The sequence below is a fragment of the Trichosurus vulpecula genome, chromosome 6 (assembly GCF_011100635.1).
Source record: "Trichosurus vulpecula isolate mTriVul1 chromosome 6, mTriVul1.pri, whole genome shotgun sequence".
In the NCBI taxonomy this organism is placed as follows: Eukaryota; Metazoa; Chordata; class Mammalia; order Diprotodontia; family Phalangeridae; genus Trichosurus; species Trichosurus vulpecula.
The window spans coordinates 77,333,499-77,405,587 of NC_050578.1; the positions used below are offsets into that span (position 1 = coordinate 77,333,499).

Sequence of the window (72,089 nt, forward strand, 5' to 3'; positions counted from 1 at the left end):
TCTCTCTCTCTCTCTCTCTCTCTCTCTCTCTCTCTCTCTCTCTCTCTCTCTCTCTCATCCAGAAAGCCATCCCTTGGAGCAGAAAATAAAAAAGATAGAGAAAAGGAGACAGTCCTTTCTTCTTCCTTGATTTCTAAGAGACTTAGTAATGGTATCATGAGGTCAAAAGATATACACTGTTTAATTGCTTTTTGGACATAGTTCCAACCAAATTGCTTTCCAGAATGGTTGGGCTAGTTCACAGCTCTACCAACAGTACATTGATATACCTGTTTTCTCATAACCCCTCCAGCATTTGTCATTTTTCAGTTATGTCAACCTTGACAATCTGATGGGTGAAATCTGAGGAAAAACTCAGAGTCATTTTAATTTGCATATCTACTGATTTGCATGTGTCTATTAGTGATTTATAGCATTTTTCATATGATTATTGGTAGCTTGGATTGCTTTTTCCTCTGAAAATGCCTGTTCATATCCTTTGACTATTAAGAAATGGCTTATAAATCTGAATCCATAAATCTTAGATATGAGACTTCTATATATAAAGGAAACTTACTGCAAAGATTTGTTCCAATTTAGCTATTTCTCTTCTAAGTTTAGTTGCATTTGTTTTGTTTGTGCAAAAACATTTTTCTATTATGTAACCAAAATCATCCATTTTACCTTCTATAATCCTTTTTATCCCTTGTTTAGTCATAAACTCTCCTATTCATGGATCTGACAGATAATTTTTTCCTTGCTCTACTATTTGTTTATGATGTAACCCTTTCATCATTCTGAGATGGCATTTGTTTTATTTAGGGCTAATCTCCCCTTAATATGCCCTCCCTCTCCTTTCCCTCTCTTCTTTCTCCCCTTCCTCTCCTGTTTATTGAAAGGCATTTCTATGTGGGTAGGTGTGTATGTACATACATACATGCATATGTACGTATATACAAATATATACAAAATATATACAAATACAAACATATATGTATCATATATAGTCTTTCCTCCTTTTACCAGTTCAGATAACAATGAAACCCAAGCATGAACTTCTCTCACCCCTTACTCCATGTTTGTGGAATCTTCTCCTTGTGCACCCCAATTATGTGAGATAACCTACCTCTTCCTGTTCCTCCTACTGTTTCCCTCTTCCCTCCCTTTGCATTCTTCTTTTAAGATCATCAAAATGTAACAGAACCACTCCCAGGCTTTCCATCTAATTAGACTCACTTGCTGACACCTAATGATAGGGTTCTAAAGGGACACATGTATCATCCTCTCATATTAGAATTGAAACAGGTTATCCTTTAGTCTCTTATGATCCTTCACTCATGTTTATCTTTTTTAAGTTTTTCTTGAGTCCTGTGTTTATATTTCAAAGTTTCTATTCAGCTCTTTTCATCTGCTATGAGATACCTTGTTTGTTCAGTCTTTTAATTTTGTTTCAAGATTTCTTGCTGTCTCATGGAATCACATTATCTTCCCTTTGATACATTCTAATTTTCAGGGAGTTTGTTTCTTGGATAAAGTTTTTACTTCCTGTTCCAAGCTATTAATTCCCTTTCCAATTTTTTCTTTCACAGAGCTCATTTCTTTTTTCATTTTTCCCTCTAGTGCTCTCATTTTACTCATTTAACTCTTCGTTAACTCAATTCACTCATTTTAACTCTTTTTTAAAGCCTTTGTTTCATATCTTTCCAAATTTCTGGTTGAATTTGTGCCCCAGCTGTGTTTCTCTTTACTTTGTTGCTTGTAGATGTTTTCTAGATTTTTGTCTTGATGTCACTATCACCATAATTGTTATTTATGGTTGAATTATTTTTTTTATTTTGCACATTCTTCCAGCCTGCTTTCTGACTTTGGACTTTATGTTATGGCCAGGCTCTGTTCACTTCTGGAAGGAATGTCTCAGCTGATCCTCCTGCCAATCTCTTGGAGTATTGAGTGTTGTGCTATTCTGGGATTTCAGGAACAGTTCAGGCTTCAAGCTTTCAGTGCTCCCAAAGTGGTCTGATTCATGACAAAGTCTGATCTCTTTCTTCTTAATCTGAGGTCTTGCAAGTTGGGTCAGAGCAACACACCTGTGAGCTTATCCCTGATTGGAGTTCAGGTAAACCGCTTCTGGAACCAGCCACTATCAGTCAGCCGGAAAGCTCTGCACATTTGGAATCACAAAAGTGATGGCATACCTTTGGTTTTTGTTTCCTGCCTTGATTACTCCAGACTCCAGAGAAGGTTGAGGTCTGAAACTGAGACCACACAAAGAACATCACAGTTACTTCTTGCTTCTGAATTTGCTCTTTATTCAGTACAGAGTTTAGAGTCCATAACTGCTCCTTACTCTACAATGCTGTTCCTGGGTTCAAGTCCCCTCTTCAGTTCTCCCTGGATTTGGACCCCAAAACTAGGTAGTGAGTGACAGAGTGGCCAGTTGGTACCCTTTGAATCCTGAACAAGGTCAGGCCCCTTTATCCTAGAGTCTGTAACCTCTCTACCTGGCTCCCTAGATTGATCTAGGCAAGAAAAAATGACTTTGTCATTTTTCTCTTGGATTTCCCAATCAGGTGGTAGTTGGGTGCATTTTCTAAAGTTAGGTGGAGGAATTAGGGAAGGGGAAGGGAAGAAGGAAGCTCATCTATACTTTTTCCTTTTCCATCATCTTGGCTCTACCCTCATACATACATACATATATAGATATATTTTCAATTTCATTTATTTGTTAGATTTGTCTGAAACTGAGAGAGGAATATCAAAGTCTCCAACTGTTATTATATTACAATCTAGATCTTATGGCAATTTATGATCACATTAATTTTTCCTTTATTAATTTAGTTAATGAGTCATTTGGCCCATATGAGTTTAACATCAGCATCAGTCTGTTGTCTATGACTCCTTCTATCATAATGTTCATTTCTTTTTTTCATCTCATTGTGAATTTTTGCCTTTGCTTTATCTGAGAGCATGATGACAACTCCTGCATTTCTGGATTCACCTAGTAAATAACAAATTTTATTCCAGCTCTTCATTTTTTTTCACAGTGTAATACTCTGTCTACTACTTTCTCTAACTGCCTTAGATACCTAAGGCCTTTTCTATCACTATTGTGTTGTTCAGTCATATTTCAATTGTGATTGAAAATTCGTGATATTTGGGATTTTCTTGGCAAAGATCCTGGAGCGGTTTGTCATTTCCTTCTCCAATTCATTTTATAGAAGAGAAACTGAGGCAAACAGGGTTAAGTGACTTGCCCAAAGTCGCACAACTAGTAAGTGTCTGCGACTTTATATGAATCCAAGAAAATGAGTCTTCCTGACTCCAGGTCTGGTGCTCTATCCACTGCTCCACCTAGATGCCTTTTCCATCTCTAACAACCTATAATTTGAGGTGCTTTTTACAGGCATCTAGTGTGATTTATACTGTGTTTATTCATAATGTTATGGTTAATTGACTATACAGAAGTTCTGGCACTAGAGCGGAAGTAGCAATTGCCCATATGGCAAAATGAAAATCTTGTTAACTCCACAGGTTTAAAAGTTCAGGCAGCCAGTCACACACTGCACTATAATTTAATTTATGGAAATGATGTATTTCAAGAAACTGACACCTCAACTTCAATGCTTTGTCCAAAGATCTCCAATGAGGGCACGGGGTAGGGGTGGGGGAGATCATTTCCTCCTGAGACAATTCATTCTATTTTGAGATAGGTCCAATTTTTAGGAATCTCTTCTGCATGTCAAACCATCTACTATTCCTAGTTCTGCCCATTGGGATTAATTGGAAAAGTGTAATCCCTCTTTCACAGGATAGGGACTAAACCTGGAATTTCACTGATATAGGCAACTGTCAGATGAAGAACGTCTCTCTACCAAAGCAGGTAAGCTCCTTACCTCCAACTCATGGTCCTAGAACATTCAGAAGTGAAGTGACTTCTCTGGATCCAGTCCATGTAAGAATCAGGATTTGAATTCAGGTCTTCCTGGCTACTACAAGATAGCTCTTTGTACACATAAAAATAATGATTATGTCTCCTGTAAGTCTTTTCTCACCTGGAGAAGGAAATGGCAAACCACTCAAATATCTTTGCTAAGAAAACCCCCAATGTGCTCATAAAGAGTCAGACATGATTAAAAAGATTGAACAACAACAAAAAAGTCTTTTCTTCTCCTCTTCTCTAGGCTAAATATCCCCAGAAGCTTGCACTGATTCTCATATGGCATGATCTCAACACCAGTAAGGTTACCATCCTTCAGATTACAATGGCAACCACAATGTGGTCAGGACCCCTTTATACTCTTAAAAATTATTGAGGACCTCAAAGAGCTTTTGCTTATATGAGTTATATCTAGCATTATTTATCATAGTAGAAATTAAAATATCTTCAATCACTGTCCATATCTCAGGAAATCAAGTATTCGAAGGTCTGTTATATAGGAGAAGGATTAGCCATTGTTTTGTTTGGTCCCAGGGAGTAGAACCAGGAGTGTGAAAGTTGCAAAGAGGTCAGTTTAGGTTTGATGATGTCAGGAAAAAAACAACTAGAGCTGCCCCAAAGGGAAATGGGCTGCCTGGAAAGGTAGTATTCTTTATCTCCTAGGAGGTCTTCAAATGAAGATTGAATGGACGCTGGACTAATGTGCGTTGGCTAGCCTAGACGGCTAGTCCAACTCTCAATTTCTGCGAAATCTCTCTAGTGTTTCCATTTGGGGGGGAGAAGTACTTAGTAGAAATTAAAAGGCATCCAAGTATTTCAAACAAATTCATATTTTCAAATGATTTGACTCATATATGGAATTTATTACAATGGGAATAAATTGGTTAGGCATTTGCACAAACAAAAATACAGCTTGCAGAGCACAGAATTAAGGAAAAAATATCGATGCCCTATCCTGTAGGAAATAAACTGGCAATGATCATTAACATCAGGAAAAACTGGCCTTCCTGGCATATACCTTAAATTGGGGATGATTGCCAATGACATTTTCCAATAAAATATTCAGGACTGATAATTGTGAACTATACAAGTTACTATATGACAGGACCTTCAAAAGAAATAGAGGAAGGGGAAAATTACTAAGAAGAGAAATTCAGTTCAATGAAGCAAAAATTCTTAATTTAGTATCGATTACCTTTTTTTTAAATGTACTGAAGATTTAGCCAAATAAACTCCAGCTAAACACAAACTTACCTTTCATTCTATACATTGAGAGAACAGTTTTCACATATTTTTAAGGTCATCCCCAGACTCCTTGTCATTGCAAACAAATTAAGTTGGCACAATCAGTACAGACGGTTTGAATGCCACTTTGGTGTTGGCAAGGACATTTTACCTCTCATCCTCAGGCCCCTTCCATGGGCTTCATCTGAATATTGTGAGCGATAATTTTCACCAAGTCCAAACATAAAAGGTCATCTCACAGAAAGGGCACCATCATATTAATGCAAATTATTGTGATTGATGCATTGTCCTGAAATGCAAAGTCACTGTGTCCATGAATATAGATGCAGAGGCCCTAGATTTTCCAAGGGATATGTGAAAACCCGTGAGACTCCTCACGGATTACAGAACTTGCCTTATTTTAAACTCTCTTCCCTGCTGGGGAAGACAAGATTCCACAGAAGCAGGGGCAGTGGCATAGAATTACACGGATGGGTGGAATGCACTTCCTGAGGTGGCCTTGGAGTCTCTTCACCTCCTCAGTGAGTCTGCATAATGATTTCAGACAGATGGGCTTTAACTCACTTCCAAGGTTTTAACATTCCCAAGATTATGGGCAGGAGGACGTCACCATCATCATCAGAGATAGCTTTTACATGTCATACTTTTATGTCATGCTATATTTTAATTATATTTATATTATATACATTTGTATTTATACTTTAAGATTTGCAAAGTGCTTTACAAATATCTCTTTTAATCCTCATAGCAATGATGGAAGAGAGGATTATTACCCCCATGTTATAGATAAGGAAACTGACCATGAGAGAGGTTAAGAGACTTGCCCAAGATCACACACAGCTAGTTAGTAGCTAAGGTTAGATTTTAACTCAGCCCTTCCTGACTCCAGGTCCAGCACTCTATCCACCATCCTATATGTGTCTTAATGCTCTGTTAACATGATATCCCTAAGTTACCACGGAGTACAAAGGTTAATACATAAGACCCTTGATGGTTTCTAAATGCCCTTAATTGAATAGGCAAAAAGTCCCTTCTGACCATTCCAAGTCATGATCTTGAGGAGGCAGTGGTGGGAAGGGGACTGAAGTCAAAGAAGCTGGATTCAAATCTTGGCTCTACCACTTACTACCTGGATGACCCTGGGCAAGTTACACACTGTCTAGGCTTCAGTTTCCCCACCTGTAAAATGAAAGAAGATTTCTTAGGTCCCTTTCAGTTCTAAATCTGTGATACCATATTTTACATGTAAACTGACCCTAATCATCGGTTCTATCAGAGGGAGCTAGATGGAGCAGCGAATAGAGTGCCAATCCTCGAGTCATAAGGACCTGAGTTCAAATCCTACCTACCTTTCTAGCTGGGTGACCCTGTGCAAAACCCAGTTTCTTCATCTATAAAATACGCATAATAGCACCTACCTCATAGGGTTGTTGTGAGGATTAAATGAGATCATATTCGTAAGGTGCTTTGCAAATCTTAAAAACACTATACAAATACTAGATATTATTATCCCAGCAATTTCATCAAATAAATTGAAATTGGTACATGCAGGTCTAAGTAATGTACTCTATTCTTTAACTTCATGTTCCTAATTGAGTTATCACAAAGTACAATGGTCAATCTTAGTGCAGGGGTGGGGAACGTTCAGCCTTAAGGGCACATGTGGCCTTCTAGGTCCTTAAATGCAGCCTTTGGATTCAGTCAAAATGCCAAATTTAAGGACCTAGAAGGCCACGTGTGACCTTAAGGTCTCAGGTTCCCTACCCCTGATCTAGTGTACTCATAAAAGACACGCCCTTGGAGTCACTCGAACCAAACAAAATATTCAAATATTAAACATTTAACTTTTCCTGTGACTTCTGTAAAACTAAATTTCTAACAATTATTCAGGGACCCAACTCCTGATTTGTATTGCTGAAATGCCTCCTCATCGTTCAGCGTCTACAGTGTGATGTGCTAAGCTTTGGGAATACCTTTTACGTAGCTTACATTATACTTGACATTTGTCATCGTTATCATCATGAAAAGTATCTTTCAGCACCATTCTGTGTGTGACATCACAGAGGCTTCATAACAAAATGAATTAAATAGACATCATCAAATGCTGCCCAAGAGATAAAAGCACTGGATTTATCATCAGAGGACCATATTGGGATCATGGCTTTGCCACATAAACCACTGGGGTGACCTTGTCACATGGTCATTCAATTTCACTGAACGTCGGTTTCCACTTCTACAAAATTAGAGAAATAGGTTTACTGACCTTTAAGGTACCTTAAGGATTAGGGAATGGACCTATGATTTCATTGATATTGGGAACACTCTGTGAGGAAATGTCCTTTACCAAAGCAGATAGATACTTGCTCTTGGAATTTATAGTCTCAGAGAGTTGCCTAGAGCATTGAGGGATGAAGTGACTTACCCAGGGTCACACAACCTATACGTGTCAGAGACAGAAGCTCCAAGGCTAGCATTCAGTCCATTCCATTTTCCTGCCTCTGTGTAAGGTACTTTACAATTCTGAATCTCGGATCCTATTATGCCTTTCTTTTACAATCTCATTATTCAGCATTTAGTGATTTAGTCCTCCAAGATCACATTTGCATCTGACAAAACCCTGGCTTTTGGCAGGACTTTGAAACCCCTTTTCACCTGTCTCATCATAATGACTCTTGAATCCAATTTTCCAAATTACATCCTTTTGTTATGGCTTGCTATACTTACTTTGATGACTGATTCATCTCAGAGATTTACTATTCAATAGAAATTCTGTAGTCATTAAATGTCAAAAGAGATCTCCTAAAACAAGTTGGAGCGACCCCATCCCTTCGTGGCAGCATGAGAAAATAGCTTAGCAGAGCTGGTATCAACCAATATTACCTTTTATGTTTTCATATTTTTGTAATAACCAGAGATTTTTGGCAAATATCAGTAGGGAGTCGGAGAGAACTCCTCAGGACTAAGGCATTCCCTAAGTCACCATACTTTTTTTTTCTAAATTCCCTCCTCTAATTCATTATTTAAGCCTGTTAGTTTTTGTTTTATGCTTGCTGGAAAATAACAGGTGGGCACAACGTGATGTATCACATAAAAACCTGTCAACCCTTTGGAGAAAAATTTATGGGCTTTCTCACATTTTACCATGGTATAAGAAGGATGTCTTCACTCAGCAGGTATGAAGAGCTTGTCCTAGGTGCTAGGGGCATTCAAAGATGATGACTGAGGAGTGGGGATGGCTGGGGGTCCTACGCAAACTGAACTTACAATTTGATTTTCTGATGACCCTGAAGATCAGTAACATTAAAAATAATAGTAATTCTGTGGGTGGTTATTTTGGAATTTATTAATACTTAATTCAAGTGAGCAAATAGTTATTCAATGCCAGACCCAGTACTAAGTAGGTAAATATGACAATGCATATTCTCATTCACTGGTGAGAAAGAAATTTTTAAAAAGGCCAAAGTCTAATACCAGTTAGGATATTATAAATTCATAGAAAGGGTACAAGTTGTTACAAGGGTCCAGAAGAGGAAGGGATTACTTCTGGCTGGGGTTTGGGGGATAAAGAAGGACTTTACCTGAGCTTTGAACGATGGAAAGGATTTTAAAAGCTTGGGGAAAAAAATATGCAATCTTAATTCCTGTAAATTATGACTCTGCAACCTCATACTAAGCCTCACAGTTCATCATAAAAGAAACATGCTGAACTGGAACACTGTTCTATAGTCTGAGTAATATCAATCCCTATACATTTTAAATTGTGTATTTTGAGGAAGGAAACAAGCGTTTATTATAAATACTTAAGGAGGGAACATTTACTAGGTGCCTATGTGCCTGGCACTGTGCTAAGGGCTTTACAAATATTGTCTCATTTGATCCTTGCCACAATCCTAGGACACAGGCACTATTTTACAGTTGAGGAAACTGAGGTAGGTAAATTAAGTGACTCGCCTAGGGTCCCCCTGCTAATGTCTTAGGTGATATTGGAACTCTGGTCTTCCTTACTCTATTTACTAATAGGTTTATAGTCATGAGCTAATCTATGTCTGGGAGGTTGTTTTAAACTGTTCTCAGTATATTATAGATATAAAGCATTTGACAACAAATGCTTTGTATCTCCTTTCAATGAGGATGAACATGGCATCAAGGTCAGCTACCACACTGATGATAAATTCTTCAACTTGAAAAGGCTACAAGCCAAGACCAAAGTAGAGGGAGTGTTGGTGCATAATTTTCTGTTTTCTGATGATTGTGCTCTCAATGCAGCCTCTGGAGCTGAGATGCAACAAAGCATGGATCAATTCTCTGCTGCTTGTGCTAATTTTGGCCTAACAATTAACACCAAGAAAACACAGCTGCTCAATCAGCCACCACCACACCATCCATAGATGGAACCATAAGTTACAGCAAATGAAGAAGTTTTGATTGTTGTGGATAAGCTCACTTACCTTGGTAGTGTACTTTCCAAGGATGTACACATTGATAATGAGGCTGACGTGCACCCTGCCAGAGCTGGCTCAGTGTTTGGGAGGCTCTGAAGGAAAGTATGGGAGAGAAGAGGTATTAGATTGACTATCAGACTGAATGTCTACAGAACCGTGGTGCTGAACTAATTGTTGTATGCCTGTAAAACCTGCACAGTCTACCAGTGCCATGCCAGAAAACTGAATGGCTTCCATTTGAATTGCCTTAGGAAGATTCTGAAGATCACCTGGCAGGATAAGGTACCATACACTGAGGTCCTTAATCGAACTAAACTGCCAAGCATTCAAACTCTGCTTCAGAGAGCAAAACTCCAATGGGCTGGCCACATTGTTCAAATGCAAAATATATGCTTGCCAAAAAGACTGTTTTATGGAGAACTCACACAGGGCAAGTGCTCACATGGCGGTCAGAAGAAGCGATACAAGGATACTCTCACGGTCTCTCTAAAGAACTCTGGAATTGATTATGTGACATGGGAGACACTGGCACAGGACTGCCCAGCATGGCATGCCCACATCAGGAAAGATGCTCTGTTGTACGAGCAAAGAAGAATTGAGACAGCTCAAAGGAAATGCAGGATGCACAAATTTAGAGTATCCACCCCAAATGTTCACATGGACCATTTGTGCCCAACCTGTGGTAGAATATTCCAAGCTCATATTGGTCTGATCAGCCACAGTCGGACACATTGAAACTTGACTCTAGCATAGTGATGTCATTTTGGTCCTCTTCGAGAAAAAAAGGACAACAAGCAACCAACAAACAACAGATACAAAATGTGTATGCATATGCACCTGCGCATGTGCTTGGAAACGGGGTTCTCATCTTCTACAGGAACTCTTTCCTAAATTCTCTTAATTCTAGTGCTTTTCCTCTTAATTATTTCCTGTTTATCTTGTATATGGATTGCTTTGTATATATTTGTTTGCCTTAGATTGGGAGCTTCTTGAGGTCAGGGACTATCTTGCCTCTTTTTGCATCCCCAGCACTTAACACAGAGCCTGGCACATAGTGGGCACTTAATCAACGTTTATTGAGTATGAATGAATGAATTTCTAGGAGACTACTTACAGGATGATGTGGTGTCAAGTAAAAAATTATTCCACGATAATAAGTAGAAAATTAAGAGACTATAACTCATAACTTTCATTTACATTTCTATTATACAACTTTCATAACATTCAATCACATTGTCAATTTCACCTTTAAAAGTCAGAAAATACTTTATGCTTTTGTTTTAAAAGATACTCTGCCATCTTAAAGAAATTAGAGAGCTTTGGTTTTATAACATTAGTTATAAAGTAATGATCTAGTCTGAGGTTGAGATGAGTAAAAATCAGAAGACTCGGGTTTCAGCCTGGATTGACCCACTTTATGGCCTGTGGTAGGGTTCTCTCTTTATAAAATGGAGATAAAAATATATCATCTTTTTTTCTTACATATCTGCCTCACAGCAATATTATAAAAACAAATGAAAGAACAAATGTCCACATGCTTGGAACTACAAAGGCAGCCAGCTAAGTGGTGTAGTGCATAAAGGTCCAGTCCTGAAATTTGAAAAATCTAAATTCCAATCCCAACTCACAAACTTATTTGCTATATGACCTTGGCCAAATTTTTAGGCTCAGTTGCCTTAATCTGCAAAATGGGCATGCTAAAAGTAGTGCCCACCTCACAGAGTTGTTGTGAGTATCAAACGGCTATCATTATTACTTAGCCAATTTATCAACATTTCCATCTGTGGGAAAACAAGGTCATATCAGTTAATTCTCCCCTGAACTTTTCAGGAACAAATTTCTATATGAATTCAATGACCTACAATAGATCTACTTTTAAAACAAAGGCTTTAGAGAAATATAGAAGAGCAAGTTAGTTTAAATGAAATCACAAACCATGATGATGAAATCTTTGTCAGACAATAAACATTTATTAAGCATCTACACAATGTCAAGCACTGTGCACTATAAAAGGATACATTGCATTATAATGGGGTATCTACCCTTTTGTTTAATAAAAATTGATACTAAGATTTGGGAGTGGCAGTTAGGTAGCATGTGGATAAAGAGCTGGGCCTGGAGTCAGAAAAATCTCAGTTCAAATCTGGCCTTAGACACTTACCAGTTGTTCGACCCTGGGCAAGTCACTTAACCCTGTTTGCCTCAATTTCCTCATCTGTAAAATGAAATGGAGAAGTTAATGGCAAACCACCACCACAACAAAACTTTTCTGTGTCATGGATCCCTTTGGCAATCTAATCAACCCTACAGACCCCTTCTTAGAAAAAATGTTTTTAAGTTGTTGATGGAAATGCTAAATTTCAGGTAAGGTCAAAGAAAATAAATATGTATTATTTTTTTTTTCCAATCAAAGTTCACAGGCCCACTAACCAGGTAGGTAAAACCTGCCCACTATCTGAACCCTTGCCACCAAGGTTAAGTAATTTAGGATTAGAGAATCACAGCTAGAAAGAACATTTGAGGGCTAATTCATCCAATTCCTCTTTTTCCCCCTGCAGTTGTTTTTCAGCCATGCCCTACTCTTCTTGACCACTTTTGAGGTTTTTTGGCAAAAAATAATGAAGTGATTTGCCATTTCCTTCTCCAGCTCATTTTACAGATGAGGAAACTGAGGCAAACAGGGTGAAGTGACCTGCCCAGGGTCACACAGCTACAAAGTGTCCTAAGTCAGATTTGAACTGAGAAAGATGAGTGTTCCTAACTCCAGGCCTGGCACTCCACCCACTGGGTAGGGCTAGGAGGAGCCAGGATTTGAACACTGATTCCCTGACTTCAAATGTGGCCATTTCCTCACCTACCTCACAGGGTTGTCTGGAGGATCAAATGAGAAATATTTGTAAAGCAGTCGGCACAGTGCCTGGCACATAGTAGGTGCTTAGTAAATGCTTAGCCTTGTCCCTGCCCTCCCCTTCCCTTTCTACACTGTTATATTCCTTGTGCAAGTTTATTTTAGTAGTGAGACCAAACCCAGAAGCCAGGCCTTCTGACTCACTCCAGTCCTCTTTCTAAGACACTTCTACCTCCCATCCGGTTGCTTTCCAGGTTATCTAGGCTTGGAGAAACATGTGTATCCGAATAGCAATTGAACCAATTGAAGGTTGGTCTTAGCTTAAATCGTGATATCGATGTAAGTGACTTAGTGACATTTATTTAAGGACTTAGTGATTCAGTAGAAGCCACAGCCTTTCCCCACTCAAAAGAAAAAAAAAGGAAGGGGAGAAAAAAGAAAAAAAGAGGGAAAGAAGTCAAGAAATAGAGATGAAAAATGGATAAAGATGATATGAAGTTTAGGTAGGAGGATTTAGGGACAAACTAAGACTGGGCAAAATCTAAAGTCCCCTTATTTAAACAACAGGTCAAACAAGAATTTATTAAGCTCCTACTAAGTGCAAAGCTCTAGGAATACAGATGAAATAGTTCCCCAGAGAAGAGACAACTTTATTTACTAAATCTACATTAAATGAATACAAGATGAGTATACGGTATAGAGAGCTGACCTTGGAATAGGGAAGACCTGCTTTCAAGCCTGGCCTCTGACACCCTGCCTGTGTGTGCCAGGTAACTCTTAGACTATTACCTGCAGAGCAGGTGCCAACCTACATTGGTACAGGGCTGTTTCCTTATTGGCAACTCCATATATATATATATATATATATATATATATATATATATATATATATATATAGGGGATCCATTTCTCTGCCCCATTTTCCCTCCATCTGTTCTTCATTTTAAGGTTATTTTTAGAGTCGAGATGGCCATAAAAAGCCACCTATTCCACTCATGTTACAAATCAATCAGAAGCATTTCAGGCCAATTAGGTACCAGGAACTGGGATAGATTCTGGAGGTACACAGACTAAATAAAAGCGAATGGGGAAAGTGAGACCTAGGGGGGAAAGGAGTCTAGCACAAAGACACTTTTCCCAAAGGGTCATTTGAAAACAATCAGAATGCTAATCAGCGTCTTTTGTGTTCGTTTTCTAATTTGGGAGAGGGAAAGGGCCGGGGCTTTTTAGAGCCCATGTTTTTGCTTTTGTTCCTTAATGGTTTGCCCAATCCAACCTTTCCAAGCTTTTAAGATCAAGGCACTAGCCATTAAAAGGCGAACTAGATCCAAAGGCCTCTCCCCAATTTAATGACTTCTTTTTCTTTATTTGTTTGTTTGGAAAAGTACCGGTAATGCAACGTCATTGGGCCATAAGAAATGATGTTACGGACAATTTCAGAGGAAACTGTGAAGACCTTTATGAAATAATGCAGAGGAAGTGAGCAAAACCAAGACAGTTTATACCGTGATAACAGTATTGGTAAGAAAAAACAACTTTGCAACACTTTAGACCGCTGATCAACGCAAACCAATGACAGTGAAACTCGCCGCTCCCCTCCCGACAGAGAGGTAATGAACAAAAAATGCAGAAAAGGTCATTGTCGGACATGGCTAATATGGAAATTTGCTTTTCCAGACTATGCAAATATGTGTAGGGTTTTTTTAATTATTATTATTTGTTCGGGGTTGGGGGGAGAGGAATATTGCGAGGAACAGATTTATTTTTTAAAACTCTTCACAAATAAAAAAGAACTAAATAAAGGAAAAAGTTATAGGCAGAGCAGCCCTTTGGTTCCTAGCTGTGGTAATAGATACTGCCTTACTAGTCGAACAGGTCAGCTCAGAGAGTCTATACTTCTTTTTGGGTACACCCAGGCCAGCAAAAACAGCCCGAGGCAGGTACATGGATGAGGAAGTGCACACCTTCACTAGCAAACTGAGCAGAAGAGGAGGTGCTTTCGGGACGCAGCAGCTAGCCAGCCCAGCCCTCAGCGCCCCGGATGGAGCCATCTCCCCGCGCGCCCCAACGCCGGGGCAGGGCAGCAGGCGGCAGGTTGTGGGGAGGGGGGGCGGTGTTTGTGTTGGGGGGAGGTTCCCTCCATTGGTTCGGCTTCGTCGAGGGGCGTGGAGGGGCGGAGTGAGCCACAGACCTACCGGAAAGGGGCGGGGGGTGTGCGCGCCTGGACTCCGCGGGCTTTAGTGGACAGTGTGGCATCCACAGCTTCTGGACGCTCTCGGCGCGTCCGCCTCCGCGCATTGTTCTCGGGAGCAGTGGCTCCGAGTGCCAGCGGCTCGCCCTAGCCAGGTGCCCGGGGACCCGGGCTCTGTGGAGGTCGTCCCTCTTTACCCCCGGAGAGAAGCAAGAGGAAGGGCGGTCTGTGCCGATCGCTCTGGCAACTCCCTGCGCCCCAGGGGCCGGTGCGGATGGAAGGGCTTTGGGAGCCTGGTTCCTGAGATTACGCTTGCTTGAGGTTGCTCGCTGGGATTGAGAAAGAGCAGCAGCAGGTCGAGAAAGGCGGAACGAAGAAGCACGCTTGTGTCTCACTGGGGAAGAGCGTCACGCCCCCTCCCCCTAAGAAAATCCCCCTCCAAAAGGAGCGAGCCAGTGAGCGAGCGAGCGAGCGAGCGCTCACACTGCCGAGAGGGCTGCTGCTGGTGGGAAGGATTGTCAGTTGCCTCACCTGGTGTTTAAGGTTGGTTCAGCTACATCCGCGTTATTCCCCATCCCAACAGGTGCCAAGTGCTGCTGGCCTCCACCTGAACTAGGCAGAAAGCACCTTTCTCGGCTTTACCACTCGGATCTTTCCGCCCTCCCCCACTTTGAGAGAATCTCCCCCTTCGGGTCTCTGTGACATCTGCACTGTTTTTGTTTTTAGCACGACCTCCCTCTCCTCTCTTATGCTCCCCTCCCACTCTCAGTGCAGCTGCCTGCCTCCCTCCCTGCCTTCTCCTTGGTGGGTGGTTGTTTTGGTCTGGTTGCAGGTGAGCAAAGTGCCAGTGAGGTGGGTAGGTAGTGGAGAGACGTAGGAGATGGGGCGAGTGGGGAAGGGGAGAGCTTCCCTACTGTTTAGTGCTTTTCCCAAGAATTAACTATTTTGTCGATTAGTGATTTTCATTTACGAATTCTAAGGGGGGCCAACCAGTTTAGGGCATCTCTATGACCTAGAACATCTTTCTCACCGATCGGGCCATTTGAGGTGTCATGTGCCCCTAACCAGCTCTAGAGCTGGTAAGGACTCAGAGACCTGCTAGTTCTTACCCCCTCCCCTAATACCCCTCTCCCTTCACACACACACACACACACACACACAACCACGCACAACCCCCCCTCCCCCCCACACACACACACCTATTACGCTTTAGGAAACTAAGGTAACTAAATTACTTGCCCAAGGTCACTCAGGTAATAAACATCCGAGGTGGAATTGGAACCAAGGTCATTCGTTTTTAACTCCACAGCTAGCAATTTGGCCGCCGTGCCACACCAACTCCTAAGTGCCCGGTGAAGAGAGCCCGGGGTGCCGGTAGAAATCGGTCTTAATTGTGCCAACAACGTAAACAATGGCTGGTGCCAGGCAGAGGAAAGAAATGGGGCCCGGAGACATATGGGGAGTCCTTCCAACCTCTAAAAACTGCAACGCTACCCATCTTCAGAAAAGAAGTGATTTCAACCGGATGGTCTTAAGTGCTGGAAGCAGGTCCAGAGATATGGGAGGAGAGGGCAGGGAGCTGAGTCATGCACTCACTATGCCTTGTGTGTACACAATCCCATCTCCACGGACTCCACTGGCACCTGCACAAAATAAAGTGTACACGTGTACTTACTACATACCTGCTCTGTATGTCTGTTCTGTGGAGTCCTAGTTTCCAAGGAGCTTATCTCCGCTGTGTGTACATAGAGATTTAGTGCTGGTTGGGGGTGTAGTGCGTGCCCAGGGTGGTTAAAACGAAAGGAGTGGGGGAATGCTATTGTGTCACGTTTGGATGGTGCTATGTGGAGTCACATACATTTTCAACAAGTAATTTTTCCTACCTCCACAAAAATAGTGCTTAGAGCAAAGCATGTGATGATCACACACTAGTTCAGAAGCTAGGGGAAGTTGGACGGTGGTGCTATTTGCGTGGGGAGAAACAGGAAATATACTCAATTGACATAAGCAAAAATATTGGAGAAAATGATTGTCATGATTTGGGAGGAAAATGACAAGTAAAAATGTGATTTACAAGTTCATGGAATCACAGAGTTGGAAGGGAGCCCAGAGGGCCCCAATCCAACTCACTACCCTGCATATAAATTCTCTGCATATCTTGAACCCACCCAGAGGCTAGGTTCCCCACTCCTGTTCTAGCTCTGAACCTCTATCTGAGCCTATTCATTATTGGAAAGTTATATTTCAAAGTTCTTCTACAATGCACTTGGGTTTCGGAAGTATTTGCTGCAGCAATTTATATCATAAAATAAAAGAAGTTGTATCTGGCAGATTGGGACATTTGGGGGGACATTATTATAGGATGCCCTGCTTCCGATGATTGTGGCTGAGTGAAGAAGTCCAGAGAAAGTTTGAGTTCCTGACTGTGAAGGCTGGGGCCTGCTTCTATTTAAGCTTGATTTCTCACTCTATTTTTAGCAAGTGCTGGTTGTAGGCACTGAGGAAATATTCTTTAATTGAGTTAAGCAAATGTTTCCTTGCAAGGTCTTATAACCTTTACTTTAGGTTATAAAGTAAAGATCAGGAAAGTGGTCATTGAATAGCATACTTCTTATTCTCTTGTTTCCCCTGGATTTGGTGACATTTCTGGTTGGTAAATTTTGTAGCATCGTTGGATTTCTGTTAATTCAGGACTAATATTATTAACTTCTTGGCATTTACCTTCTGCCACATATTTTTTCTATGTCCTTTCCTGTTTTAACCACTGATCCCATTAGAATGTCATGGTGTGCATATTCTCATCATAATTATAAAAGGCATTCAGCTTCATTGGAGTGACAGGTAGTATATGTAACTTGGAAGAAGGTCACAAAGACACAAGATCTTATCTAAGAGTCTGTGCTACTTGGGACAATAAGCAAAATACATTGATGTGACCCAAAAAAGGGGAAAAAAATCACTTAACTTAAAAGTACAAAATATTTAATACTTGACGACAGAAAAAATAGTGCAGGGTGACATGCCTGGCATTCAAGGGAGTCTCTTGCTAGGTAGGATAGAGCGAGGGAGGAGGGGAGGAAACCCTGATCTAATGAGGTTCCTTACAGAAAATGGGCTTTGAACTGGAAAAGGAAGGTGTCAGGTAGAGGAGGACTTCGTAGGCATTGAGCCTTGCTTATTAGGTGTATTTGGAAGTAGAAAAGGAATTAATCACTTTCTAATGACTTGACTTTTGTCTAGGGTTTTACATTTTACAAAGCACTTTCCTCACCATAACACTTTGAGGAGGTGGGTAGCTCCCGTTTTTACAGTTGAGGACACTAAATCTCCTAGGGACTACGTGGGGTATGTGTGATCAGAAAGCTCATAAGTGGGCCAGCTGCTAAGTGCTGGAGCTGCTTTGGCCCAGGTCTGCTTCCTAATCTAGTGGTCTCACCATTAGAGTGGGAAGTCTGAGTGCTGTGGAAGGCTCCTAGTTGGAGGGCTTTAAGGGGGGGGAGGGGGTAACTTGATCCAGAGTGTAATGAATAGAAAGTCATTGTAAAAGAGTTGGTTGGTTGGTTGGTTTTTGGTAGGTTCTTAGGTTAAATGAGCTCTATCTTTTTTATTTGTTTTTAAACCCATGAAAATAATGAATGGTTGAATCCAAGAGTCTTCTCTTTCCTTCTACAAGCCCCCCCCAAACATTTAAGGGATTAATATTCCTCAGTTTTGATGTTCTCAAAAATGATAGATAAAACAATGATGATGATAGGAGTGACAGAGAAGAGGAGAGAGAGCACCATGCTGACAGAAAGAATCAGGCCACCTCACTTTGGTTCCTGGTCAATCAAACAAGCCATCCAGAAACATTTGCCACTCACCAGTTGTGGGAGTAAATGACTGAACAACAATAAAAAAAAAAAACCTGTGTGAATCTGGGCGCAAACCACTTAACTTCTCACTTTTTTAACCCCTTTATTAAATGAGAGGTGTTAGACTAGATAGACCCTTCTGGCTTTATGTAGTCCATTGTGGGTTCATTTTCCATTCAGCCAACTCATACATTTAGAGTAGTAAAAGGTAGGCACTAGGGTTGGGCTCTTAGGGGACCCCAATTTGTTCTGGGGAAGGGAGAGAAGGCAGTGAGAACTAGAAAGTGTAGTTGTCCAATGATCTTGTAGATGCATGATTTGTTTTGGTTTTAAATGAGTGGAAGAGAACAGAGGAAAGCATTTGAATATGAAAGTTAAATATATCAATAATATATAAAACTTTGGAAACATGCCCTCTTCTTAGCTGCCTTCCTTCCTCCTTCACCCCCATTTTTCATTCTGTAAATACATTTAAAGAGCATATCAAGGGGAAGGTTCTTCAGAACCAAATTTTATTTTGGTTTATGACATGTAGGAAGCATTTATTTTGAGGTATCCTTCAGAGGACTAGCCTAAATTCCTTATTCAATGATCATTGCTGTTAAATTTCAATATGAAGCATAATGTCGGTAATATACTTTATATATATATCCAATATTTGGATGTTATTCAACTGTTTCATGTAGAGGAACTTTTTTAAACATTAGATTATTCAAAATCTGTCTTGGAATCAGAATTCATTTGGCAAAGCATCGCTTTGCAATGTTCTTTAGGAAAGGAAAAACATGTGATGTTTGTAAAATTTTATAGAATGTGTTAAGAGCATAAAATTTAAGGGAGAGTAAACAGGGAAAACGAATCTTTAATTCCAGAACCTTGTCTGGAGGATGCATTTTAAACAGTTTTCTCCCTGTTCTGTAACTGTAGTAAGTGTTACATAATACAGTGGAAATAGAAAATTCCACCTGCCACCAAGAGGCATTACTGAATTTTGTTTTCAGGGTCCGATGAATAGTCTTTAGAGGAGAACTTGTTTTATCAAAAGGGGTCATCACTGTGTTTATTTTTTTTCCTCATAACTACTCTGGCTTGAACCTTTCATTGGCTTTAACCGATGTTGTCTCAAGTACTTGGATCCATTTTTAAAAATCGGAAGATAAGTTATTCTGCTGAGAAAATGGAATGTTCCACTTTTATAAAAGATGGGTATCCAGTGAGGACAAAGGGTAGTGACTGTCCTCCCCCAGTGTACTTTCCAAACAATCTATCATGTGACTTAATCCTTTCATAAATACTCCTTAGGGGCACAGAAGGCAATTTCCAAAACATTTGATCAAGAGATATGATTGCTTGTTTTTGCTTTTCTAATCAGCATGGTTCAATAGTGAAACTCAACATTTTGAAAGGATGAGGGGGCAAGGATCCACCTAGTGAAGGAGCCTGGGTACTGCAGTCAATTTGAACTTGCCTAAGAGATTTTAATCTTCTCCTGGGGTTTGTTGGCTGAACTGAAATAGAGAATTTAGTCTTTTTTTACATAGGTATGAACAGTGGGAAAAATACTTACTTTGAGACAGAGAACTGGGTTCGAGTTTTGCCTCTTCCACATATATGACTTTGGTCAACTCTTAATCAATCATTATTTACTAAAGCCCTACTATGTGCTTTGTGCTAGGAGGCAGCTAGATGGTTCAGTGGCCTGGAGTCAAGAAGACCTGAGTTCGGATTTGGACTCAGATACTTATTAGCTATGTGACTCTGGGCAAGTCATTTAACCTCTGGTTGCCTTAATATACCAGAGAAGGAAATGGTAAACAACTCTAGTATCTTTGCCAAGAAAACTCCACGGACAGTATGCTCCATGGGATCACGAAGAGTTGGACTTGACTGATTCAACAACAAATACTATGTGCTAGGCCTTGAATTGGGGATACAAATACAAAGAATGAAAGAATCCCTGTTCACAAGGAGTTGGGGGAAACGGTTACATATATAAATAAACCTAGAATCAATATGAAAAGCACAAATACAAATAATAAAAAAGTATTTAGATACAGGGGCAGCTAGGTGGTTCAGTGGATAGATTGCCAGTCCTACAGTCCTGAGTTCAAATGTGGCCTCAGATACTTCCTAGCCACGTGACCCTGGGCAAGTCACTTAATCCTCTTTGCCTCAGGTTCCTCATCTGTAAAATGGGCTGGAAAAGGAAATGGCAGCCCTCTCCAGTATCTCCATCAAGAAAAACCTCAAATAGGGTTATGAAGGTTTAGACAGAACTAAACAACAGCAACAGCTAAATACGAGGTAGTTGGGAAAGAGGGCTTAAGCTGGTATATGGTTTGGGAAAAGCTACATATAGAGCAAGGTCCTTGGCCTTTCCTTGTCATGGCAGTCCAGTGAACCAGGGGTGCGAATCCTGCTCAGCATCATGTTTCTAAGTACATAAAATAAAATACATAAGATTGCAAAGGAAACCAATTATATTGAAATATAGTTGGTAGACAGGAAAACTATGATCCCATGTCATTATTGGAAGGTCTAACAACTACAGTAATTTTGAGTAATAAGTGTAAGTAATATTTTGAGATATCAGCAAAAACTATAGTAGAAATATGAAAATATCTGTGGTTGCTATTGGCAACAAAGTCACAGGTATTACTCACACTATTGTGGTTTGTAGTCTATATTCATCACTGAAGGAAATTCTAAGTGTCAGCAAGAGTTTAATGAAAATAGGGACGTATTTTTTCTCAGCCAAGTTCATGGCCTGTGGTTCTACAGATCCCTTACCCTGATGTAGGTGTCATGTGAGTTGTGTCTGGAAGAAAGAGTGAGACTGTGAGGTGGAGGAGAGGAAGGGAGTGTGTTCCAAGCATAGCGATGGCCAGTGCAGGGGCGGGGAGGTGAAGTGTGTTTGCGCAAGAGAGGTCATCTGAGCTGGACTGCAGAATGTGGGAGGGTAAATCATGTCCACTGAAGTTAGAAAAGCTGGTTGGGGCCAGATTGTGAAAAATTTTAGAAGCCCAACAGGAACTTCTATTTTCCCATAATGGGAACAGGGAGCCACTGAAGTTGATTGAATAAAACGCAAGGTTGTTTGATTGTTTTTTTTTCCTAGTATGATAGCTTAGAGCTAAAAATTATACAACCTTTGAACATAGATCACCAAGAAAGAAATCAGACCTTTCATAAAGACCATGAGGTTTTTGACCCCCAATGGAAACTGCCAATATTCTCTGGGAAGGGGGGTGAAATTTCAGAAGACCCTCATAAATTTGGAGGATTTCCCAGAAAGTCAGGCTTAAAAGTTGACCACTCAGTATTATTTATGTTACTATCATGGTTCACTTCTTCCTTAGAAGAATGACAAGGTATCACATTTCTGTAGAGCTTCAGGTTATAGTGGTAAAGGCAATGGGAAAATAGCATCTTTTGGGTTTGCCAAGGTCTTCAAAGGACTGCCTTGAGATTATGTTAGTCACTGAGTGTAATGTAGTGGACAGAACACTGGAGCTGGGCCCCAGACTGGATTGTCACCTAGTACCTGCTTGACCTTGAGAAACTTGTTTTTTTTCTCTTAGTTTCCATCTCCTCATGTAAAATTAGGGTTTTCAATTCCACCTGTAAGGTTCCTTCCCATACTAACCCCTATGAAATGGTGGCAGTCTACTAAAGAGAAATTAGACCTTCACCTTTATTTTCCCTGAGGAAGATATATGAGCAGATATAAAGTAGCATTCAGTATAGCCTTAATTAGGGATAAAGATGCTCAGAGGCAAAAAGGAAGCATAACAGAGAGGAAAATCACCCAGCAAAATTGTCTTCATGCTTCAGCAGAGAAGTGATCTCAAGTCAAGTCAACAAGCACGTACTATGTGCTGAGCAATTAACATATTTAAAAAAAAAGAAAAAGGCTGCTGTATCTCCAAGGAGCTCACAGTATAATGGGAGAAGCAACATGCAAACAACTATATAGAAACTAGATAAAAACAGGAAATATTGGGGATAGTCTGAGAAGGAAGGCACTAAGGAAAAGGACTGGAAAAGATTTCTTACAGAAGACATGTTGATTCCAATCTACCTGTGCCTTTTTGGCTACTATTGTACTATCTTCCTCCTCCTGTTGGTCTCCCACAGTCTGTCCACAATGCCCAGGAAGGCCTACTTTGGATCTCTTGGTATCAAGTTGAGAGCACAGAGTTATCCACTGATTTTCCCTGGCTCTGATCACATGATCAGCTGACCTCTTTCTGGTAATACATCTCTCTGACCTCTTTTCAGCTAATTCTCTTCAAAATATTGCAGGCTTCTCATGCTTACCATGTACCTCTCCATTGCCCTTTGGACAATCATCAACCCAAGATAGATGTCGGAAAAAAAAGCCCACATAGCTATAAAAGAAGAGCCCTCATCATTACTCTTTGCTAAACCATGTCCCCCCAGGTACATAGTCCTTTTGGAATCTAGCCAGGGAATTAGAAACTCGTAATTCCAGGATGTTAGGTCAGATTTCTTTCGCAAAACAAATATGCTTTCAAAGTTCAGTCATGAAACTGGAACTTTGCGCATTCCCTGTCTCTTTCACCATTGTGACTGTTCTAACCCTCTTTCCTGCAAGCTCCCCCATCTCCCCCATCACCTTTCCTCCCCAGCCCCTGTATTTAGAGGCCATTGTGTGGGGTAGTGAGTGCCAGACTCAGCCAGGAACAACATCCTTCCTTAGAAGACTCCTCAGTTCTATCATCTGTCAAATAGAAATAATAAATAACACCTACCTTACAGGGTTGTGAGAATCAAGGAAGATATCATATCTAAAGTACTTTATAAATCTTAAAGCACTACATAAACACTAGTTATTAATACTGTTATTAGCTGGTAACAGCCTTCTTTTTTACTGAGAAGATTAAGGCTTTCTGAAAAAAGTTCCCCCAATCCCCCTTCTCCATACTTCTCATGACACCACCTACCTTGGTGTTAGACGTAATCTCTTTCTGTGGGTACCTTCAATCCCTTGCTATTTCTCTGGAACCTCAAACAAGTAGTTTCAACTCTTCTTATTCATGAATTTTCCGTCTGCCATTTCTACCAGTTCCTTCTGATCTGCTTACAATTCTCAGGCATCCAATTCTTTTAAAAAAAACAAACCTTTCCTTGGCCAATCAGCCTTCCTTAGCTACTACTCCTTTTCTCTTCTACCCTTCATGGTCATAATTCTTGAAAAAGTTGTTTATATTTGTTGCCTCAGTTTCCTCACTGGTGACCTTTGAGAAAGCATGAATGGGAAAAAAGCACTTATAAAGCACATACCCTTAGGCCAGATACTACATCCTCCCTAGGTAATAGAACAAGAAATATAATGTCCAGGATAGATGGGTGTCTCCTTGAAATCAAGCTTTTCCCCTTGGGAGTGAGGAGGGATGGTAATCTACTCAGCTTTAGAACTCTGCCCTGGAACCTAGCTGTCCTAATTGGCAGGTGATGGAAAACTCACTTACCACTAAACCTAGCTGGGCCCAGACCATGCCTCACATCCAACCCAGACTAGGCTTCATAGCCATTTATCTTAGTCATCATATTTCCTTCTCTGTTACCTTGGGGAAATGCTTGTATTTGGCCCCTGGTAGGGGCTTAATAAATGTTATTTCCCTTCCATTCATGTTTTCTCAAAGATCACCAGTGACCTTCTATTCATCATATCCAAAACCTTTTTCAGACCTCATTCTTCTTGATCCAGAGAGCCTCAGAGTTGAAAACCAAGATGTTCATGAGAAAGATGACCATTAGTCATCTAATCCAAATGGTCTCTTTTGATGAGTACTCAGTTTTGAATCTGTGAATCTGGCATTCTTTAGCATTCATGGGAGAAAGGGAGTAAAAGGAAAGAATCATTCATTTTTTATTTAGTCAGCAGGAATATTCTTGGTTTAGTTTGTATTTCTCTTGACTACCTCTTTCTTTTCTGTACTCTCTCTTTCCTTGGCTTCAGAGATACCTCCATTCTCCTGGGTTGGTTGTTTTTTTTTAACTTATGCATGGTCCTTCTTTCACTCCACCAACTCACTGACTCCTTCCTGGTCCTTTAAGGTGGGCATCCCCCAAGATGCTCCTGATGGCTCTCCTTTTACTCTTCTAAACTTTCTCTTTTGGTAATTTGGCTCACTCCTACAATATTACATGAACATTCTGTGCGGTTTCCTAATCTCTATGTTTAACCTTGACCTCTGCGGGGTTCCAGACCTGCATCTCCAAATGCTAAAAAGGCATCTCCATGAGGATTACCTGCCAGTTGGTAAATCAGATCTTCATATAAAAGCTTGATATTACTCAAATATTTTGGTTAGAGGTTCTTTTTAAAAGGTAGAAATTGAGGACCAAAAACGCTTTCAAATGAAAACTTGAGTTTATACACACTGAGACTTTTCAGGTAAATAAATTTTTAAAAGGGAAAGAATGGGCTATATTAGAAAATTGTGATAGTATTATAGTCAGGGGTCTTATAGTTATGAAGCACTTTGAGATTTATAAAGGACATTCTTTAGTACACTGCTATGAGGTAGATAGTGCAAGTATCTCCTTTTTACAGAGGAAGAAATTCAGGTTGGGGGTGGTCCAGTCATTTGTCATGTTCATACTTATTGGAAAGAGCAGCGAGATGGTGCAGTGGATAAAATTCTGGGCCTGGAGTCAGGAAGATTTATCTCCCTGAGTCCAAGAATGGCCTCAGATACTTACTAGCTATGTGACCCCGGGCAAGACACTTCACCCTGTTTGCCTCGGTTTCCTTATCTATAAAATGAGCTAGAGAAGGAAATGGCAAAGCACTGTCAAGGAGACCATAAACAGAGTCACAAAGAGCTGGACGTGACTGAAACTACTGAAAAATAACAAAAATACATATTAGAACTGGTATTTAAGCCTAGGTCTTCTGACTCCAAGTCCCAAGGATTTTGCTGCTAACCCACCTTGGGCAAGCATCTCATTAGTATAAATGCTCTCCAACATCCTTCCAGCACCAATACTAGATGACTGAAGAAAGTACGGACATCCATTAAGAGATACTTTGATTCAGCCCCGTGTCTCTGTTTTCCTCATTCTCTTTGGCAATTTGAATCGCCACCTGAAACCTCCTCCTTTTCTTTCTCTGTTGCACCTGCTTGACCATAAATAACATCTTAGCCAGTGATTTAGAAGAAGGCAGCTTTTCATCTTGTTCTTCAGCTTGTCTGAAGCCATTAGGCATGCCTTTCACTTCAATCTGTCCTTTGAACCACGAAAAGTTTGCTTCCATCACTCCTCAGTCGATCAGGCTGAACCTAGCAAAACAGGGTCCAGGAAGGTCATGATCTATTATCTCTAGATTAGTTGCCCTTATGAGATATTGTATCCGCCCAGGCAAGGAATTTCTCCACTAACTTACCATAGGACTAATAAGAAGGAAAATTGTTTCTAGTTACCAACAGGAGAGATTTACAGAAAGACCAGACTCTGCAGTAGGGGTCTTAAAATTAGAAGGACCAGGCATGTCAATTAATGAAAAAACAAAACAAAATAAAAAAACCTATAATTTTACTCCAAAATAAAAATCTTCATCCTTCTGTCTCTATTTCCTTTGCCTCATGGATTTTTTAAAAATGTGTCAATTGACACAGCTTGGTCCTTGGGTATTCTTCAATTCTAGTCCTTCTATTGGTAACCTTTCTGGTGTCATAGACCCCTTTGGTAGGTTCATGAAGCCTATGCACCCCTTCTCAGAACCATGTTTTCAAATACATAAAATTCATAGGATGACAAAGGAAACCAGTTATAGTGAGGTAAAGATGTAATTTTCCCCCCTATCCAAGGTTGTGGCCACTCTGAAATCTTATCCACAATTCCCAGATGGAAACCTTTTTATTTCTCATCTTGTTCTGAGTATCCACTTATCCCATTTGACTTGTTCACCGCCTCTGTTTCAAAGGGCTACTAGCTTTTTGTATTAGCTTTTTATAATATTATTAGGTTTGCTTCCATTTAATACAAATAGATGTGTAAGTTTTAATACTTTTGTCTAAAAGACAATCAACTCATTGTTTTCCCTTTTTTGAACTCTATTCAACAAACCTTTCAACCTGGAGTCTTGTATGTCTCATTGTTGGATAGGGACATGTCTTGGATTTTAGTGGATTTTAGTGGATTTATTAACATTCCCTTTATTAACATCCCACCTTACCAATGCCCTGGAAACGTGAACAGCCAGTATTTGGTTCCGCTGGAGTTCTATCTCTTGCCAAAGCCCAGAAAACAAGAGTCCTCTGAGTGCTTGGGGGTGTTCTTTTTCTGTTAGTGTAGGTTGTCTTTGAACTTGGGGTAGAGGGAGGAGGGGGAGGTGAGAAAGGATGTTTTTCTGTTTCTTTTCACTCTGCCCCTAATGAAGACCAACTATATCCAGGCTTTAATATCTTAAAACTACAATGAAACTTTTGGGACATCATGTATTATTAGCATTGAAGTTTGACTAAATTACATGTTACATAGGGTTTTGTGGACTGATTTGTAAAGTTAAAAACCACTTTAAAGTGGGCTCTGGGTTTTAAGTTGTTTACAAACTTTTGAAACACAATCCATTTGTTTGTAAGTCATTTGGGGACTAAATGTACAAGAACTAGCCTCGAGGGTAGTCACATTGGAAGTAAACTGAATGAAAGATTATCTTTTGTTATTTGTACAGTACAAATTCTCACTTTCTCTAAGAAAGTACATTGAGTGTTTGATGATTGTGGAAAATGAGTGTTTAACTTGATACTTTGGTCCTGTCATCGAGACCAGGAGTTCATAACCTGGGAACTACAGACTCCTTGGGGGATTCATGAATAGATTTCAGAAAACTCAATGAACTTGAAACTTTTAATATGTTGATACGTATATTTAAATATGATTGTTTCCTTTGCAATCCTGTTATTTTACTGAAAACATTATTCTAAGAAGGGCTTCACCAGACTAACAAAGGTGTCCATGACCCAAAAAAAGTTAGGAATCCCTGATTCAATCTGAGAGATTAGATTTTTGCCTTGGAAAATTATCTTTTACTATAGGGGGGAAAGAATTAAATACTTTTTATTAAGTTAAATGATTTATTAAATTAAATAATTTTTACTCAGGTAGGTTTTGCTAAAGTTAGGAAAAGAAGTAGCAGTATTGAAGATGGACTAGGGGTAGAAAGGGATAGGAGTTAAAAAGTTAAAAATAGGGGACAAGGAGTTTTGGAGAATTAAGAAGAGAACCCACAGGTTACAAGTGATGATTAAGGAAAGGAATCTAGGCTATCAGAGTACTTACTGGTCTTATTACCACTGACACATCCTGGAAACTAGAGAAAGTACACAAAGTATTCTTAAGGATCTATTTGTGCTGACCTTTTGACAGTCCTAATTGCTATTCCTCTAATGTACTTGTGCCTGAAAACTTGAACCACACAAGCCAAGGTACAGGATTTTTCCAGGGACGTGCTTAACCACAGGAGAAACCAGACCAGACTCTCCAGAGCTATATTGCTATAGGATAAAGAGGTCTCACCTAGTTATCCTTACCTTCTTGTCACCACATCACCATAACAGCTCTGATAAAATATAAAATATAAAAACTCTGAAGGAGTTCCCACACCAGTGAAATCACAAGTCCCTTTCCTCCCACCAAAATATAGGGGGAGGGGGAAGAATGATATATTTACCACAGAGCCAGAGATCCAAATAATGTTTAATTCACTGACCTTTGATGAATGTGTTTGTATACTTTCTTTTTACTAAAGAATTTTTGGTTCTTGATTTATTTTGATACCCAGAAATTAATATGAACTGTAATTTAAAGCAGTGTTATACCTAATCATTTCTTTTAAACCTGTACCTTCAAGGAAAAATAGATTTTTAAAAATTCTTTATAAGGAATCCCTTTCTTAATGAAAGTCATCCTTTATAGTTTTAGGGCAGGCTGCAAGGGCATCATACCTACCATAAGTGTTATTTTCAATTTTTTGAACATTAACATATTCTTTAAATATAAATTCCTTAAGCATTAGAATATCTATTTGTAAACCAGCATTAGGCTGGTATGTAAGCTCTTACATAATACATCTAGGTTTGTGAGTCTGGATCCAGGGCAGAAAGAAAAAGGCTTTATCCAGGTGTCCACCATCCAAGTTTAGCTAGGTAGCCCAGTGGATAGAGCCTGAGTTCAAATCCAGCCACAGATATTTACTATCTAAGCATATCGCTTAGCCTCTGTTTACCTCAGCCTTCTTATCTGTGAAATGAGGGAAACAGCACCTACTTCCCAGAGTTATTGAGAGGATTAAATAATTGTAAAGTGTTTAAGGGCTATATAAATGTTAACTATTACTACTATCTCCCATTCACACTACTTATGTTTTGTAAGTATGTTGCTTTGCAGGTTGTGAACTACTCAGACTGTGAACTACCTGAGGGCAGGGACCATGTTTTTGCCTCTCTCTGCAGCCCGATGGCTTAGCACAGTGCCTAACACACAGCAGGCGCTTAATAAATGCTTGTCTGACAGAACGTCGCTATTGGCAGTTAATAAAGCAGCCTTTGGTGGTCACTGCAAGAAAAGGAATCCTATTACTTGAGAAAATAGAAAATATATTCTCTCTGCTACGTTTTTAATAGCATCATTCACTTAGTGCTTGAAACTCCACTGAGACTTTGGGAATACCCTCCGTAGTAGCAAAAGGACTGGAAGCCACCTAAGTCTCCAATAATAGAAGAATTAACTAATCTGTGGCACATTAATGTAATAGAACACTCTAATGAAGTTAAGGGTGACAAATAGTTATACAAACACCTTGAAAGACCTTGATGGGAATAAAAACAGGACCACAGGAATGGCATACATAGGAAACACTCCCAGAGGGAACTTAGAAGTGGAAGCAGGGGGCCAGCATGGTAGAGGGGTATTCCAGGGTGAGAAGGCAGTTTAGTCATTGTGCTGAAGCTCAGGATGGCCTAGAGACCTCCTTGGAAGTCTTCAAACATAGGCCAACTTAGCACTTTGTGTATGGGTTAGACGAGAGGGCCACTAAGATCCCTTTAATTCTGTGATCCTCTTCTATAGAAAGCGGTATTATTAATAGCATTTGGGGCTTGAAACCATCAGAAGTCAACTGTAGGTAAGAGGAGATTCTACCAGGGAGTGTGAGATCTCTTGTCACCTTTCCTAAATCTTCTGGCTATCCCTCCCTATGTAAGGATAGAGCCAATTACCTAGGGCTTTGAGCTTCTCAGGATAAGGGCAGCATTTCTTCCAAATTACTCCTAAAAGAGAAGGCAGAAAGGACCACAAGATTCAATCACTTTTGCCCAGACTGATCTTCCATAGTTAGAATGTTCTCTTTCTCACCTCTGCTTCCCAGAATCTGTACTTTCCCTCAAAGCTCAGGGCAAATACCTCCTTGTACATGAAGCCTCTCTTAATCCAGCCCAGCCCCGCAGCTGCTAGCATTTCCACTGAAATTACCTTGTGTATATTTTGTATATAACAATAGCTAATAATATTAACAAATAATTAATAATATATGATCATATATTAAATATAATTCTATAACATTATGTGGTATATCATAATATATGTGATCATATTATATTATACAATAAATAATAATAATAGCATTTACATAGTGTATATAGCATTGGTATCAAATTCAAATAGAAACAGTATCTACCAAACCATACAGAAGGATCTCTGCAGGCTACATATTGACTTAGAAAACCACACAATAACATTATCTATGTTCTGTTGTATTTCATTTGTTTATTAAATATTTATTTATAAAATTAAACATATTTGTTAAATATTTCCCTATTACATGTTAATCCAATTTTGGAGGGAATGTTCAGGAGAGCCGAATATTTGAACCCTCTGCTTTAAGGGGGGTGTGTGTGTGTATGTCTGTTTCTGTGTCGGTGTGTGTGTGTGTGTGTGTGTGCATGTTGTCTCCTCCAATAAGGTTAAAGGCTGGGACCATATTGTTTTGTCTGTATGTGCGAGCCTTAGGACAGTGCCTGGGGTATAACGGGCATTTACTAAATGCTTTTGGACTGATTCATCTGACCTGGCTTCCCTCGAAGGCACAGCATATGCTGAAATATTAGCCCCCTTGGTCATTGGTAAATACTAAATATCATTAGCCCCCTATATATACCTGGTAATTTGAACAGAAAAGAGAATTGACATTATGTGCTATTCAGAATGAAGTTATTTAGGTGGGCAGTAGTGGAGACTCCACTTAAATGAGGTCCCCAGATCCACCCACCCCTCCCCTCCAAGAGATCTGGGGTTAGATTTCAGAGTCTGTGCACTTGAATTGGGAAATACTTACATCTTTATTTGCCCTAAGCTTGGGTTTCCTTTGTCATCCTCTGCATTTTATTTTATACATTTAAAAACATTATTTTGAGAAGGGCTCCATGGGCCTCACCAGAGTGCCAAAGGGAGGTCCCCAACACACAAAAAGGTTAAGAACCTTTGGGCTCGGGGCAGCATTTGTGTGCTTTGAATTCCTTGAGGTCTCAAATCCTTCAGCTGTTAGAATCATCCCCAGCTGTCCCAACAATGATGACCCGGGCCATGCCTCCTCCATGTGGGGAAATTCTCAGCAATGGCTTGCCTCCTGTCGGTGGCCGATTATCTCCTGTTGAGTTCCTCCCTAGACCTAGATAGTGAATAGTAGGGAAGGACAAAGAGCTTAATTTTTGGTCTCTCTTTTTGCATTTGCTTTATTTTTGTAAAAGAAAAAGTAGAGGGCCTGATCCTAATGGACATTTTCATCTGCCAGTTGGGCCACAGAAAAGACGCCCTTTGCTGCCTGGCCTTGCCCTCCCATGGCACGTGGTCTCATCATTCTGTGTTCAGTCCTCTTTTTCTTCTCTGTAGGGACTCAAACTCAGCTTGAACAGATGCAGGGAGTGAATTTTCAGACAAAGTCTTGACTTTTCTCTATTTTGATGCAAATGTATTTTGGCATCTTGAAAGGAGGCATTAGTACAGGTTGTATTATCTCTGGAGCAGCATCCCCCTCCCCATCTCCTTTCCACCCCCCTCCACACTCCTGGGCCCTGCCTGGCTCAGCTCTGGAGGACAGCTTTCCCCGCATTGTTTACCTACTCAATCGCCTGGTCTTGTGCAGCTTTGAATGTCTCCATTGTCCAGGCCTGCTGCCAGGAGCAGGGAGTCTGTGCTCTCTTTGGGCAGGGCATTATGTCCTAGGAATCTAACTAATAACTTAATAGCCCTAATTCGCCCCGAGCTCACTCTGAAAAGTGCTTTGTGAGTTTCCAGGCACACAGATGGAGAGAAGCTCCTTATTTCAAAGATGTCACATTACTACTTGTTCCTAAAATAAGATGCCTTCATACATTGGTGTTGACTGAGGACTGTGGCTTTAAAAAGAGTTTCTTCCCAATAGGATTTGACACAAAGGAGGGAAAATCAGCAGCATCTGGTCTTCCAATGAAGACCAGGGGCATTAAATCTTTTTGCTGCTAGACATGTAGCATCTGTCCCACTGCCCCACTGCAGGCATGAACAAATTAATTTTCTCAACTTAGTCTTTTTTTTACCAACTAATTTGCCCAGGCAAATAAAAGCTGAGAGAATCATTTTAATTGATTTTTTTTTTTTTAGAATTGAACTTCACGGCTGGGAATAGACATTCAAATTGGCATTTGTTCCATTGGGTTAAATAAACATTTTCTAGTATTTGATTTAGTGAACTTAAATTAGCAAGTGCATTTATGTGTAGGTTTGTTTGTTTTTAATAAACTAGAGAAAAATTTGTTACCTTTCTTGTTCCAATCCCTTATCAAACTTAAAACTCATCTTTGGAAATGCTTTCTTCTTCCCTCTCATTATTCAGTCAGTACCAAAGGTTGTTTTCTCCTGATTACACATTACTGATGGTTGTTTTCCTCCCTTTTCTCAATTTGCCCTCAGGAAAACATGCCTCAGACTCCTCCCTTTGCCGTGATGTTTGACAGCAATGGATATAACCGGCCCCTGTATCAGTCTAAAGAAGATAGCTGTGAAGGATTGTATTACCATGACAACAACTTGCTATCAGGATCCCTGGAAGCCCTCATCCAGCACTTAGTACCCAGTATAGACTATTATCCTGATGTAAGTATCTGAATGCACTTTCCCTTTCCACCCCTCCCCCAAAGATGAGGCACAGATGTCATAGAACTTGAATCCCAATGACTGAGGATATGCCAATTGAGAACCCACATTCATTCCTGACAATCTGCTTCAATACCTGAGGCTAAGTTAAGCAGTAATATATGTATTTGACTTAATTTTTTTAATTGTATTATTTCATTTTAAAAATTATTCATTATTTTAAAATATTCATTTTTATCCCTCCCACCTCCCTCTATCCACAAGAAGAAAGAAAGAACCCTTGACTCACAAAAGTATGATGAACCAGAACATATTTCCCCCATGAATCATGTCTAAAAATAAAGTTTTATTCTGCATATTAATCCCGTTATCTCACTATTATGAAGTGGACAATGTTGTTTATCAGTCCCCTGGAATCATGGCTGATCATATAGTTGACCAGTGTTCTAAAGTCTTTCACGATAGTTGATTTTTATAATATTAATGTTATAATATAAAGTGTTCTTCTGGTTTTGCTCATTTCATCCTATATCAGTTCATCTAAGTCTTTCCGTGGCACTTTGAAGCTGTCTTTTTCCTCATTTCTTTTAGCACAACAAAGTTTTCACAGACATCACTGTATTTCCCATTTGATTATCTTACTAAAGCCTATAAAAGACCCCTAGTTCTGTTGTGTATCAAATGTAGGGCCTTCCTGATTCATGTACATATGTGATTGGTCCTTGAACGTTCTCTATCATAGGATTTTGGAGGCTAGACCTGCGATGTCATTGTTATAGGGAATTTCCAGTGAGAAAAACCTGTCCATGGACAAAGCATCTTAGAGAGCTGCCTAGGACACTGAGAAGTTAAATGGCTTGCCCCTGGGTCGAACTGCCAACATGTGTTTAGAGATAGGTGGGATTTGAATCCAAGCCTTCCTAATTCCAAGGTTGTCTCTGTCTCCTCACCTCTACACTCACTGACTCTCCATAGGATTACTACCCTTTAATCAATAGATTATTACCATTGGATTATTAATCATTGGATTATTTGTATTTGGTCATTACCCTTTCATGATTTCTATTCAGGAAGTCTAAGTGTTATAACACTTATATATGGATTATAATAGATATGTATCTGCTTAGAGACAGAGGTAGAGTAAGCTATATGAAAAGATGGTGGCTTTTAGCATTTAAAAGGTTCAGGCTGAAGCCATACCTCATTGGAGGTCATTTGTATGTTTGGCCAGAGGCCAGCTTTTTTCTCTGGCCCTCTCAGTTTTTAGAATTATGCTTAGAACTGGAATGACTTGCTAAGCAACTCTTTGTGTCTTGTGGGAGGAGATATTTGGCCAAGGAGAGGCAGGGTTGAGAAGTCTTCATAAAAAATACCCACCCACCCCAATTGGAGATCTTGATCATTTTCAATGCTTTTTAAAATGTGAAAATCCCTGACAAAAGATTCAGTGAAAAGAACAGCCTTTTTTCTGTAATGACTATTGTAAATCTATGCATGTATATGGCTTCTTATAAGGTCTTTTCAGAAATAATACCACATGGTTACTTATAAGCAAAAGTAAGAGAGATTTCTTGTTCAGCTCCTTAATTGTTTATGAGCTGCTCGGGGTAAAAATGGAACTCAGTGGGGTTTCTTGGTTCATAGGCATTCTGAAAGGACTGTAACAAACAGCCCTTGCCTCATTACTGGCTTCTCAGGAGACAAGAAGTTTACAGCAAAGCATATAGTGGTATATTGTGCTGAATCAAACTCAGTTCCTGAGCAAACAAATAGCTTACTCGAAAGATCAACTTTTAAATGGTCTGGCCCAAACATTCCTTTCAGTGTGCTACTCAGAGGGTGTGTTGTTTTTTCTTACATGTATGAGGAATTAACATATTATATAGTTATACAAAAAGCTTTTGGTGCCTCTAGGGTTGAATTTTTCTTTGAGACAAGTTTGGTGATTTGGAGGAAATGGATGAGATGTCGCCTTGTACATTCTCACCAGTCTTCAAGACCAAGTAGAAATGTCTGCCGAGTAGCCTTAGGAGCCAAGCTGGATCTCAGCTTTCCCCTCCTTTTTGAACATGGTGAGGCATCAGTCAATCGTGCATTTATTAATCACCTACTGTATACCAAGGACAGGGGCTTGTTTAAAGACAAAAACAAAACTGTTCTTGTTCTCAAGAAGCTTACATACATACACCTACATACATCTAGGGAAAGAAAATTCAGTGTTTAAACGTGGGCCTTAAGGTATGTTGAGAGCTAATTTAGCTGTAATAGAACACTTAATTCTATCCTGCACAGTGCCTCTTATTCCAGCTTTGACTGTATGGTTAAAAATATGTACACATATATACTATTATGTTACAATGTTTATGTTATTACTATAATTATATCATACATTCACATTACAATACAATGCAGTATTACATATAAAGTTAATACTGAGTTGATGATGAATTGAGTATGTGGAATTAGACACATATTTTGGCAGGAATGTGAACGTAGGATTTTTATTAATTTATATTTACATTTTGCTTTTGCCCACAGAGAACATATATATTTACCTTTCTACTCAGTTCTCGTTTGTTTATGCATCCATTTGAACTAATGGCCAAAGTTTGCCATTTGTGCGTTGAGCACCAGAGGTTAAGTGATCCCAGCTTGGACAAGGTAAGGATGAAATCTGGAAATATTAATTCAGTTTTGCTGCCGCGTCCTATTATTTCATAGGTTGGCCCTTCTGAAATTTATGGTAATAGTTCTTGAGCCAAGTAGACATGGGGATCCATTAAAAGCAAATATTGTCACATTTAATCCTCACAACATCCCTGGGAGGTAGCTACATTTTTTTATGGATAAGGAAATTGAAGCCAACAGAGGTTAAGTGACTTGGCCAGGGTCACATAGCTAGGAAATGTCTGAAGCTGGATTTGAACTCAGATCTTCCTGGCTTCAGGCCGAGTACTATTCATTGCTCCACCTAGATTCCCCAATTAATTAAATTTAAGTTATTAAAATAGCATTTTATGTAATTAACAAAGTACTTTCTTTGCAATGGCCTCATGCAGTGGGTAGTGCAGAAATGTTTGTCCTATTTCACAGAAGAGAAAGCTGTCTTGCCCAGTCATATAGATAGTAAATGGCAGATCTGAAACACAATACAGGTACTTGGACTCAAAGTCCAGTGTTCATTCCACATTGGACCTTATCATGACCCTACATCACAGGGAATGGTATAAAGACCATGGGAAGAAAAAAAATGTCTTAGATTGTTTTTGGTGTATGCCTTAATTTGATTACCCATTTGACAGTGATATAGCAAAGGGAACCATGGAAACGTAGACTCAGCCTCTAATTTCACCTACAATTCCCAGTCAACAAAATTTTTATTTACCTGTTTATCCTGTGGGAGCCTTCTCTGGTGGCAGCTGGTAATGATATGGTTTTTCTTTTTTCTTTCTAGAGCCAAATTCGAAAAATTGCACCCAAAATTCTTCAGCTCCTGACGGAATGGACTGAGACATTTCCATATGATTTTCGAGATGAAAGAATGATGAGGAATTTGAAAGACCTCACCCATCGAATAGCCAGTGGCGAGGAGGTTGGTAACCCCAGTCTGTTAATTTAGCCCAGCTAGATTAGAGATATTCAGACTCTGTGGGAAATTGTGCCAAATGAGCATATTGAATTAGATGAGATTAGGTGTAGACAGAGGTGTGCTGGAACCAGATTTTCAGTTTGAGTGTTAATCCTCGGAGATCAGGGCTTGTTTTATTGTTTTCTTGATTGTCTAGACTTAAGAAAGTGATGGAGAAAATATTAGCAGTGCAAATTAAAAGTGTGTCATGACATTCCCCCCGTATCCAATGAAAGATGATTGGTTAGGGTTGGGTTCTGAATCTGAGATTTCATTGGCAGCAGGAACTCCCTAAAAAGGAAACTCTTTCTGCCATTACAAGTTAGCCTCTTCTCTATAACTTATAGTATTAAAAATTAGCCTAGAGCACTAGAAGGTTGTCAGTCAGCAAAAAAAAATTTATTAAATGCTTATTAGGTGCCAGGCATTTCACCTAAGTGCTGGTGATACAAAGAAAGGTAAAAGGTGTGGCTCCCTTCAACAGAATTTAAATAGGAGTGTAATTGATAAATGTTGGGATTAATTCAGGGTTGGACAAGGTGTGATCAGTGATAGGACAAAGGGTGCAGAGGAATTAAGGAATTTCATTTTCTGAAATTTGTAACATATTAAAAAAGAAAAAGAAAACTTTAGCAAAACCAACCACATCTGATTTCTGACTTCCCACAGTGCCTCTGACACTGACTATATATATTTATCATCTTTGTCAATACCTCTTTTTGTTTTCCTCCAATTTTTAAAAATTATATGAATTTTAATATTTACTTCAAATATCCACCTGGAAACTATCGTGTCATATGGTATAAAAAAACTGGTCTAAACGTATTTTTTCTCCAAACCATAGTATAATTTTTACTGATGTTCTTGCCAGAAGGAATTTATGTTCCTGGATTTATCCACCACTGACTGGGTTATTGAGTTTGATATGTTTCGCTGATTCTTACTCTAGTTGGTCTGCTATTCTTATTTACTATTGATTAGGGCTGGATCATAGGTAGGCAAAGGTGGATTGGGCAGAGGACCATAATGCCTGCCTCCATCAAATTATCATATTATAGTCTCATTCTCTCTGTGTTACCTTAGAATCAACAAAAACAATGGCCTGGCTTTGTCCTTGTACTACCCTTGCCGCTAACAGTGTGATCCTGAGGATGTACCTTTAACTCTCTGGTCATCATTTTTCTTCATTATAAAATGAGAGCTGTGACCAGATGGTTTCACAGTCTCTTTCAGCTCTAACATTCTACATATCAATCATCAGGAGGTGGTCTGACTTTTCCCTAGATTTGAGATGAGACTTTTTGCTCATCAGTGATGGGGGTGCATTTTGATAGCATCTCTATGTTAACTTCAATAGAGTCAAGCTCTACAGATTTTACTAGGATGAGTCTATATAATTGGGCTTAGTGGTTTTTTTCCCCCAAGGAGATACCTTGCAACCAAAATATAAATTAAATCTGACATTGGGAGTTATGTGACGAATAACTCTACATGATAAGAGTTATCTTTATATTATGATCTGACTTTATTTACCAGTTAATTACTGTCACCAACATTTAAAATCTTGGAAAAAAGGAAAGTAAATGTTTAAAATGTTTAAAAAATGAACACAGAAAACCATTAACAATGTGTTAGGCTCTGTAGGGAAAGTAATTATTCAGGAATGGAAATATAAATGCTCACAGGTTCTTTGTTCTCTGAATGGCCTTTGATGACTTTCTTCATGTGTTTCCCAATACTCTTCATTTATATTCTAGTTCTCTCTAAGCAGCACATTAGCATTCTTTTCCATCTTAGATCTTCATTTTACCCCCCTTGACTTGACTCTTCCCCTGACCTTTCCATACAAATGAAAGATCCTGTACCTAATACTATGAGTTCCCTTTAGGATGTGTTTACCATTCATAAGAAATGAAGGAAGCAGTAGGAGTTATCCCTAATTGAGTCCAGCCCTTTTCTTTGGACTGTCCATTGCCTGTCCCCTGGTACACTCAGCTGATGACCTGCTGAGAAGATGCAGTGGGCAGCTCATCCTGATTCTAACTGCCATTCCATCTGGTGGTCCTGGAAAGCTATTTCTGCATGTGGGCAGGGGCTGGAGTAGGAGCCAGAGAAGGGCTCAAAGTGGTGGTGAGTGGAATCATCTCTTTAAAAATGTAGCAGTTGCCCTTCCCCAAGAAAGAAGATGACATTGCCCTTGTACACACCTGCCTATCTGTGACCCAAGAAGGTCCTGTCTGTGGGGAAACTTCAAAACACTTTTTAAGACAGAAAATTGAACAGTTTTCTCAGATAAGTATGGTAGCATTTCAGGGCTGGACAGTGACTCCTCAGAGACATTAGAAAAATAACTTACATAGGCAACACTCAGTGAATATTTTTGGAATGAACAAAGTCGTGTAAATTGTTAGATTAAATTGGTTCCTTTAATGTGAAAACAAATTAACTTCTGTATTGAGAGGAAAATTGTCTTGTGCACCTCGGGCTAGTGTATAAAAAATTCATTTTCTCTTTGTCTTGCCTTCTTTTGGCTCCTTCAGAGCTGCTGTGATGAGAGAAGTGTCTGGTTTGGGAGGGGAGATGAGCATGTCCTGAGTACAAGACCTAAATGTCACTGGCGTTATGAGAAACTATAGTCATGGTGACTATAGACATGGTGAGAAGGAAATGGTAGCATTTGGTGAGATGGTCTAGCAAACATTGTTGGTTCCCTGGAATCAGGGCTTCTTAAACTTCTTCTGCTTGCGACCCCTTTTTCTGTTTGGGCAGCATTCATTGGCACTGCGTGGCCTGAGGGCGTGAGCAGTGCAAAGTGTGCCTGCTTCATGCTCAGAACCCAGGCTGCCATGGAATTGTGAGATGCAGCACAGGCAAACGCTGCCAGAAACACCTTGGATTCATTATGTGTTTGATTTTTAATTAATTTTTGGTGATTGAGCATTCAGAAACCTTTCACTGTTGCCAAATTTTTCTCAACCCCATACGGGATTGTGACCCACAATCTAGCACTGGGCCTAGAGCATATAAGGAATGAATTGAATTTACCTGTTCCGTGTTATGTCTTCCACACCTGGGATAGCCTAGGGAGTCTGCACTGAACAATTCCCTGATAGGCCCATTGTAGACTGGGATTGATGACAGAGAAGTTTGGGTTCCTTCTGCCATGCTCCTGAGGCCTTCAGCTTGAGTCAAGGCCACCAGAGAGCAAAACCAAATAATCTCTGATGAGCAGAACAAACTTATACTGTGGATGTTGCAGACAGGCATGTGGACTGTAACTTCATTATTGATTTTATATGATGTTTTTAAAAAATCTGAAACCCTGTACAGTAACATCTCATCTTTTGTGTCATGGCAGACGTACAGGAAGACCGTTCAGCAAATGATACAGGGATTGATCCGAAAGCTCGCTACTCTCGGCCAGTATGAGGAGGTCCTTGCAAAAATTAATTCCACATCCACAGATCGGCTTACAGTTCTCAAGTCCAAACCTCAGTCAATACAAAGAGATATAATTACCATCTGCAGTGATCCTTATACATTAGCACAGCAACTGACTCACATAGAGCTGGTAAGGTTGCTGCTTTCGTTTGGCTTTACATCTAGTCAGTAAAAAGCATTATTAAGTGTTTACTATCATGCTGTGCTGAGGGGAATGAGGGCCCCACAGTCTAATGGGACGTCCACAGGTTATTTTTTTTATTGAATCATTATGCCTTCCAGCAAACTTTTGATTATTTGTTGTAATGGTGGGAAGCTGAGAAGTGGATAATCCAAAATGGTAGCCAGTCCAAAAAATATTTTGTATTTAACTTTTCTATTTGCAATCAAGAATAGGCACATTTGTCATTCTGGGATTTCACTTCAATAGCTAATCCATGAGGAACTGCAAAGTTATCCCATTCCCTTCTTTATCCCTACCTCTTGCTCCAGTCCCAGCCATCTAGGCTGCTTCATTCCAGATCTAGAAAGCTTCTCTCTCAGACTAAGGCAAAGAACTCACTGAAGAGAACCACTTTCTTCCAAACAAGATGTTAAAATAATTGTGGAAGAACCTTTCTCTAAGGGCATCTTGAAAAACAATATAGTTGCCAAGAGTCAATGCTTTTATTTTTGGACCAGATATGGTATTGGAATAGGGAACTTCCAAGTGAGGAAGCTCCCTCTACCGAACTAAATCTGCAACCTGTGATCTTAGAAAATTGTGCAGGGTACAGGGCGGAGGGGTGGGGGCAGTGCAGCTTAGTAACTTGCCTAGGATGGCTCATCCATATGTGCCAAAGATAGGACTTCACCCTGAGTCGTCCTGACTCCATGGCCAGCTCTCTATCTCCTAGGATGTATTGCCTCTCCTGTTTAATTATATAGTTGGAGAAATAGCTGGTTCACTGTGGTTTGATTTGTTTTTAAAATTTCCAGGAGAGGCTCAATTATATAGGACCAGAAGAATTTGTCCAGGCGTTTTTGCAGAAGGATCCTTTGGACAACAACAAGGTAAAAGACCTTGCAATGCAGTGACTCTTCCAGAAACTAAAATTGTATGTGATCCTACCGTACTGAACCCTATAGAATGGAATTGGGAGGGGATTCTTGGGACTTCTAAAAAACTTCCACACCTCAGCTTTGTGAGAACAAGTTTAATGCACAAGATTTGGTTTGTTTTTAATTTGTGTCGGTGGAGGCTTTTCCCAGGTGTCTTAGCCCATCATGGTTTTGGAGTTTTTTTTAATTTTGGAGGGGGTCACTTTCTCTTTTCTGGGAAACTTTAGTAATTAGAACTTTAGATTTTGGGGCTTGGTTTTGATTTCGGTGAATGTCATGATTTTAGCAGCTATTGTTAGAAAACAGTTCACCTTTTGATCCAGTTACAAGAATAGTATAGAGACATTCACCTGGTTGACAAAAAGCTCTTAGAAATGGTGTTTTTCTTCCCCTGAGATGCAGTTTGATCTCCTTGACAAATGATCTCTTTATTAGGGTGAAGCCAGCAGAAGACATATAAAGCTTTCACTTACCCTCTCTCTCTAAAAGTAGCCCCATTGGATATCTGCAAGATACATTTTTGCCCTTCAGACGGTGTGGACATTGTACACTTTCCTAGAAATCACCATCCTGTGGGAGCAAGGACAACAGCTGTTTTCTGTCCTTAAGATTCCCCTCAGTATAGGAGCTAAAGATCAAATTCTTCAGTGAAATACTAACAGGGGACTTGTGAGAGAGAAAACAAATTGACCTGACTTAGATGAGCTAAGTGCCGCATGGTCTCTAACGATTGTTTGGTGAAGGCTTTTCTTTACAACCTTAGAGATCACAAATTCCACACCCCCGGGTCTCCCTCACACCCACCCAGCTTGCCATGTGCTCAATTCAGTAACATTTTATACAGGGTGTTCCAAAAGTCATAGTGCAGGTTTAATCTATTAAAGCTTAATAGCTTAAAATATGGACACCCACCCTCACTCCCTTTAATTATTTTAAGTCATTAAAAATTTAAAACTGCACTAAGACTTTTGGGACACCCCATGTATTCATCATCTCCTATGTTCAAGGCACTGGGAATATAAGAAACTGCTTCATTTTTGATTGAGTCCCAGAGACGTGGAGGGCATTGAGATCTTCATAGTGACGACAGTGAGAGCCTTCATGGGACAGTGGAAAGAACATGCGTTTCAGAGGCAGACAACCTGCATCAGATCCCACCCCTGTCTCCCACTGCCCCTGTGACCGTGGCCAAAGTCATTTAACATCTGGGAACCTTAGTTTTTTCTATGTAAAATAACAGGGTTGGATTAGATGGCCTCTCAGGCTTCTTTGAGCTCAACATCTATGAGCTGATGAACCCAAAGACAGTCTGCAGACATTTATTGAGTGCCTACTCTTTGGTAAACATTATATTAGGTACTGGGTAAAGAGATTAAAAATGAAACACTCACTTCCCTCAGGGAGATGTAATAACAACATCTACACAGATAAGTAAATTTAAGGTGGGCAAGAATACTGACAACTGGGGAGAGCCTGGGCAGAGATCCTGGAATTTTATTTGCCATTTGCATTTTATTTCCCCCATTAGCATGTGAGTCTTTGACTCATGGCAGGGACTGTTTTTGTGCTTTTAAAAATTTATCATTGTGCTGGGTACTTAGTAAGGATGCAACAAATGTTTATTGATTATCTTTGGACTGGTATGATCATAGATTCAGAAGTAGAAGGGACCTTAGAATGGGGTTTCTTGAGGAGTTCTGTGACCTTGGGTGGGAAAAACAGTTACATATTTATGTTCACTAACCTCTAATTAAAATTTAGCATTTCCTTCAGTTATTTAACATTAGTCTGAGACATCCATTGGCTTCAGTGGACTTCCAAAATGGCAGGAACTGGGGATAGGTGGGAGTGACCCAAGATCTTATTCTCATTTTACAAATGAGAAAAATTAAGTCAATTACCTACATAGATACCAAATGCTGGGTGGGATTTGAACTTACATAAGCTGCTATTTTGATGCTTAATTTTAGGAGAGAGTATTCTAGTCCTTTCATTCTAGTCCACTCGTTGTGGTGGTGTCATATTGTTGCTCTCCCCCTGAAGATCAGGGTCATGCTATAACATATTGGCTCTTACTCTTTAAATCCAGGGTATAAAGGCTTAAGACTTCAACGAAAGAATAGCTCTGTCCAGTCCTAAGTCACCCAGTCCAGGATTTGGGAGAAAGGTCACGGGAATGAATACGTTGGAGTGAGCAAATATATAAGACATCTAGGAACCCTTGTGACATGGGATCTTAAGTGATCACTGAGGCAGAGGCAAAGGCATGCCCTTGCAAGAGTAGGGTCAGCTGTTAAATTTTTATGACAAGCATTTATGCCTCAGAAATCAGCAAACATTACAAATCAAAACCTACTTATTGTTGTGTTGACGGTCTAGACATAAGAAAGTGTTGGGGAAAACTTCATTAATGCAGATTAAACCCAAAAAGTGTTATGCACCCCTAGAGATCCAGTTGTTAAATTTTTACCAGCATACCACTGAGTAGAGGCAGAATATTATTGTATGATTTCCTCCTGGTTTTCTGATTTTAGCCTTTCCTTTTGTCTGGTAACTGGTTATGATAACTTCTGTTGTTTTTCTTGGGTGTCTTCAGAGTTGTTATGATGAGCCAAAAAAGACGCGAAACCTTGAAGCTTACGTGGAATGGTTTAATCGACTCAGCTACTTGGTTGCCACTGAAATCTGCATGGTGAGAGAATAGATCCTGTCTTGTCCTCTAGAAGCTAGCCTCATTGACCTTTTCAGTAGTCCTTGTGTTGGCTTTCCATCCACCTTCTGGTAGGCCTGCTCAGTAATCATGGCATTGGGCTTCCATTCATCCTCTGGTAGGCCTGCTCTGCAATCATGGCATTGGGCTTCCATTCATCCTGTGATAGGCCTGCTCAGTAATCATGGCATTGGGCTTCCATTCATCCTGTGATAGGCCTGCTCAGTAATCATGGCATTGGGCTTACATTCATCCTCTGGTAGGCCTGCTCTGTAATCATGGCATTGGGCTTCCATTCATCCTCTGGTAGGCCTGCTCAGTAATCATGGCATTGGGCTTCCGTTCATCCTCTGGTAGGCCTGCTCAGTAATCATGGCATTGGGCTTCCGTTCATCCTCTGGTAGGCCTGCTCAGTAATCATGGCATTGGGCTTCCATTCATCCTCTGGTAGGCCTGCTCAGTAGGGATCACCTTGGCTTTCTATCCATCCTCTGGTAGGTCACATCTCACTGCCATTGTTTTTCAGCCTGTGAAAAAGAAGCACCGAGCAAGAATGATTGAATATTTCATTGATGTAGCCCGGGAGTGCTTCAACATTGGCAACTTTAACTCCTTGATGGCAATAATATGTGAGTATGTCCAGGAGGACACTTTCCTCATAATGGGACTGATGGAAAACAACTCTCAACAAAACATGAGCAAAAGATGAGGATTTTCTAAATCTAGCAGTTTATTTTATGTTCCAGAATGGAACCCTCAAGAAAATGTATCTATAAAACACTGTTTAAAGTCACATAGAGGCAAGTTTGTTTGTAAGACACTTGGAGCACCTTAATCAGCATTGGCCCATCTTGGGACTCAGCAGTTTGCAGATTGCTGACAGTATGATTGGGAGGGAAGGGAAAAGGAGGTGATGTACTTCTAAAGACTTTGCTTTTAGGCTCCTAATTAGTTTTTTTCCTCATTATTTTTGTGAGAATATTTTGGCATGATCTCTTACCACCTTCCCCCACAAGACTTGCTCCATTTATGCAGGAGCTTTGGCCCATTAGACTTTGGGATCCTTGAGAACAGACTGTGTCCTCTGTATCTTCATGATGTAGCACAGTGTCTGACTCACAGTAGGTGCTTAATAAATGCTTGTTGACTGACTTTTTAATAATAATTCATTTTATTTTTAATTTATGGAATAAAACAAGCATTTCCTTAACAGTATAATAAAAAAAGATGATTGCACATGAAACTGCACATCTATTATGTACAACTTGCTATTCCTTTTAAATATATAATAAAATTATCGTGTAAATTTTTTTCTTTTTTTTTTCTTCTCTCCTCCCTCCCATATGACTGTGCATAATTATAAGCAGTTAAGCCACTTGTTACCAAGGGTTTGGAAAGATTGTATATCAGGTATGGGGTCTGGGACTGAAATAGAGTCCAAATCATTTTTGAAGATGAATAGATAGGGCTGGCCTAGATAAAGGAGATTAGAAGATTGACAAAGTGGCGATGTGTCAAGAATTTAGGTCTTTTCTTTCCTCCCCCTCCCCCATTTAAAAAAGTCTTTAATATATCGTAACAAAAAACCCCGACCAATTTCCTTTCTATTTAACTGGAGATTTAAATGGAAATGAGCAATAAAATCACTCTGAGTCATGTTTAAACCTTTTTTTGTGCCAGTCTGGTAAAACCTATGGACCCCCACTCAGAATAATGTTTTCAAATGCATGAAATAAAATATATGGGATTATAAAATAAATCAATTACATTGAAATATTATTTAAATCATTGATTGAAATATTATTAAAATATGATAAAAATCCCAGATTCAGAGACCCCAGCTTAAGAACGTGTACCTTAGAGGAAGAAAATATCAGAGTTCCACAGTTCCCCTGTAGGGGGTAGAGGATATAAGCCAGGCCTCGTGCTAATGCTTTACAAATATGGTCTCATTTGATTCTCACAACAACCCTGCTGTTTCCATTGCCATTTTACAGATGAGCAAACAGAAGCACAGAGAGGTTAAATGACTCACCCAGGGTCACAAGTGTCTGAGGTCACATTCCAACTCAGATCTTCATGACTCCAGGCCTATCCTGCACCACCTAGCTAAAAAATAGAGTTAATTTTCCTTGCTATATAGTGGTACCAGAGAACCTGTCTGTCTTTCTTAAAGTATGAATATCAGAGACTTGAAATCAGTTGGGCCATTGGGAGCAATTTTCCTGTTTAATTGTAAAGACATTTGCATTTATTTTATTAAAACTAGATTGAACTCCTGTTGTGCACAGGATAATAGAGTAGGCACGGGGGGGTGATTTTTGAAAAATCACAGGCATGGTTACTAGAGTTTACAGTCTAGAGGCATTTGTAGAAACAGTATTGATAATGGGCGCATTTTTAGAATCAGAATTTGGGATAGAGTTCTGCATTTGATTTGTCTTTTACTTTTTTAATTTTACATGGAAAGCTGGCATGAACATGAGCCCTGTCTCCCGGCTAAAGAAAACCTGGGCCAAAGTGAAGACTGCCAAGTTTGACATTCTCGAGGTAAACATACTTGATGCTCTGAAGGGGTCCCAGCATCCTTTGGCTCTTGCAAAGGGAAGCCGTTTCCCCGTGCTTCATGGAGGGATTGGCTTTGGACCACAAAGGAGACCCAGAACAATCACCCTTTCAGTCCCAGGGCAAAGAGAGATGCAGTTAGAGGAGACGGGAGCCATAAGCAAGGCCCTGGCTTGAGCATGAGTGGGCTGTTTTACCTTTTTAAAAAAGATTTTGTCTATGTAGTTAACTTGTTAAACCATCCCCTGACAGTAGCATTACAGTCTTAGGTGTAAACCTTGGTATGGCAGAAGGAGAGGGATTTTGCAGATTCAAGGACTTTGAAAGAAAAAAACAGTCATGTAACTTTCAATAAATATGTGGTTACTATTGTTAATAATAAATGTAAACCTCAAAACAGTATTTTGTAATAACGACTCAGGTTTTTATAGCACATATAACCTATATGTGCTGTAATACACACACACACACACACACACAGTCACACTCATACACCCATTTTATAGATAGGAAACTGAAACTCAGCAGTCTTGCCCAAAGACTATGCAGAACATAGATGAATTAGACGGGATTCAAACCCAAATTTCTGAACTCCAAGAGCTATGCTCCATTCCCATAATATCATGCTGTACCTCTCTCTCTCTGTTCCTCCTCTCTCCCTCTCTCTCTCCACCTTTCCCTTTCCCTCTCTCGACCTTTCTCTCCTCCTCCTCCTCCTTCTTCATCTTCTTCGTCTTCTCTCTCTCTCTCTCTCTCTCTCTCTCTCTCTCTCTCTCTCTCTCTCTCTCTCCCTCCTATCCTTCTCTCTCCCTCACTCTCCCTCTCTGTGTATCTCTATCCCTCTCTCCCTATCTCTCTGTCTCTCTCTCTCTCCATCTCTCCCTCTCTCTCTCAACCTGCAATTTGATGCAGGGAGCTCCATGCTTAGGAAAACTCTTTCTCCTGATGCATGCTGGCAGCTTCTCTGCAACTTACAGTGTTAGAGAATTGTCTGGGAACACTAAAATGTGACCAGGGTAACAGACAGTATGAATTGGGGGCAGGACTTGAACCCAGATCTTCCTGACTTGCACACCAGTAATCCATCCACTTCTCCACTCCATCTCTACTCAGATATTAGGAGCAGTTGCTGTTATGAATAGCTAAGGATAGGGCCAGGGACTGGACCTGGCATTTCATGATATAGGAAACTCCCACGTGAGGAAACCTTTGATGCAGGTTCAGTGCCTTTTCTTCAATTTATAGCCCTAGTGCTCAGGCACCAAGAGGTTCATTGCCTTTCCCAAGATCACACAGCCAGTATGGGCCAGCGGCACAAGTTGAATCCAGGGCTTCCTGGATCTAAGGGCAGCTTTCAACCCACTCTGGTGCAGCTGTCTTTCATGGATCGATAGCCACATGAAATTAAGTGAGGGAAGTAGGTGCTTCTTTATCCAGGCATTTTCTCATCCTCCTGAAATCACCTGGTATTATTCTAAGAGATGATGATGAATGAGTCAATTTCAAAAATGTCAAGATTAGGAAATGTGGTTAAGATTACTTAAGTGACTGTTCATATTTACAAGCCATTTCTTTAATATGTCTCCTTTAGTGATTTATTAGTAATTTTATTTTATCAAATGCAAATAGTGGGTTCTCTGCAGAGGTTGACAGAATGTGGCACCATTACATTTCTCTAACCATCCTCATGCTCTAATTATCCTTTAGATCAAAAGTTCTTAAGTTTTTTGTGCCATGGACCCCTCTGGCAATCTAGTGAAGCATATGTACCTCCTCTCAGAATAATGTGCAAAATAAGATACCTAGGAATACAAAGGAAACTGATTATCTCAAAACTAGTCACCAATTTTTTTTAAGTTCATGGACTCCAGGTTAAGACCTATTGCTTTAGTTAAAAATTAGTGAATTTTTCTAATGTTATTTAATCAACTAATTATCAGTGATGAATTTACTTCCAAATATTAACTTTCTATGAATTTGGACTAGTTGACATTAAAGCTTATCAATTCCTACAAATAAAATCTGCTTCAGACATCTGAAAAGATTTGTGTTTCACTGTCTATCCTCTACATTAAAATAAGCCCTACTCCTAATCTGAGTGCCTTCACAGAAATTAGCTTGCTATTTTTATAATTGTCATTTCTAGACAATGTACAGTGGAATCTTTTGTTGTTGGGAGATGCTGAGTAATAATGCTACTTCCCTTCTGCGTACAGCATCAGATGGACCCTTCGAGCAATTTTTATAATTACCGAACAGCTCTCCGAGCAGCAGCACAAAGGTCTTTGACAGCTCACAGCAGCAGAGAGAAGGTAGGTTGCGAAAATACACTGATACAAGAAGCTTGTGTGTGAGAGACCACATTTTATTCCGAAATGAAAAGTAATGTTGATCCTTTGATTGGGCTTCTCGTTTTTCTTTTGAGGCACACCAGGGAAGCCCTAGTCCATTCATCCTTTAATACCCAAGGAGGGAAAGATACAATTAGAGGAAAGGGGACAGTAAATAAGACCATGAATTGACCATGAGTGGAAAGCTCTTCTGTTAATAGTTAACTTGGTAAACCATACCCTGACAGCTGCATTAAAGTCCTTGATATACTGCCTCATTCTCCTTGTCTTACCCCATCTGTCTCCCCGTTGAACTCCCAGAAGAACCATGTGTGAACATGGAAGAAGATAGCCCAAACCTTATCTTTCTCTTTGGGACTGTTTGTTTTTATTATTGTATTTCCTAGTGCCTAGCACATAGTCACTCACTATTGCTTGTCAAGGCAAATTGAGTTATATTCAAAAAAATTAGGAAACGTTACAATAAAAATAAGTAATTTTAAAACAGCCCTTCTGAAAATCAAAGAAGAGATTGACAAAATTGGAAGCAATAAATTGAATTAATCAATTAAACTAGAAACTGATTCTGAAAAAATAATAAAATAGGTAAGTATGTCATCTGACTAAAAGAGAAAGACAGCTTAATTGAAAAAGAATTCTCAACATAAGACGATGAAATAAAAGGAAACTCTCAGAAACTAATTTGCCCAATTATATGCCAAAAAATTTTTGAAATAGATGAGCATCTAGACAACAGGAACATAATGTTAATAACTTAGTTTCAGAAAAATTAATTGAGCAAGCCACAAATGAAATCTGAAAGCAAAAACCTGAAGACCAGAAGAGCTTACAAGTGAATTCTATCAAACGTTCTTAGAAAAATTAATTCCTAGATTACATAAACCATGTGCAAAAAAGTAGGAAAAGAAAAAAGCCTGCCAAACTTTTTCTATAATACAAATATATATATATATATATACATATACATATATACAAATATATATGTATGTGTAAAATATGTATGGTTTTGATACCTAACCAGGGAGAGACTAAGCGATGAAAGAGAATTATTGAACAGTGAATACTATAGTTTACCATATTATAATAATAGTATCATAATATGTATAGTATTATTATAATAGTATTAAGATATATGTGGTATTATATAAGATATATAATGTACATTATATAGCTTATATATGTATGTATATAAGATATATAATATATATGGTATTATAATGATAGTATTATAATATAATTTACTGAATAGTAAAATGCTATCCAAAAGTCTGCAATAACATATTAAAATAGGATTCATACCAGCAATTTTGTTGTTGTTATCATTCAGTCATTTCAGTCATGGCTGACTCTTTGTGACCCCATTTGGAGTTTTCTTGGCAGAGACACTGGAGTGGTTTGCCATTTCCTTCTCTAGCTTATTTTGCAGATGAAGGAACTGAGGCAAGCAGGGGTGAGTGACTTGCCCCCCCCCCCACCCAGGGTCACAGAGCTAGTAAGTGTCTGAGGATGGATTTGAACTGGGAAGAGGAGTCTGCCTGACTCTGGGCCTGACACTATCCCCTGCACCACCTAAATGATGCAGATATCACCCAATAAAGTCTCCCTCATTTTTCTGTGATTAAATTGAATAAAAATTCAGTAATAACTTACCCATTGTATTGTTTTAGCTCCAAATATGATGACAATCAGCCCAAATTTGAATATTCACAATTGAGCTCCTCACCAGCTTTCTGGTATCTGGTATCTGGTATCCACCTAATGGTGGAGATATCATTCCACAATTAGAAAGAAAATGCTTAGAGGAACAACTTCTGTTTAAGATAATTAACTCACAAGAGAAGTGGTCAGCAAACCGTGGCCTGCAGGCTGCCTGTTTGGGTGTGGCCTGAAAGCTAAGAATGGTCACTGGATCTGACCCTTGGCCCATGGTTTGCTAACCCCTGCTCAAGAACATAATCAATATCAGAAGTCTTCCTCTCTTCATAGGGAATAGAAAGGCACTAGTCACACAGTACATGGGGTATAGGAAGGTGGCCCCCGAAATGGAAAGGAGAAGCTCACGGCCCCTTCCCTCTCCTCTATCACACATTTCTCCCAGCATATCGCCATACAATGGTGCTTGTATGATTTCCCATCTGAGGAGGCTGTGGCCAGTCTTGTGAGATGAATATCACATTTTCTTACTAGAAAGCAGCAGCTGGCCCTGGAAATTCTAGGGTATTCCAGTGTTTTACCTTCTCAGTAGGCAAAGGTTTTTGGAGATCGAGGAAGATAGGGCTTCCACTGATGCTTGCTTATGACAAAACAGTGTGTCTCCTGGACACAGAATTGGTAACAATTAAGTACATTACTGTATAATAAAGAAGGTGAAAATAGCTAGATTTGCATGAGATTTTGTTCTAATTTACATCTATAGAATTAAGAATAAAAGCATCAAAAGCTTCTTTTCCATTCCCAATAGGATATCTCAATCATTTCTCCCCTGACCCCAGGCCATTCCCACCTGCAAAACTCCTAATCACTTTGCTTAGAACTTCCTTGGTAGCTCTTAACTGTAAAATGGAATTATTAGTATGTCTCTTATTCGGGGTCCTTCAAGTAGGAAACTGCCTCAGCTACATGAAAGTCTCTACTGTTAACACCCTGTGACATCGCCTAGGACTAATTGTTAACATTGTTCCATGATCCCTGTTCATTCAGACCTCGATGTCTTTTCATCACTGGACATGTGTTTCTTTGCATAACAAAAACCAGAACTTTGTGTTTTCTTTAGATTGTGATCCCCTTCTTCAGCCTCTTTATCAAAGATATCTACTTCCTCAATGAGGGCTGTGCGAATCGCCTTCCAAATGGTCATATTAACTTTGAGGTGAGTGGATTCAATATTCATTTATTAATAAAAATAGTAATAACAGCTCCCATTTATATAACACTTTAAGGTTTGCAAAGCACTTTACAAACATTTTCTTATTTTATTCTCATAACAACCCTGGGACGTAGGTGCTATTATCATCCCTATTTTACAGATGAGAAACCTGAGACAGAAGTTCAATGACTTGCCCAGTGTCACACAGCTAGTAAGAGTCTGAGATAGGATTTGAACTCAGATCTTCCTGACTCTAAGTCCATCACTCTCTCCACCAAGCCACCTACCTCCCTAAGTGTTTTGGTTTTCTGTTTTGCTTAATTTCGTGCCCCTCATTGAGTTACCACCAAGTATAAAATGCTTAGTCCACAGTACCACCTAGCTGCCTGGTATACAAAAAAAGCAACTTACTGAAAAGCAGGGTAATGTACCAGCTGACCAACCATCACTTATGCATCTCTCCTATAAAGTCGTATCCACGTCCACAGTGATGTCCCAAGAGATAACAACATCAGGCTCTTTCCAAGCCTTCTGAGTCATAAAAAAGAAAACTCAAATTTTCTTTAATATACTTTCAGTGTTGACTCTATTTCATTTTATCTCAAAACTTTGAAAATGGGTTGTATATCTACAGTGTATATTAAGCTGTTCCCAAATATGGGAAGGTCTGTCATATGGAAGACAGATTAGAATTTTTCTGTAGGAGTACATAAATAATGAGTGGTTGTCTTGAAGGAGATGGGGAAGAAGGTTAAGCATTGTAGAAACACAAAGTGACAAAACCAATATAATACATGCCTTACCATTCAGGGGCTTAATTCTTACAGAGTTCTTGATGGGTAGAGATAGAATCTTTATGGCGATGCATAGGAACTAAGGGGAGACCTCACAACACAACTCTGAAGTGAAGAAAGAATGGTAACACGTTGATTAAGTACTTTAGCTAGGAGTTGTTTCCTCCTTGTTTAGATCAGTGAGGGCCTTCCAAGTTTGATTCATGTGTTTCTTCCTTTCCCTTTCAGAAATTCTGGGAGCTGGCCAAACAAGTGAGTGAATTTATGATATGGAAGCAAGTAGAGTGTCCCTTTGAGAGAGAGCGGAAGACGTTGCAGTATCTGCTCACTGTTCCGGTCTTCAGTGAGGATGGTGAGCACCATGTTTAGTTGAAAATCTCTCTGGCATTCCTCTTGGAATTATCAAAATGGCAGCATTTGGTCATTCCTCCCTCCTGCCCTCTGATTATCTGTCCCTTCTGTGATCTCCAGGATGATCAAGGGTTTATTCTAGTTTCCAGTTTTTCTGTTCAGTGAGCAGCAACTTGGTATTGGTGCTACTCAAGTTCTGCCGGTGCTTTTGACCCCTCTCTAAAAGAGATAAGTCTGGATAATGTAGAGTGAGGAATGAATGAAGAAATTTACAAGATTGAAAAGTCAGCCCAATAATGTTACTTGCCTATTAGTTTAAAAAAGTTTTGGAATATCAAGAAATGATTTTTCTCTCTCCTTCTTGGCCTGGATTATTTGATGTCTTTTAGTCTGCATGCAGCATAAATTCTTTCCTAAGCATTTTAATGAGCTCTGTTCTGAAAGAGCTTTTTGTCTGGACTTGGTCATCACGTAATCAGAAATGAGCGTTCTTAATGGAATTGGGCATCAAGAAATGGCTTATCATATGATGGGGCAGCTGGGTAATTGAGCGTCAAAAATGAGCACAGCCTACCTTGCTAATATCCCTCTTACTTCTAATTGTAGCTCTTTACCTGGCTTCCTATGAAAGCGAAGGCCCAGAAAACAACACAGAAAAGGACAGATGGAAGTCTCTAAGGTATATTCCAAAGGTTGTTGCTTATCAACCTGAGTGAGATGGTGGTCTAACTACAGTCCCTCAATCAAAGACAAAAATCAAATGATCCCAGCCCTCAAGGAGCTACAAGTGTGCTAAGTGTTCCAATCACTGTATATGGTTCTGCCAAATCTGAAATCTCCAGTATGAGCGACATGAATTCCTCTCTATATAACCCACCTTTGAATGAAGCCCTCTTCCCCATAGTGCATGGAAGACCCATGTAGATTCACTATTGTCCAGGGTGTTGGTACCCCCCTGTCAATTTAATTTTTTTAATTTTTGAAACTGACAGGGAAATACATATCTTTCTGAGTTTTTATTTTTTCCTTCTCAATTATTTCATCTTCCGAAATAAATTATTCTTAACCCATGGGTATAGTGGAATAGACTTTGGACAGGCAGGACACTTGGGTTCTAGTGATGGTTCTACCCCCACCTGCATTTCCCCCATCGCCCTGCTACGCTAAATCCATAGTCTTGGTCTGGTTATAATCCTCTAGACCTCAATTTCTTCATGTAGAAATGAAAGGAGGATTTTGCTTCAAGTTTGCTTCTAGCTATAAAATTCTGTGATCGTGTTATTTGTGTAAGAATGTTTTCTCAAGCAAAGTCAAGATAGAGGTTTTTTCAAAGGGATAAAATTAATAAATTGGTTGTTTGAGATACGGTGTAATCTAAACTTAAGCTTGTTTCTGTTTGCATTCCAAAACTATTTAGGAATTTTTAGTCTTTGCATTAGGATATTTTTATTCAGATTTTAGAGGCCCTAGGGCTGATCTTCCTTCTGCTATCCAGCTATTTGGGGAGACCATTAATAAAACCCATTTCAAGTTAGATGTGAAGTTAGAACCAGGATAAAAGATAGCTCTTGTCTGAATTTGCCAAAATTTCCACTGAAAGGTGCTAAAAATTCAATATGCATGTTATGGGTTTGGGAAGATGACAAAAAAATAATAGAATTATCGTTCACCTTATTGGAAAATGCAATGAGAATTCTGGAGAATTTTTTAATAATTAATTTTCCAATTACAGGAGGAAACAGAAGCATTAGCACCAGCCTCCCATTTTTTGTCCCTTTTCCCCAATGCTAACATTCTAGGCACTATTCACCCAGTACCCAATCACCCATGCTCTTGCCCTCTACAGTTACATATCCCAGAAACTCTGGCCACTGGCCTGGAATTATGGGAGTGTAACTAACCTGGTGTGCAGTAGGAGTCTAAGATTGGTAGGGAAATATCTGCTAATGCTTCTTTCACTATGTAACATGCTGTGATTGTACGGTGTCTTAGGAATAGGAGTATTATTTTAAATTCAGTGTAATTGCCCATTGTAATGAACGTGATAGGGAAAAGACACGAAAGACAACTAGAATCTTTCCTGGTTTTGCTTTCTGGTTGCTTCTAAAAGCTTTAGGTTCTGATTTCCTTCCTAAGAAGAAGTATTGAAATCCTCCAACTACTTGTCTTTTTAAAAGTCTGACTGTGGTTTCTCCGAGTAGTTTGGCCAGATGAAAAAGATGGTAGTTAGACACACTCTCTCTTGATCAGCACAATGACCATGTGAGACAGATAGTACAACTATTACTTTTCCATTTTGCAGATGAAGCTACTGAGAGCTAACCACTAAGTGACCTGTCCAAAGCCACTTATAATAAGTAACTGTCAGAAAATCTAAGCCAGGTTTTCTGACTCAGTCCAAGTCAACAAGCATTTATTAAGTACTTCCTGTGTGCCAGGCACTGTGCTAAGCGGTGGGATATAAATACAAATAGAAAGACAGTCTCAGCCTTCAAAGAGTTTACATTCTAACGGAAGAAGACAGTATATGAAAGGGGGAGAGGGATGGAAACAAAGGTACCCACCATAGGTCGTACATAGTAAAGTAGTAGAGAAAGTACCAAGTATAACCAGGAGAGGAATTAGACAAGAGCACCCTCTAGGAATGAAGGTTCCAGAAGAAGCCGTCTTCTCAGGGTCTAGAGACCATGGTGGAGGAGGATGATTCAGATGTGCCAATTCCAGGACTGGAGTGAGTTGGGACATGATAGAGTGAGTCCAGAGTACATCCTAGAGAAGAATGAGTCCAGTGCTTCAAAATCACAGAGTTTGAGTGTTGGAAGGGACCTCGGTGGCCATATTAGTTTAGCTTACACCTTAAGAGAGTCTCCATCGTAACATCACATGACAATAATTAATCATCTAGTCTCTGTTTGAAATTCTCACAGGGGGACTCCAACTAAGATCTCATTGCCAACAAGCCAGACTCCAACTAAGATCTCATTGCCACCAAAATGGCTTTGTGCACAGATTGAATTTTAAATGAGAAAAATAAAACACTTTGCAAAAATTAAAGTACTACATTAATATAATCAATTATAATTTGACAGTTGCCCATATGATGTGATTTAAGCAACATTGAATTAAGTGGCATCTGCTTTGCCTGTCCCCAAAAAACCCTCCCCTTCTCTGGTGCCTCAGTGTATGAAATTTCAACTTTTTTTGGCTTCCTGTTTTTTTCCATGAAAAAATATGTACTCTTGAGAAAGGTGTGCATTGGTCTAATTCACACTAAAAGTGACTTAATCTGAGTTTTCCGATTAACCGGAAAGATTTAAAGCACAGGGTTAAGGTGGGGGAGTGGAGTTATAAGAAAACTTCAGAAGGAGGGGTACTGAAATGGACATGAAGACCTCAACAGGAACCAGAAAACCACTGAATAAACTCTTTTGCAATATCACCTGGTCCTTGACCAAGCTATTTTTTCTCTCCTAATCCCTTTTTTTGTGCTAATCAGATAAGCAATCAATAGGAAATGATAAACAACTTACCTGTGGAATCCAGGCAGGTTAAAACAATCCCATCTAGCTTGTAAATTCTTTGCTAACAGATACTGTGTTTAAAAAAATAGTTTTGTTGATTATTGCTTCAGGTTTTCAGAGCCAAAAGCTAGGTGACAAGAAATCAAGAAACTCATAATTCTTCAATCTATCCTCAATTGATAGGTGCCATCTATCTCCCTATAATTTTTTCCCCTTAGGTCATAGAAAAATTCTGTCCCTGTTCAAGTTCTGACATGGACTTGCTGGGAGTAGGCTCTCTTGAAGACTAGCCTAATGATACTCCTCCCAATTGTCCTTCATCTAAATTCATTTGCCTTTCAATTCATGAAGGAAAGCACCTTCAAACATCCAGAATAGATTCAGTTCCTCCACAGAACAAGTCCTTCTTTTTTCTGCTGTGTGTGTGTGTGTGTGTGTGTGTGTGTGTGTCATACCCAATCAGTGAATGTTGCCAGTCTATTCATTGTCATGCTCAGGACTTTGAAGCCTGCCCTTTCCTTGACTAATGAAGAAAAGCACAAATCCATGTAATTCCTGTCTGGTTAGAGAAGAGTGTGTTCTAGGAGACCACTTGCAAACATTCTCAGAATTGCTCATCAAAAATTGAAGTCTGACCCCTTAGGGCCTTTTCTTTCCTTTCCTTTCTGCATCTATGTATGTAAAAACAAGCTACAGAACAAGAGTCAATCAGGCTCACCACTATGATCTGTGATAGTCTCTCATGGATGCTTTTATTTCTTTTTCAGGTCCAACTTCTTAGGCAGAGCTTAATGTGAGAGATGCTGATATCCACTGCTGTAGCTAACACCATCACTGCTGCGTATTAGCTCCTTCGGGTACACATCACATCATCATTGCTGTTTTCGGCATCCAGTGGTAGGAAAGTGATGGGTATCCTGAACCCAGCAGATGGAAGGAGGACCTATGTGAATCAAGAAAGCAAATTCATTTGAGAACAAAGAGAGAATGGACTTCTTGCAGATGACAGATTGAGTTATCATGTGTGAGACTCATACACAGACTGAGGGCAGCTTTGATAGAATCTTCTCAAACTGTTGGAATTGCCATGTGATTCATCTTTCTTGGACTCTTTGTGGGAATGAGTCACTGTACTAAAAGAGAGAGAGAGAGAGAGAGAGAGAGAGAGAGAGAGAGAGAGAGAGTGTCTATGTCTACATGCACCCTTTTGAATTATTTGGATTGAAGATTTGCTGCTAATGAGACATGCCAAGGCTCAATGCTGACTCATAGAAAGTTATTCACTTAAGAAAGAAAGAAAGAAAGGAAGGACAAAACCTCCAGCTAGAAGACCATGCTCAATAATCCGAGAAGCTTGGCTTAATCAATATTGACAGAGAAAGACTGGGCCAATGCTGTCTACTGAGTTTATTTCAGTTGGGTGTATGATGTGCTGTGTTTTTTGTGGGTTTCCCCCATCCCATAAGGTATTGAGTTGGCTGCTGGTTAGCAAACTCATTTTTACTAATATAAATTATTTAAAATAATAATGAAGTTTAATACTGTGGCATGGAAGATGGCCACTAGAAAACTATCATTTGAAGCTGGACTATTTGATGTACTAGAAGGTAGTTTTATTTTCTTCTGAGCTGATTACAGATCACCACTATGTTCTACATTATTTCTTCAATAGTCTTTTGTTAATCATAATTTTCCATGACAGCTATTTCTTTTCCTGTGTAAGTTCAAACAATTTTACTTTTCTGAAAGATTCTCCTGGAGTACCCAATACATCTAAAATACATATTACATCATTTCTCTTGGTTATTTTAATGGCAATATGCACATAATCAACATGCAATGTGTGCAGCATCAATATATTATGCGTATGTGATAAATCAACATGATGTACACATGATCAGTCAGTGGGATGCATACATGATCGACACATGGTGTGCACATGTGTAAGAGGTAGGCCTAATGTTCCACTCTTCAAGTTCTGTTTGAGAACAACATCATTGTCATTGAACCGTTAACAAAAAGAAGGTTGACTGTGCCTTATGTACCAGCTTTGGTAGATGCATCCTCTTCCTACAAAAAACTCATCTGGTCAGCAGCAAGAGAAACATGGGTCAGCTGGACCCCCAGGGGCTGCTTTGTTTTCCTTTGGGAAAAGCTAATCGCAGTCCTCAAATGGAGGCCTAAGGCTACCCCATATTGTGGGAAAACACTGGTAGACACTAGTCCTATTCCATACCACCCTCTGGTGGCAAGGTTCCATCTTCAGTGGAATTCCATCTTCAATGGAATCTTCTACCTCTTTCCCAACTCCAGAAATTTCCATTGTACCAAAAGCTGGCCCAGCCTCTGCTCCACACAGACAATGCCACCCAGTGGAGGAAATCATACTCTGGGGTATAGTAATAAAGCTGGGCCTGTCTTCTCTGGGGTCACAGTACCCAAGTCTTCCTCATTGCTACTGTCATTCTACTGTGTTGTTTCTGTTTTCAGAAGGGTGATGTAAGAGCCCTGGGTCAGAGACCTTATTTCCATCCCGGGGACTGTGTTTCTGACTGCACGCTGTTGGTCCCTTCAGGAGAGCTTCCTTCACCAACTCCATTGCTTATCCCTGAGCCCTCAGGGCATGGTCTTTAAAAGCTTTAAAAACTGAAAGTTATCTCTAGTTGCTCAGTGCACTGGGTTACCTTTCACTCTAATTTTGCTGGCAGTCCAACAGACTACAGACCTTCAGGATGGTCAACAGTAACCAGGGAATGCTGGACCCAACACCCAATACCCTCCCTGTCATGCTTCTCCAGTACCCACTGGACCAACTGCTCTGCATCAGTGGGAGTCAAGATTCCGTATACATGGCCAAAAGGGCTCGAGCACTTGGCACCACCAGGAGGTGTCTGGACGTCCAGTAACCCCACCATCCAGATTTGTCATAAGCCATTTGACCACATCATCCAAATTTGCTGACTATTCCAAATGTTAGAAGCTGGCCCGATACCACCACTCGCTTGGTTCAAATTCAATTTTTGCACAAAATGAGGCCCTCATAAGTAAGTCATTGACCAGTTAACAAAAATAGGTTGGTTTTGCCCTAACACACCAAGGATATGCCACAAGGATACAATGGCCCTTGGTTGTAGCTCTGGTGGATGTAACCTCCCTCATCTCCTCACGGAAACATGTCTGGTTGGTAGGTCAGAAAGGTATAGTGAGTGATTCACATGGTCTCAGATACCCACCAAGTTAGAGGTCTAGAAGCCACATGGCTGGGACTTTTTATGGCCAAGAAATTGCATCAGGGAATCCAAAGCCTATCTGTTCCTGGAGATAGTTTTGTCTCCTTTTGGTGAAAACTTAATGCCTGTCCAAGCAGGAAGAGGAGGGCATCTAACGCTACAGTGGGGAAATTCAGGGAGATATTCAGCAGTCCAGGAGAAATTCCTAAATTCAGGCCTAGTCTTTTCTAGGAAGGAATCTTTTCTCACCTTTGTTCATCCTAGAAGACATAGACCAGGGCAGCAGCAGAGTCCATACCCTCTAAGTTTCTTGGGGCCTATCAAAGGTGGCAGAAGGAAATAGGTGCTCCAGATGCAATTCCTAGGGGCTTCCTCTAGGGTTCAAGCCCAAAGACCCAGGGTAGCTGGGGTAGCTAGAGATGTCCTCTCTTAGCCACACTATGTGGACTGGGTTCTATGCAAAGGTCAAGGCCACATCTAAATTGGTGATGGCATCAATACAGGCAGGTAGCACTCCAAGTAACTTTCAGTGTCATTGGGAGTTTGAGAGCTGCCCAATCCTGTTGTCCAAGTGGCTGGGGCAGTGGGGGGTGGGGGGAGGAGAGGCTGGTGCAGGGGTCCATGTCAGTGGAAGGGGACTCAGTAGGATATGTAGGTTCCCAGATACTGTGAGCAGATTCCAGGGTAGATACCAGTAGGTGCATGAGGCTCCAAGAGGCTCAGTTTACTGATTCAATGAGTCCCAATGGCTACACTAGGGGCAGGGTCTAGTGTGTCCCAGGAGGGTAAACGGTGCTGCAAGTGGCTACTGTGCTGTCTCAGGCCTGACAATTGGTGGACAGTCAGTAGCTTAGGAGGGACCCTGGGGTTAGTTTAGCTAATAGGACATGTTGAGTTTGAGATACCTCTTGCACCTCTAGTTCAAAATGTCCAAAAGCAAAGTGGTGATAGGCTAGAGCTCAGGAGTCTCTGACTAGATATATAGATGAAGGAAGGAAGGAAGGAGGGAGGGAGGGAAGGAAGGAAGGAAGGAAGGAAGGAAGGAAGGAAGGAAGGAAGGAAGGAAGGAAGGTAGGAAAGAATCGTTTTTAATTTTTTTATTTTTATTTTCAATTCCAAATTCACTCTACCCCTTCCCTACCCATTGAGAAGGCAAGAGATACAATACCCATTATACATACGAAGTCATGCAAAACATTTTTCCATATTAGTCATGTTGCAAAAGGCAAAAAAAAAAAAAACAAGAAAAATAAAGTGGAAAAAATGCTTCAATCTGGCACTGTTATTGATTCTCTCCCTGGATATGAATAGCGTTTTTCATCATGAGTCCTTTGGAACTGTCTTGCATCATTGTATTGATCAAAGTGGCTAAGCCTTTCACAGCTGATTATCATTACAATATTGCTGTTATGTTGTTGTGGTGGTGATGGTGGTGATTGTTCATCCTTTTTTGAAGAAAACCAATGACTTTACGAATGAGTGATGTCTTAACTTGTGAGTGAATTGGATTTAAGTGAGGCAGAGTTGCAAAAAGTCCTCAGCCTCACTCTCTCTTCCAGAGTCATCAAAGTCCAGTGGAAGATAAAAGTCAAGATGATTGGCAGTGATCCAGAATGCAGTGGATGACCTTGGAATCTTTGATACCTGACCATGCTCTAAGCATTCCCCCTCACCTGCCCCCTCTTCCCTTCCAAAAGAACTGCTTTTTCTTGCCACTTTTATGTGAGATAATTTACCCCATTATATCTCTCCCTTTCTCCCTCTCTCAATCTATTCTTCTCTCATCCCTTAATTTTATTTTATTTTTTTAGATATCATCCCTTCATATTCAACTCACCCTGTGCCCTCTCTCTCTCTCTCTCACTCTCTCTGTCTCCATATATATATATATATATATATATATATACATATATACACATATATATATATATGTATGTATGTATATTCCCTTCAGCTACCCTAATACTGAGGTTTCATGAATTATACACATCATCTTTCCATGTAGAAATGTAAACAAAACAATTCAACTTAATAAGTCCCTTATGATTTCTCTTTCTTGTTTACCTTTTCATGCTTCTCTTCATTCTTGTGTTTGAAAGTCAGATTTTCTATTCAGTTCTGGTCTTTTCACTGAGAAAGCTTGAAAGTCCTCTATTTTATTGAAAATCCATATTTTGCCTTGGAGCATGATACTCACTTTTGCTGGGTAGGTGATTCTTGGTTTTAATCCTAGCTCCATTGACCTCCAGAATATCACATTCCAAGCCCTTTGATCCCTTAATGTAGAAGCTGCTAGGATCTTGTATTATTCTGATTGTGTTTCCACAATACTCAAATTGTTTCTTTCTGGCTGCTTGTAGTATTTTCTCCTTGATCTAGGAGCTCTGGAATTTGGTGACAATATTCCTAGGAGTTTTGGGGATCTTTTTCAGGAGGCAATTGGTGAATTCTTTCAATTTTACCCTCTGGCTGTAGAATATCAGGGCAGTTCTCCTTAATAATTTCTTGAAAGATGATATCTAGGCTCTTTTTTTGATCATGGCTTTCAGGTAGTGCAATAATTTTTAAACTATCTCTCCTGGATCTATTTTCCAGGTCAGTGGTTTTTCCAAGGAGATATTTCACATTGTCTTCCATTTTTTCATTTCTTTGATTCTGTTTTATAATGTCTTGATTTCTCATAAAGTCACTAGCTTCCACTTGCTCCAATCTAATTTTTAAGGTAGTATTTTCTTCAGTGATCTTTTGGACCTCCTTTTCCATTTGGCTAATTCTGCCTTTCAAGGCATTCTTCTCCTCATTGGCTTTTTGCAGCTCTTTTGCCATTTGAGTTAGTCTATTTTTTAAGGTGTTATTTTCTTCAGTATTTTTTGGGTCTCCTTTAGTAAGTCATTGACTTGTTTTTCATGGTTTTCCCACATCACTCTCATTTCTCTTGCCAATTTTTCCTCTACTTCTCTAACTTGCTTTTCCAAATCCTTTTTGAGCTCTTCCATGGCCTGAGACCAGTTCATGTTTTTCTTGGAGGCTTTTGATGTAGGCCCTTTGACTTTGTTGACTTCTTCTGGGTGTATGTTTTGTTCTTCTTTGTCACCAAAGAAAAATTCCAAAGTCTGAGTCTGAATCTGAGTCCATTTTCACTGCCTGGCCATGTTCCCAGCCAGCTACTTGACCCTTGAGTTTGTTGTCGGGGTATGACTGCTTGTAAAGTATAGAGTATTTTGTCCCAAGCTTGAGGGACTGCGCTGTTGTTTTCAGAGCTTTTTCTACACAGCAAGCTCTGCCACACCAGTGCTCCTCCTCCCTCAAGAACCACCAATGCAGATTGGGACTCAGATCTGAGCAGGCTCTTCACTCCTGCTTGTATCCACCACTTAATTCCTCCCCCCAGGTGGGCCTGGGGCCAGAAGCAACTGCCACTGTAGTTCTGTAGCTGCACCACCTCTGCTGTCCCCGGGGCGGTGGCCAAACTGCGAATTCCTTTCACTCTGTCCCCGCAATTTTTTCCCACTAACCTCCTGTTTCAACAATCCGGCTAGCAGCTTCTGTGGGGGTGTAAGATCCATCAACAGCCAGCACCCAGAAAGCTGCCAGCATGCTGCAAAAGCACAGGTTCTTTTGATCTGCTTTAGTAGGGAAAGCAATGTTTAAGGGGTTGACAAGCTTACTTTAATTCAGCATACAAATATCACTCACTTAGTTCAGGGGAAAAAGCCAGCACCCTGAACTTCAGAACAAATACAAACAAAGTACAAACAGCAACAGACAGACCTTGTCTGATTCAAATCCCAATACATAGTTACCAGAGTTTAACAAAGTCTCAGCATCTGGGTTACAAGCTGGAGGGCTCCTAGCTACAGCTGCCCAGAGTCTCCGCCTCAGCACCACCACAAGTGAGAGCCCTGCACAAATGGCTCTGTCCTCTCTTCTTATAGGGCTTCAGACGTCATCAAACGTCATCTGAATGACCAGAACTTAGGCTGCTATGATTGGCTCTTGAGTTAGCCCCTCCCCTTAGGACATCCACATAGGTTAGGTTAACACCTAATAGAGGTTAGAGCCTGGGACTTAGCACTTAGTAAAACTCGATGAAATACACTGAATTACTCAAAGGAAACAAAAGCCAAACTCTTCAAGGGCACTTGTTGAACTAAGTGCTAAGAGCCCATTTTGCTTACCAACACACCTCCTCTGTTGTCTCTGGTGTTTGTGGGTTGAGAAGTCTAGTAACTGCCACAGCTCAGGGTGCTAGGGCCTGTTCTGCCCAGCTTCTGGTCTGGTTGGTTGGGGCGCAGCCCACGCTGGGCTCTGCTCCACTCCACTCCCAGCTTCATGCGATAGACCTTACCCAGCGACCATCCAGGCTGTCCTGGGCTGGAGTCCTGCTTCCCTCTGGTATTTCATGGGTTCTGCAGTTCTAGAATTTGTTCAGAGCCATTTTTATAGGTGTTGGGAGGGTTCGGGGGGAGAGCTTTAGGCACGTCCCTGCTTTCCAGCTGCCATCTTGGCTCTGCCCCCCCATCTCCTCCAACTCTGTTCTTTTCGTCGGGAATGTTAGGAAGTTCTCTATTTCATTAAATATCCATTTTTATGCTTTAGGATTGTACTAATTGTAATCCTATCTCCTTTGCCTTTTGGAATATCATATTACAAGTCCTTCTCTCCTTTAATGGGGAAGTTGATAAGTTCTGTGTGATCCTGACTGTGGCTCCACAGTATTTAAATGGCTTCTTTCTGGTTACTTGTAATATTTCCCTCTTGACCTGGGGGCTTTGGAATTTGCTTATAATATTTTTGGGAGTTTTCATTTAGAGATCTCTTCCAGAAGATTATCAGTGGATTCTTTCAATTTCTATTTTTCCCTCTAGTTCTAAAATATCTGAGCAGTTTTCCTTCATAATTTCTCAAATATGATCTCAAATATGTGCTCTTTTTTAAATTGTCACTTTCAGGTAGTCCAATAATTCTTCAATTATCTTTCCTCAATCCATTTCCCAAGTCAATTGTTTTCCAATGAGATATTTTACATTTTCTTTTATTTTTTTTTAAATTGTGTTATTGTTTCTTTTTGTCTCATAGAGTCATTAGCTTCCACTGTCCCAATTATAATTCTTAAAGAATTATTTTCTTCAGGAAGTTTTGTACCTCTTTTACCATCTGCCCAGTTCTGATTTTTAAAGAGTTATTTTCTTCAGTATGTCTTGTGCCTCTTTTACCAGACTGTAAATTTTCTTTTCATAATTTTCTTGCATTGCCCTCAATTTTTTTCCCAGTTTTCCTCTGCCACTCTGATTTATTAAATCTTTCTTTCCTCTTTTATAACCTCTTTCTTTAGCTCTTCTGGAAATTCTTGTTAGGCTTGTATCCAGTATGCATTTTTCTTTAAGATTTTGCTTGTAGATGTTTTCAAATAATTTTCTTCTTTTGAGTGTGAGTCTTAAGCTTCCCTGTCACCATAATAGCTCTTTATGGTCAAGTTCTTTTTTTGTTATTTGCTCATTTTCCCAGCCTGTTTCTTGACTTTGGATTTTATATTAGAGTTGTGGTCTGCTTACCTCTGAGAGTGGGGGATTGTGGTTGACCTAAGCTCCAGGCTTTTATGTTCTACTGTTTTCATGGCTATAACTAGGGTCCTGTAAATTTTCTGTGCTTCTATGGTGCTGTGATCTGGGAGGGGTCTGGTCTATACTCTGGTCATTACCCAGGTAGGGTTGATGCTGTCTTGGACCACAACTCCTCTCCACTGTGGAACTATGATTCATACCAATGTGAGGCCCCTGTTCCCTTGCAACCACAACCACTCTTCTCTGTCCTGAAACTATGGCTTGGAACTGCGTAAAAGTCAATGGAGTCCTGCACCCAGCTCTTGCTTGGTTGTCTTTATATAATTTCTTTAGTCTCTTTATATAATCTCTACAGTCTCTTTCTGACCAGATGTTCAAACTCCTTACCATCTCCAGGTACTGAGGACTTCCCAGTGTTTGCTGCTGCTGCCACTATGGCTACCTCCAAGGCCCATGGCTCTGCCCTGCTGTGCTCCCAACTAGCCCCCACTACAATGTCCATAGACTTCTCTGAGCTCCTAAGCTATCCCAAGGTATTAAAATGACTTATTGTAACTTTTTGTTGGTTACCCTACTTAGAATTTGATTTGACGTACTTTTTAAAGGTTTTAGGGTGAATTTGGGGACAACTCAGCAAAAATGCTCATTTTACCACACCATCTGGGCTCTGCCCTAGCTGTGCATATCAAAGAGAGCCCTTCCAGCCAAGACGTTGCCAGGCTTCCGCAATGCACTGAGTATGAACCAATACCACCCAATATAGGTGAAGACATGGCAAACACTTCCCTGATAGAGGTATTTTATCCACAGAAATGGATTCTTATCACAAATAAATGACACATGAGAGGTTTGGTGGAGAACCAGCCCAGGATCCATTTTATTAATCCTGTTTAGCTTAAGACTCTTTCATGGTTAATGACAGAGACAGCTATAGGAAGACAAAGGCTTGGAGTTACCCCACTAAGAGAAGGATGATTGTCATTGCCTTATGTGTCCTCAGGGAGATGGGTAGGAGCTGAAAAATGATCACCAGGTAAGCTTTTTGAATTAGCACAAGGAACAAATGAAGGTACTTGAAAAAGCAGGATCTTTCTGTCCAAGTGGTTCACTGCACTCATTCATGTGATATTTTTTAAATCACAAGAATAGAAGCTATATACCAGTTTCTTCATCTTTTTTTTCTTGGTATCATGGATTTTTCTACAATCCGGTAAAGCCTACAGATCCTTTCTCAGAAGTATGTTTTTAAATTCATAAAATGGAATACATAGGATTACCACAAAAATGATATTTAATTAAATGATAAATGATAAAATCAATATATGACAAAAATAATAAAAAATATTTTTTGATTTTTGATATGACAAAAAATAAAAATAAATGATAAATGATAAAAAAGATGTACAGATATAACTTTTTTTCCAATCCAAGTTCATAGAACTCCTTAAATCTATCTGTGCACCCCAGATGAAGAATCCCTGCTACCTAAGATCTCAATGCATTGCTTTGTTGGGCAGCCAGGAGACTCAACCTGGGAAAAAAAAAACATAAATAATGAAAGTGAGCAAGACCTTGTGGAAACTGTTAGGACAGTGATACTAACCCCAACTGGATGGTCAGCCTTGTTAGGTCATGTGAGATAGGGGAGGCAGCTTTGGCTACCTATGCCCTAGAGATAAAAGTGATGGGAAAACAGATCATAGTTGTGTAGGCACAAAACACCTACCCTTTGCAGAAATCAAGGAAAGAAAAAAAAGATGGGAGAAGCTTTCCAGGGGTTTTTACTATTTCAGTGACAGAGAAATATGTTCTCTCTTACTCTGATGCAAGGTAAACTGAAAGCAGTTTAAAGATACACTCTTCATTGCAGCCACATGCGCAAATTCACCACAACAAACATTTATTAAACATTTACTATGTATGCTACAGCAGCTTGGTGGAGCAGTGGATAGAGTGTTGGGCCTACAGTCAGGAAGACTCATCTTCCTGAGTTCAAATCTGGCCTCAGACACTTACAGCTATGTAACCCTGAGCAAATCACTTAACCCTGTTTGTCTCAGTTTCCTCATCTATAAAATGAGGTAGAGAAGTTAATGGCAAACCACTCTAGTTTCTCTTCCAATGATACCCCAAATGGGGTTAGTCATGAGTGAAATGACTAAACCACCACAACATATCTATTGAAAAACATACTTCACAAGCCCCTGCCAATATGTTTACTAATCAACAAGAGGTCATGATTAATTCAGTAAAGGGCATTTCATGAAATAATATAATAAGAAAAGGAGAAAAAATTCACTCATAAACTTGGCACACACTCTACCACAAGTACACCATAAGTGTGAATTGGCATAGATGTATAAGTGTGTGTTTGTGTGTCCATACAAACATATATGTATACATATTATGTATCTGTGTGTAGGTATATGCATACATGTGTTTATGTACATGTCCATTATTCTGTGTACAAGTAATAATGTGTGTTGGCTAAGCCAAAAATGCAGTGTACTGAATCATTTCTTCAACACTGGTAAATATATACTTATGTGTGTATATCAATATTGCAATCACACCTTAGCCACTGAACACGACTACCTGTACCTTCACAGCCTCTTAACTTTATGCCTTCATTTTGTATCATTTTATTACACACCCCTGCCTAGTTGTCACTCATTTCATCATCACCCTCAATTTTCCTTCATTTTCTCGATCCTGTTGTAAGACTAAATTGGTCGGCCTTCCTCAGCTTCTTCAGATGACGAATACAACTATGAGACTGCTTTTGCACATGCCCAACCATGTTCTTCCTTTGAAACAGTAAAAAAAAAATTTCAAAGTAAGAAAGTATGTTGGTTACTCCAGAAATGCAGTGTCCTGGGTCATTTCTTTAAGCCTGGTAAAGAAAGACCCAGCAATAGACTCCTCCAAATCAAACTCAAACAGTTGATTCAAGAGACTATTGGGAAGTTACAGTCTTTGGCTGTAGATAGTCCCACTGGTTGTTTTTAACTTTCCTCAATTATTCCTAGCTGAATTAAACATTAAGGCTACTGTAACTTCTTGGGATGTTTTTTTGGGTGGGGGAGCAAAACTTTTGTGCACTATAGTCTTCCAAAAGAAAAGGAGCTACATAGGAACCCTTAAACACAATGTCTGGTAAGTGCTTAATAAATGCTTGCTGACTTTTTCACTGGACATAACAAAACGCTGTCTGATATAACTAGCTATAATGAGTATGCCCCGGCTTTGCTCTCCCAAACTGAGGCCTACAACACCTCAGGGTTCTAGGGGTACCCCTGAGGGGTTTGGGGTTTCCTGTCACTAAATCCATCAGTTCAAGACCCCAGCAGTTATGTTCCCCCCACTGTTAGGTGGTAGTAACTGAATAGTGTACAGTTCCATTTAATCACCTAACGTCATTTAGCATATACAAAGGGATAGTTACTTCAAAGATGTGCAATTACAGAATCCAAACATTTCCTCCTTCCCCCCAACTCAACAACTTTAGAGGCTAACTCTGCCCTATATCACTTTGGTCTCTGGGGGAGAATGGATTTGATAGCATCTGTCTCATCAGGTTTAGATCCAAAAGCAGCATTGCTGCTAAATGAATCCTTATCTCAGCTACTACTGGGCTGGGTTCCAAACGTCACTCAAGAGAAAACTTCTTGTTGCTTGGGACATAGATGTAAGGTTAGTTGCAAAATAAAACACAAAGCCAGACTCCTGTAATCTTAAATTCCTGGGGAGGCTCACACTCTTGATCTTTGGAAACTCACAAGATTGGAGCTTCTAGATTAAATCTCCATCACCTAAAACAAACAGCAAGACAAAGGACGGAGGTCCACTTTCATGGGGCCACATGCTGATTCAGAGGAGAAACCGAAAACCTCTTCCAGCATTATCTCTCATTGGAACCTCTTTGAGAAGGAGTCAAACCAAGATCAGACATCCACCAAGGGAACAGCTGGAGGGAGACTGGCTGAGGCCAGTCAAGGCTTTTTGAAGCTGCCTCCGGCTCAGCAGCTGCAGCCAATCAAAGCCACCTTGTACCCAATGCTCCAACATCTCCCCAAGGACCTACCATTATACCTCATCATGGCTCTTCCCCAAAGCAAGAAGGTTCCTATTCTCTTCCTCGAGGAGAGATGCTGTCAGAGACCCTGTTTGTATGTACAAGACATAGCCAATAACCTCAGTCACAACATGTCAAGTATATTTTGATTCCCTCAATATAAAAGTATAATTCTTTTTTTTTACTTTTTTCTTTTTTATTAATTCATTTATTTTTAGTTTTCAACATTCACTTCCATAAGTTTTAAATTTTCTCTGCCTCCCTCCCCCTCCCTCCCCAAGACAGCATGCAATCTAATATGGGCTCTACATATATGTCCTTATTAAACATAGTTTCACATGAGTCATGTTGTATAGAAGAATTAGAATAAGTGGGAGGAACGATGAAAAAGGAAAAACAAAGCAAAACAAAAAAGAGAGCAAATAGTACACTTCAATCTGCATTCAGACTCCATATTTCCTTCTCTGGATGTGGAGAGGGTTTTCCATCATCAGTCTTTTAGTCGTTTTAGATCCTTGCACTGCTGAGAAGAGCTAAGTCATTCACAGTTCTTCATCGTACAATATTGCTGTCACTATGTACAACATTCAACTTCACTTTGCATCAGTTCATGCAAGTCTTTCTGGGTTTTTCTGAAGTCATCTTCCTGTCATTTCTTATTGCACAATAATATTCCATCACAATCATATGCCACAGCTAGTTTAGCCAATTCCCCAGTTGATGGGCATCCCTTTGATTTCCAACTCTTAGCCACTGCAAAAAAGAGCTGCTATAAATATTTTTGTACAAATGGGTCCTTCTCCTCCCTTTTTTATCTTTGGTAATCCTTTCTTTTTATTCACTTTACTAATCCTTACAGTAGGGAGATTGATCTAGATAAATTCTAAGATTCCTTTCAGATCAAATATTCAGTGACGGATTCCTTGACTCTGGGCAAGTCATTTAATTTTTCTGAGACTTGATTTCTGAACACTTAGACTAGAAATAATAATGTTCACCCTACATATCTCACAGGCTAGTTTAAAAATCAAGTGATAACGTGTGCCTGTAAGGGTAGGACTTCTTACTAGAGAGATTTTTAAACCTAATAATAGTCAGATGATCTTTGCTTTCTCGTATTGACATAAATAAGCAACTATTGGTCAGGGTGTCTATTGGTCAATCAATAAGCATTTTATAAAGCTCTTCCTGTGTGTCTGGCATGATTCTAAATGCTGGTGATACAAAAATAAAACAGTTTCTGTCCTCAAGGAGGTTACACTTTATCGGGGGAGACAATGTACACATATGTAAATGTAGGCAAAATATATAGTAAATAAATACAAGGGGAGGAAAATAATGAATATAAGGATGAGGAGGGGACAAATAAGCATTAACATCTGGTGAAAATATAGTTTAATCCGTTATGTGTTTTTTCCTTATTCATCCTTTCTGTTTTTTTTTTCCAGACACAATTGTCTTTATGGCTTTTTCAATCAGTTAATTAAACAACAAGCATGTATTAAGGGCCTAGAGAGTTCCAAGTACTGTGTGAGGCTGGGGATAGAGACAAAAAATTAATCAGTTCTTGCCCTCATGTAGAGGAACATATATAGAACACATGTAGAGAACACATATAAACAAATAGAAAGGATGTACAAATGAAATACCATGTAATTTCCAGGGCCACTAGTTGCTGGGGAGAAAAGAAAAAGCCTCATGTAGGAGCTGGCATCGGATCTGAGCTTTGAAGGGAGATAGGGATTCGAAGAGGTCTCCACCTCTTAGGTGAGGCATGGGAAGCAGCCTATGAAAGGCATAAAGATAGAAGATCTAATGTTAGTTATAAAGATTTGTAAGTAGGACAGCCCAGGTGGAACAAAAGGTGCACAAAGAGGAGTATTGTGTAATAAGCTGAGAAAGGGAAACCAGAACCAGCTTAGGAAGCCCTTTGAATGCCAGGGGAGTACGTATTTTTATCCTCAAGGCCATAGGGAGACATTTAAGCGTTTTTTGAATGGGGTCATTGATGTGATCAGTCTTGTGCTTAAGAACATAACTGGGGTAAAGGTATGGATAAGAACTGAAAAAGAGAGAGACTTGAGGCATGCCCACCAATTAGGTAGTTATTGCAATAGACCGGGCAAGAGGGGTTGAAAGCCTGAACTGGGGTCGTGATTACATGAGTGGAGAGAAGGGAAAGTATACCAAAGCTGTTGTGGAGATGAAAACAAGGTTTGTCAGCCGACCGGATATATAAGATGAGAGTGCGGAGTTGAAGATGACCCTGAGGTTGAGAGCCTGAGTGACTACAATAATTATGCTTTCCTCAAAAGAAAGGGGGCATTTAGAAAAGGAGTTGGCTGATGTGGGGGAGGGAAAGTAGTGGGGAGATGGAAGGAGAAAATAATGAGATCTTATACCTGTGTCATTCAAGGGACAACATTTCCCATGAGGCTGTTAGGTTTCAAATCATGCAACATTATCATTTCAAAAGAATCAAAATTGTAGATGTCACAAAGGGCAACAGAAAGACACATTTGGGGCATGAGTGGACTGCATCATAATACCATTGATGAATATTGTATAAGAAGTGATGAAAAAGAATTATAAAAGACATGGTATGATTGGGGGGAAATGGTGGACCAGAGATGGACCAAAAGGACAACTTGAATCTTATACTACTTGACCACCAGATGGTGCGACAGGCAACTTCTTATTTAAAAGGAAGGCGCCAAACCTGGTCGTCATGTATCTGCTCTCCAACCTGCTGTCTGGAGGCACCAACCTCTCTAGTTTTCAGAGATAGAAGAACGTTCTATCCCTCAGCTTTGCTTCTCTCTCTCCCTCCCCCCCTCCCTCCCCCCACCTCCTCTCTGCAAGGCAGCTATATTGGGAACTGTTCTGTGTCAGGAAGTATTTGTGCATTTACCAAATCAGATTCAGCTCTTGAACCCCCCTCACCTCTAGCAAACCCCACCTACCTCTACCCTGAACTTGTCCTGTTACACTAAGCTCTAGTCCTATGACCTTGGCATAACAGTCAATTCCCACAGAAAGAGGCAAACATGCATGACTATAATTAATACTTTCCTCCTTCATAAATCCAGTACAAAATACAAAACACATAATAATAACATCTAATGCTTTTCTCCTCTTCCAGACCCCTGCAGTAGTAATAGTAACTACTATTTATGTTGTGTTTTAAGGTCTGCCAAGTACTTCACATCTATTATCTCCTTTGATTCTTACAA

At 39.9% G+C, this 72,089-nt stretch overlaps 1 protein-coding gene across 1 annotated transcript; it reads left to right on the forward strand.

The window, feature by feature from the left end:
- Positions 1-14,681: 14,681 nt before the first annotated feature.
- Positions 14,682-57,775, forward strand: RASGEF1B (RasGEF domain family member 1B). The gene is made up of 14 exons (XM_036763768.1): positions 14,682-15,185; positions 32,477-32,659; positions 35,198-35,320; positions 36,114-36,251; positions 39,646-39,858; positions 40,707-40,781; positions 43,426-43,521; positions 44,066-44,168; positions 46,010-46,089; positions 48,321-48,416; positions 51,229-51,324; positions 52,344-52,467; positions 53,073-53,145; positions 56,755-57,775. Exons 2-14 carry the CDS (start codon positions 32,483-32,485, stop codon positions 56,777-56,779), a joined length of 1,419 nt encoding a protein of 472 aa, XP_036619663.1. The 5' UTR covers positions 14,682-15,185; positions 32,477-32,482; the 3' UTR covers positions 56,780-57,775.
- Positions 57,776-72,089: the final 14,314 nt, after the last annotated feature.

Bases quoted from the DNA above. Each gene is read 5' to 3' on its own strand.
- RASGEF1B (XM_036763768.1), top strand. From the start codon at position 32,483: ATGCCTCAGACTCCTCCCTTTGCCGTGATGTTTGACAGCAATGGATAT. The intron at 48,417-51,228 runs GTAGGTTGCGAA...TGTTTTCTTTAG, and splicing joins CTCACAGCAGCAGAGAGAAG to ATTGTGATCCCCTTCTTCAG. The intron at 51,325-52,343 runs GTGAGTGGATTC...TTTCCCTTTCAG, and splicing joins ATGGTCATATTAACTTTGAG to AAATTCTGGGAGCTGGCCAA.